Source organism: Dermacentor andersoni, chromosome 7, assembly GCF_023375885.2.
Source record: "Dermacentor andersoni chromosome 7, qqDerAnde1_hic_scaffold, whole genome shotgun sequence".
Taxonomy (NCBI): Eukaryota; Metazoa; Arthropoda; class Arachnida; order Ixodida; family Ixodidae; genus Dermacentor; species Dermacentor andersoni.
In genome coordinates this window covers 108,960,124-109,030,827 of record NC_092820.1, presented here as the reverse complement: position 1 = coordinate 109,030,827, position 70,704 = coordinate 108,960,124, and the positions used below count along the sequence as shown (strand labels likewise).

The 70,704-nt window shown below is 46.3% G+C and overlaps 4 protein-coding genes and 1 pseudogene across 5 annotated transcripts; 3 read left to right on the top strand and 2 right to left on the bottom strand.

Annotated features, from left to right (window-relative positions):
* The first annotated feature begins 35,316 nt into the window (after positions 1-35,316).
* On the top strand, positions 35,317-52,907 carry LOC129385809 (uncharacterized; annotated as a pseudogene).
* Positions 43,460-45,757, bottom strand: LOC129385661 (uncharacterized). The gene is made up of 2 exons (XM_055072542.1): positions 45,148-45,757; positions 43,460-45,092 (listed from the first exon to the last, which is right to left on the bottom strand). Exons 1-2 carry the CDS (start codon positions 45,460-45,462, stop codon positions 43,857-43,859), a joined length of 1,551 nt encoding a protein of 516 aa, XP_054928517.1. The 5' UTR covers positions 45,463-45,757; the 3' UTR covers positions 43,460-43,856.
* Positions 52,908-53,988: 1,081 nt separating the features above from the next.
* Positions 53,989-56,409, top strand: LOC126534625 (piggyBac transposable element-derived protein 3-like). Of its 2 annotated transcripts, XM_072289092.1 has the most exons (3): positions 53,989-54,198; positions 54,477-54,616; positions 54,679-56,409. In XM_072289092.1, exons 1-3 carry the CDS (start codon positions 54,168-54,170, stop codon positions 56,311-56,313), a joined length of 1,806 nt encoding a protein of 601 aa, XP_072145193.1. In that variant the 5' UTR covers positions 53,989-54,167; the 3' UTR covers positions 56,314-56,409. The 2 variants fall into 2 exon arrangements, with proteins under 2 accessions (XP_072145193.1, XP_072145191.1); XM_072289090.1 differs by having other exon boundaries at positions 53,989-54,616.
* Positions 56,410-65,168: 8,759 nt separating this feature from the next.
* LOC126535735 (uncharacterized) lies at positions 65,169-67,621 on the top strand. The gene is made up of 3 exons (XM_050182520.3): positions 65,169-65,922; positions 66,007-66,201; positions 66,959-67,621. Exons 1-3 carry the CDS (start codon positions 65,655-65,657, stop codon positions 67,471-67,473), a joined length of 978 nt encoding a protein of 325 aa, XP_050038477.2. The 5' UTR covers positions 65,169-65,654; the 3' UTR covers positions 67,474-67,621.
* Positions 66,885-69,659, bottom strand: LOC126534631 (putative nuclease HARBI1). The gene is made up of 4 exons (XM_050181903.2): positions 68,712-69,659; positions 68,028-68,236; positions 67,628-67,954; positions 66,885-67,219 (listed from the first exon to the last, which is right to left on the bottom strand). The coding sequence occupies exons 1-3, from the start codon at positions 69,297-69,299 to the stop codon at positions 67,630-67,632; spliced, it is 1,122 nt and encodes a 373-aa protein (XP_050037860.1). The 5' UTR covers positions 69,300-69,659; the 3' UTR covers positions 66,885-67,219; positions 67,628-67,629.
* Positions 69,660-70,704: the final 1,045 nt, after the last annotated feature.

The window sequence follows — 70,704 nt, the reverse complement described above, 5'->3', positions numbered from 1 at the left end:
GCATATTTGGAATATCTGGTTCCTCGAGCTGTGTGAAGTCGTCGGTTGCTCATCCTGTTGATAAAGAAAGACGTCTTTTTTTTATGTCAGATTTTCCCCACTTGATAAAATGCGTAAGGAACGGTTTCCTGAAGTGCTTCTACAAAACTCCGGATGGTGCTGCCTACATTGAGCACATCAGGGTGGCACACGAGGAAGATAAATGTGCAGTCACCCTCAAGGTCATGCCAAAAATTAGTGCATGCCACGTGAAGCCCAATAATTTTGAGAAAATGAGGGTGAACTTAGCATTCCAACTTTTCAGCTCAGAAGTCGTTCGTGGCCTTTTCTTTTACAAGAATGAAATTCAAAGGAATTGGGGTGACCCAGCAGCAACTGAGGCATTTGTCAGCACAATGGCCAAGCTAATAGAGGCGATGACAGCACGTATTCCATCCGAAGCTCTAAGACTTGGGTCCATTCAAGAGAAAAACATCAAAGATTTCATCGAGTACCTTAACAAATGGGAAAGATCCTTGGCACCTTCCAGAGTAGGTTTTTTGTCAGCAAGCACAGCTGAAGGACTGAGGGTTACCCTCCATGCAACATTAGATCTGTTAAAGTATGTCCATGACAAGCTTGGGTACAAGTACTTGCTGACAAGCCGCCTTTGTCAGGATAGCCTGGAAAAACTGTTTGGCGTCATACGTCAGTTTTCCGGCTGTAATGACCACCCCAACGCAACCCAGTTCCTCATCACTGTTAATTGCCTAAGTTTTTATAACTTAGTGAAAGCGCCGAGCAGCGGAAACTGTGAAGGAGGCACCCTGCAGTTTTTGCTGGGTGAGAAGGAAGCAGGCGGTGAAGTGGATGAACTTCTTGACAGAGGACAGATAGAAGATGCTTCACAAAGGCTCCAGAAATCTGAGCTTCTCTCTGACCATGTGTACAATGAAAAAACGAGCGACAGCCGCCTGGTGTTTTACATTGCAGGGTATGTTGCACGAAAGACCATCCTGAAAACTCACTGCAAAGACTGTTTTGATCAGCTTCTCGTGAATCCGGAGAATGCTAACAAAGAACTCTCGACATTTACCAAATTTTGTGACAAAGGTGGTCTGCTCTACCCATCCCACGAACTTTTCTCGTTTGTAGAGGCGTTAGAACTCACCTTTTCTATGTGGTTTAGCAACAACCAACTGCACTATGACAGCCTTGATCAGCTGACATGCTGTCTCAGGAAGAACAATGTCTTGATTGGCTGTGAACTTCATGGGCTGAGTATTACCAACCACATCACCAAGTTTTTCCTGCTAACACGCCTTCATTTCTACATGAAATCCCTTAACAAAGAGAGGGAATCATCGCGGGAAAAAAAGAAGCACTTGAAACTGAGGCGGGTTACCTAAGGACTGTTTGGAAGAGGTTTCACTCCCAAGTACCAGGAAATCATTTTATTTTGCCGCTACCAGAGCAGCTTAGCAAAATAAAGCTTTATTCAGAAATTTTGCGCATTTGAACATGTGGTGCTTTGTCCGAGTACAGCAGAAATCAACCCGTCGCGAAATAATCTACGCTGTTGGGCGATCCAACATGGAAACGGTAAGTCTGCTTTCTCTTGACATTCTGCTCAATTTGGAATTAACTCAGTAATATTTCCGGCTCTCTTGTACAACCAAGTGTCCAGCAGAACCGATTTCTGTAATATAGTGAGAGCCATGGAAACATGACGAAAGAAAAACTGCGTCCGCCGCGTATAAAACACGCGTTTACCAACGCTGCAGCCGAAGAATCTGACGTGTATGCGCGCTGCAGCGCCATCTGCCCCTTTCCTTCCAAAGCGCTTCGCCTGCCCGGGCGCGCTCCTCACACTTCCCCCTTGTAGCCACTGTAGGGGAACCAGCGCTGGAGTTTTCACGACACCTACAGCGCCGCCCTGGCGGTCAGAACGTTCACAACTCAGCCGCTCCCGCGGACGAAAACTGCTACTGGTAGTGGCGTTGCGTGCGCTGAAAGTCGAAGGAAAACAAAAGGACGCCGATGGTACTGTTGCGTATACAAGTGGTACAACTACGTCGGGATGAGGGAGGATGTATCCTTCTGCGTCTTTCCATCTAAACCCTACGAACAAGAACGGAGGCGGCGTTGGATACAAGCAGTCAGGCGAGCGGAGTAAGTTCCTGTCTTGTCGCCCTGTCAAGCGGTATCGGGCTGGTTTCTAAATCGAATTACGCGTGTGTGCTTGGTTTATTTGATAGTGAAGACGGTCAGCCAGTACCAAACAGCAGAATGTGCAGTCGGCATTTCGTCGGAAACAAAATGTGCAATAGCATGCACCATCTGGCATATGTACCAACCATTTTTCCTTCGCAATACCACCGCCAAGCCCCTTCCAATGCCACCGCACGAAGCGAACGATACGAAAAGTAAATATTATCCATTTATTGCCAAGAATTATGTGGGAGGGAAGCTGGCTTGTAGTACGAGTTGTGTGCGCATACTGCCGGCGCACGCGCGACTAAGCCGCCTATGTGTTTTTTTAAAATGCGCATGCGGATTAGGACTCGGCGCTGAGATGCATCCAGTAAATTTATGTAATTAGTGCTAAATGAGCCAGCGTTGTTACGGATCCAGCAGCGGAGCACTCAAACCCTTGCTTACGCGAGTCAGCTGATGCGATAAAGCTTTCTTCTTCATTGACTGCTGTGGCGAAGTAACATCAGAATTTTTTATGTCTAGCCAGAGAAATATGGAAAGTCTTCAGGCCAACTAATACTTCTGAAACCATAGCGCAGCACGACCGGAGCCATAGCTGCTAGATTTGCGAGGCAGGCTGCCCCGCACGCATGGCAACGGCACACGCGCAACCGTTAAAGAAACACACGTGCTCGCCGCGACACACTATGAAAAATATACAAAGCTTAAAAAGCTTCTTTCATCATTTCTTCACTTGATGGCGTTAGCTTCTTTACTAAAACTGTCCTCTTGAAGCGGCGCGAAAACGGAAACATACGAACTATAATACGGCCGCGCACGTGTGTGTCGTCCGGTCGAGCGGCTGGGATATGCCACGTTTCGTCGCCAGGGCGGCGTGCAACGCACTCTTTCCGACGCGCCGCCTATCCAGCGCTGGTTCCCCATACTCCGACGTTCTCGGCGCGCGGGTATAGTCAACTAGAATACTTTCTAGTGGCGCGAACGGAAGGGAAATGGGCGCTCTTGACACGCCGGACGCCACTGACGGCCGCTGGTGGCGCTGCAAGTCTCTTTTCTAGGACCGCGCGCGCGTCGGTCGAAGTCTTTGCGGCTTTGCGTTCGGTACGTTGCGCACGTTTTTCTGCTTGTGGCCTTGAAATTTCACGTGTGTTTCGCGTAGCACCAACGAAGACGTCTTATATCTCTTCGAAAGCACCATGTGAAGTACGCAATGGCAAAGAGAAAGACGGACTCTCACTGTTTTGCTCCGGGATGCCGAAGCGGCTATCCGGGTGCTCCCAAAGCATCTTTGTTTGCTGCTCCGAGGGACGAGGAGCATCGAAAAAAGTGGGAGCGGAGTTTGCGAAGACAGGACAAGCCTCTCACAGAAACCGCTGCGGTATGTGAGCACCACTTTGAGCCGCATTTCATTTTGCGCGACTACGTTCATGTGATCAACGGCAGCGAAGTGCGGATTCCACGCGGTAAGCCATCGCTGGCACCTGACGCGGTGCCTGCGCTCTTGCCTGGTTGCCCGGCCTATCTTTCCGTGAAGCCCGTGAGAGCAAAGACTCAGCGGAAAAGACCAGCTCCAGCAAGCGTGTCAGCAAATAAGAAGAAGCGCCAGGATCCTGTCAGTAGCGCAGCGAACGACAATGAAATTGTGGACTCATCGGGAACTGAAGCGTTCACGACTGGTGCACTTCGTAGTTTAGAAGTTTCCCCTGAGTACTGGTGCCGATTTATGTACGATGGTGCCTCAAGTCATGGCTTTGCGACAACAAGCATAGAAACAAGCCCTAGGCTTGAGGTTGTACATGACAAGGTTGTTTTGTTTGCTGCCACCGGAGATGAAGTGCGCGCACAAGTATTCGTTAGAGGTGCGTTATGTAGTGACACTGTCGTGTGTTCGCTGGCAGAAGCGGACAATGTGCTGCGAGAGACAGAGGGAATTTGTGTCTGCAAGGGAGCCATGCTGGACACAGACTTCAGTCAAATAACGGAGCGTTTGACGGAAAACTACGGGCGGCAAGCATTGTGAGTGGGCGTGGCATTTTCAGCACAAAATGTCAAGGAAAAGTGAATCAAGAAGGTAAGCTCGGCTTCTTAGCCTTTTTTTTTTTTTTAAGTACTACTGCGCTATGTGATTCTTATGGTCAAATATTTGAATTTGCAGGAACTCCTTGCGCTGAATGCAAGGGCCTTCGAAAGTTGCTCCTTACAAGAAAGTCGCAGACGGCACGCACCAGAGCCAATCTGTCAGTGAAGAGAGCGTGTGCATTGCGGCTCAAGCTGGAAAAGGAAAGAACAGCTCGTCTGAGAAAACGCACCACCTCCATGGAAGAGCGGCTTGTCGCGATGGCGGCAAAAAACAAAAAGATTGCCAAGGAAGATTTTGATGCCAGAGTCGCTAAGCTTCCTCCGAAACAGCGCGAAGCGGTACACCACGTATTCGAAGCGTCATCACGCAAGAGTCCGAAAGGCATGAAGTACTCGCCACAGTGGGTTTTGGAGTGCATAGTGATGAAAATGAGGAGTGCGAAGCTCTATGAGCACATGCGAAAAGAGAACATACTTGCATTACCCTCTAAAACAACTCTTCGCAAGTATCTCAGTTGCTACAAGGCAGGCTTTGGATTCAATACAAAAGTTTTTGATGTGCTGAAACAAGCTACTAGCACCATGGATGAATTCCATCTACATTCCATCTACAAGTCCATCTACAAGTCGTAGGTTTTAAATACCTGTTAACGAGCCGGACAAGCCAGGACCCCATTGAGCACCTTTTTGGTATAGTGCGGCAGTCATCTGGATGCAATGCCCATCCGACGCCACAGCAGTTTGTTGTTGCTGTAAACTGCCTATCGTTCAGTAATCTTGTTCACTCGGTTGCGAAAGGAAATTGTGAGCCTGCAATACTCAGTTCCCTCTTAGGCCCTGATGCCAGTCAGCACAGCGGTCCTTCTGGCAAGCAGCAGCTTGTTGATATGTGTCTTGATGTGGGCAATATTGATGCTGCAGATACTTTAATGCTCAGTGCAGAGTCCGACCATACATCGTGTGCTGTGGCATCAAGCGACAGCAGACTTATATTTTATATGGCTGGCTATGTAGCCAGAAAATGTATCCTCAGGACTAAATGTGAGGAATGCCTCAATCTCCTATTGATTAGCAAAGAAAAGTCGGAGGTATTAAATTTAGCTCAATTCACTCTCCTTAAGGACAACGGGGGCCTTTTGCACCCTGCAAGTGTGCTGTATCAGTTTGTGGCTGACCTTGAGAATGCCTTTACAGCATGTTTCAGCTTAAACGAGCTGCATTCAGACAGCATTTTGGATGTGCTGAGTACATTAACAGCTAAGCGAAATTACAGCCTTGGGTGCGCGGACCACTGTCAAAATGTTGCAGCAGAAATGACTGCTTTCTACGTAACCACTCGCATGCACTTTTTCACAAAGAGTATTAATCAAAGCAATGACAAGAGGCGTCAGGCTTCAAAGCACCTGAAGTTGAGTAGATGCTCTTAGATCATGCGATCTTTAGTTTCACTCTAGAAAAAGAAATTGAAGCATTGTTAACTGATAACGTTGGGTCTTGCCTTTTGTGCGATGCTAATAAAATTTGCCGGTGTGAAACCTTGCCGTGTGCTTAAACACAACTTTATTGCCCTCCTCGTATTTTTTGCATGTTGTGCATGATCATCACAAATGAAAATAATGTTGGTGCGTAGCTTGTAGAAATGGTCTGTAACAGATGTTCCTTGAAAAGAGAGCACTGATATGACACCACTAAAAATCCCCCGGTGGCTAGGTCCGAAAACGTACGTTTTGTTTGTGATCACTCATCATCATCATCATCATCAGCCTAGTTACGCCCACTGCAGGGCAAAGGCCTCTCCCATACTTCTCCAACTGCCCCGGTCATGTACTAATTGTGGCCATGTTGTCCCTGCAAACGTCTTAATGTCATCTGCCCACCTAACTTTCTGCCGCCCCCTGCTACGCTTCCCTTCTCTTGGAATCCAGTCCGTAGCTCTTAGTGACCATCGGTTATCTTCCCTCCTCATTACATGTCCGGCCCATGCCCATTTCTTTTTCTTGATTTCAACTAAGATGTCGTTTACCCGCGTTTGTTGCCTCACCCAATCTGCTCTTTTCTTATCCCTTAACGTTACACCCATCATTCTTCTTTCCATAGCTCGTTGCGTCGTTCTCAATTTCAGCAGAACCCTTTTCGTAAGCCTCCAGGTTTCTGCCCCATATGTGAGTACTGGTAACACACAGCTGTTGTACACTTTCCTTTTGAGGGATAGTGGCAACCTACTGTTCATGATTTGAGAATGCCTGCCAAACGCACCCCAACCCATTCTTATTCTTCTGGTTATTTCAGTCTCATGATCCGGATCCGTGGTCACTACCTGCCCTAAGTAGATGTATTCCCTTACCACTTCCAGTGTTTCGCTACCTATCGTAAACTGCTGTTCTCTTCCGAGACTGTTAAACAGTACTTTAGTTTTCTGCAGATTAATTTTCAGACCCACCCTTCTGCTTTGTCTCTCCAGGTCAGTGAGCATGCATTGCAATTGGTCTCCTGAGTTACTAAGCAAGGCAATATCATCAGCGAATCGCAAGTTGCTAAGGTATTCTCCATCAACTTTTATCCCCAATTCTTCCCACTCCAGGCCTCTGAATACCTCCTGTAAACATGCTGTGAATAGCATTGGAGATATCGTATCTCCCTGTCTGACGCCTTTCTTTATAGGGATTTTGTTGCTTTCTTTGTGGAGGACTACGGTGGCTGTGGAGCCGCTATAGATATCTTCCAGTATTTTTACATATGGCTCATCTACACCCTGATTCCGTAATGCCTCCATGACTGCTGAGGTTTCGACTGAATCAAACGCTTTCTCGTAATCAATGAAAGCTATATATAAGGGTTGGTTATATTCTGCACATTTCTCTATCACTTGATTGATAGTGTGAATATGGTCTATTGTTGAGTAGCCTTTACGGAATCCTGCCTGGTCCTTTGGTTGACAGAAGTCTAAGGTGTTCCTGATTCTATTTGCGATTACCTTAGTAAATACTTTGTAGGCAACGGACAGTAAGCTGATCGGTCTATAATTTTTCAAGTCTTTGGCGTCCCCTTTCTTATGGATTAGGATTATGTTAGCGTTCTTCCAAGATTCCGGTACGCTCGAGGTTATGAGGCATTGCGTATACAGGGTGGCCAGTTTCTCTAGAACAATCTGACCACCATCCTTCAACAAATCTGCTGTTACCTGATCCTCCCCAGCTGCCTTCCCCCTTTGCATAGCTCCTAAGGCTTTCTTTACTTCTTCTGGCGTTACCTGTGGGATTTCGAATTCCTCTAGGCTATTCTCTCTTCCACTATCGTCGTGGGTGCCACTGGTACTGTATAAATCTCTATAGAACTCCTCAGCCACTTGTACTATCTCGTCCATATTAGTAACGATATTGCCGGCTTTGTCTCTTAACGCACACATCTGATTCTTGCCTATTCCTAGTTTCTTCTTCACTGTTTTTAGGCTTCCTCCTTTCCTGAGAGCCTGTTCAATTCTATCCATATTATAGTTCCTGATGTCCGCTGTCTTACGCTTGTTGATTAACTTAGAAAGTTCTGCCAGTTCTATTCTAGCTGTAGGATTAGAGGCTTTCATACATTGGCGTTTCTTGATCAGATCTTTCGTCTCCTGCGATAGCTTACTGGTTTCCTGTCTAACGGCGTTACCACCGACTTCTATTGCGCACTCCTTGATGATGCCCATGAGATTGTCGTTCATTGCTTCAACACTAAGGTCCTCTTCCTGAGTTAAAGCCGAATACCTGTTCTGTAGTTTGATCCGGAATTCCTCTAGTTTCCCTCTTACCGCTAACTCATTGATTGGCTTCTTGTGTACCAGTTTCTTTCGTTCCCTTCTCAAGTCTAGGCTAATTCGAGTTCTTACCATCCTGTGGTCACTGCAGCGTACCTTGCCGAGCACGTCTACATCTTGAATGATGCCAGGGTTCGCGCAGAGTATGAAGTCGATTTCATTTCTAGTCTCACCATTCGGGCTCCTCCACGTCCACTTTCGGCTAACCCGCTTGCGGAAAAAGGTATTCATTATACGCATATTATTCTGTTCTGCAAACTCTACTAATAATTCTCCTCTGCTATTCCTAGAGCCTATGCCATATTCCCCCACTGACTTGTCTCCAGCCTGCTTCTTGCCTACCCTGGCATTGAAGTCGCCCATCAGTATAGTGTATTTTGTTTTGACTTTACCCATCGCCGATTCTACGTCTTCATAAAAGCTTTCGACTTCCTGGTCATCATGACTAGATGTAGGAGCGTAGACCTGTACAACCTTCATTTTGCACCTCTTATTAAGTTTCACAACAAGACATGCCACCCTCTCGTTAATGCTATAGAATTCCTGTATGTTACCAGCTATTTCCTTATTAATCAGGAATCCGACTCCTAGTTCTCGTCTCTCCGCTAAGCCCCGGTAACACAGTACATGCCCGCTTTTTAGCACTGTATATGCTTCTTTTGTCCTCCTAACCTCACTGAGTCCTATTATATCCCATTTACTACCCTCTAATTCCTCCAATAACACTGCTAGACTCGCCTCACTAGATAGCGTTCTAACGTTAAACGTTGCCAGGTTCAGATTCCAATGGCGGCCTGTCCGGAGCCAGGTATTCTTAGCACCCTCTGCAGCGTCACAGATCTGACCGCCGCCGTGGTCAGTTGCTTCGCGGCTGCTGGGGACTGAGGGCCGGGGTTCGATTGTTGTATTCATATAGGAGGTTGTGGCCGAGTACTGCACCAGGGTGGCCAATCCTGCTCTGGTGAGAGAGTGCGTTACCGGTTCTGGTCACCGGGATCAGGCCGCACTCCAGGCCTGTTTGTGCAATTTTCTCAACACACGGTTTTTTTTTTTGTATTTTCCGGTGGAGAATAGCGCGGCACCGGGATTTGAATCACGGTCCTCTTGCACTGGAGACGGATACTCTACCGTCCCCGTAGGAGTTAAATTAAAAATTAATTTATGGGGTTTTACGTGACAAAACCACTTTCTGATTATGCACGCCGTAGTGGAGGACTCCGAAAATTTCGACCACCTGGGGTTCTTTAACGTGCACTTAATTCTAAGTACACGGGTGTTTTCGCATTTCGCCCCCATCGAAATGCGGCCGCCGTGGTCGGGGTCCGATCCCGCGACCTCGTGCTCAGCAGTCTAACACCATAACCACTGAGCAACCACGGCGGGTCCCGCAGGAGTTGTACGCCTCATTTAACCTACAGTGGTGCCCTACTTGGTCAGTCAAGGTGGACCAATCTGAGCTCGGTTATACCGCATGGATGGCACTCGGCTAGAGAACCTCGTATTTATGACCTGCACATGTGAGGCCTTACATATTTGAAGATATATATCTATTTTTTTTTTTTTAGGAGGGTTCCCGTACAGTGATAAAATAAAGGAAAAGACATTAAAAGAAAGAAAAAAAAGAAAGAAAAAGGGGCGGGAAAAAAAAAAAAAAAAAAAAAAAAAAAAACGGAACATAACAGGTGATTTGAACTCGTGACCCTTCGATGTTGCCCGGAAAGATAGCTCAGTCGGTTGGTTCGTCAGGCCCCAGGCTACTTTCAAGCGCCACAGCTCCTCCTCCGAGCCTCACACTTACGTGGAAAGAGACTCCGAGTGGTTGGAAGGCATACTTTCTAGGAAAAATGGCCGCTCGAGGAGAAGAGCGAACTCGAGCGGCTTTAGAGGCTAGGAAAACTGCCTCAAAATATTTAGACTTGAGGGAAAGCTTCGTGAACAAACTATAACACGGCAATCAGCACTCGAATACGACGAGAGAAATTACTGAGACGTGGAAAATTCCCTTGAAGAAAAATCTGGTTTGCGAGACAAATGCTTGTATGTACTGAACCTCTTAAAAGATGAGGGGGGAAATATGCGCTCACCGAGAGGGCATCGTCAGCACGAGACCACCACAAGGCATCTTACAGAGATGTGGAGAGCTTCGCGGCCGGAACGAAGCCTCCCCTCTCCGCCGGCCAAGAGGGGAAAACGCGCTTTCCGATCGCTCAAGGTTGCGTGGACAAAGCATAACTCTAGCGTCTAGGAAAAGCTTAACCAGGTGCGATGGCGGCACGCATAGCGTGGGAAGCTAGCCGCCAGAATAACTATACCAAGGACTGCTGCTGATGAGGGCGAAGTACCTTCGTGTAATTATAATAACCCTAATAGGACTACTTTCGAAAAAAAAAGGAAACGGCCCAGAGGGCTATACTACGAGAGCTATGACTGATAGTTTTCTATATATATATATATATATATATATATATATATATTCATCTCATCTATGGGATCGCATTCGCGCGCTGTTTCTTTGTCTCTGCGTGTAGTACAGTTAAGAGAGCCAGTTTAAGGGCGGAGAAGAAGAAAGAAGAGAAAAGCAAAAACTGCAGCGCCGTGGTTTTAAAGCGCACCCGTGGTAGAGAAACGGAATGCGATATAAGCGTGCGTAGCCAGGATACGCACACGACAAACTGCCTTAAAATATTTAGACTTGAGGGACAGCTTCGTTAGCAAACGATAGCACGGCAATCAGCACTCGAATATAATTATAACCCTAATACTAATTGTAAATATTCATCTCATCTATGGGATCTAATGCGCGCGCTGTTTCTTTGTCTCTGCGTGTAGTAGTTGAGAGAGCCAGTTTAAGGGCGGAGAAGAAGAAAGAAGAGAAAAGCAAAAACTGCAGCGCCGTGGTTTTAAAGCGCACCCGTGGTAGAGAAACGGAATGCGATATAAGCGTGCGTAGCCAGGATACGCACACGACAAACTGCCTTAAAATATTTAGACTTGAGGGACAGCTTCGTTAGCAAACGATAGCACGGCAATCAGCACTCGAATATAATTATAACCCTAATACTAATTGTAAATATTCATCTCATCTATGGGATCTAATGCGCGCGCTGTTTCTTTGTCTCTGCGTGTAGTAGTTGAGAGAGCCAGTTTAAGGGCAGAGTAGTTGGAAGGCATACTTTCTAGGAAAAATGGCCGCTCAAGGAGAAGAGCGAACTCGAGCGGCTTTAGAGGCTAGGAAAACTGCCTTAAAATATTTAGACTTGAGGGAAAGCTTCGTTAACAAACTATAACACGGCAATCAGCACTCGAATACGACGAGAGAAATTACTGAGACGTGGAAAATTCCCTTGAAAAAAAATCTGGTTTGCTAGACAAATGCTCGTATGTATTGAACCTCTTAAAAGATGAGGGGTGAAATATGCGCTCACCGAGAGGGCATCTTCAGCGCGAGACATCCACAAGGCACCTTACAGAGATGTGGAGAGCTTCGCGGCCGGAACGAAGCATCCCTTCTCCGCCGGCCAAGAGGGGGAAACGTGCTTTCCGATCGCTCAAGGTTGCGCGGACAACGCATAGCTCTAGCGTCTAGGAAAAGCTTAACCAGGTGCGATGGCGGCACGCATAGCGTGGGAAGCTAGCCGCCAGAATAACTATACCAAGGACTGCTGCTGATGAGGGCGAAGTACCTTCGTGTAATTATAATAACCCTAATAGGACTACTTTCGAAAAAAAAAGGAAACGGCCCAGAGGGCTATACTACGAGAGCTATGACTGATAGTTTTCTATATATATATATATATATATATATATATATATATATATTCATCTCATCTATGGGATCGCATTCGCGCGCTGTTTCTTTGTCTCTGCGTGTAGTACAGTTAAGAGAGCCAGTTTAAGGGCGGAGAAGAAGAAAGAAGAGAAAAGCAAAAACTGCAGCGCCGTGGTTTTAAAGCGCACCCGTGGTAGAGAAACGGAATGCGATATAAGCGTGCGTAGCCAGGATACGCACACGACAAACTGCCTTAAAATATTTAGACTTGAGGGACAGCTTCGTTAGCAAACGATAGCACGGCAATCAGCACTCGAATATAATTATAACCCTAATACTAATTGTAAATATTCATCTCATCTATGGGATCTAATGCGCGCGCTGTTTCTTTGTCTCTGCGTGTAGTAGTTGAGAGAGCCAGTTTAAGGGCGGAGAAGAAGAAAGAAGAGAAAAGCAAAAACTGCAGCGCCGTGGTTTTAAAGCGCACCCGTGGTAGAGAAACGGAATGCGATATAAGCGTGCGTAGCCAGGATACGCACACGACAAACTGCCTTAAAATATTTAGACTTGAGGGACAGCTTCGTTAGCAAACGATAGCACGGCAATCAGCACTCGAATATAATTATAACCCTAATACTAATTGTAAATATTCATCTCATCTATGGGATCTAATGCGCGCGCTGTTTCTTTGTCTCTGCGTGTAGTAGTTGAGAGAGCCAGTTTAAGGGCAGAGTAGTTGGAAGGCATACTTTCTAGGAAAAATGGCCGCTCAAGGAGAAGAGCGAACTCGAGCGGCTTTAGAGGCTAGGAAAACTGCCTTAAAATATTTAGACTTGAGGGAAAGCTTCGTTAACAAACTATAACACGGCAATCAGCACTCGAATACGACGAGAGAAATTACTGAGACGTGGAAAATTCCCTTGAAAAAAAATCTGGTTTGCTAGACAAATGCTCGTATGTATTGAACCTCTTAAAAGATGAGGGGTGAAATATGCGCTCACCGAGAGGGCATCTTCAGCGCGAGACATCCACAAGGCACCTTACAGAGATGTGGAGAGCTTCGCGGCCGGAACGAAGCATCCCTTCTCCGCCGGCCAAGAGGGGGAAACGTGCTTTCCGATCGCTCAAGGTTGCGCGGACAACGCATAGCTCTAGCGTCTAGGAAAAGCTTAACCAGGTGCGATGGCGGCACGCATAGCGTGGGAAGCTAGCCGCCAGAATAACTATACCAAGGACTGCTGCTGATGAGGGCGAAGTACCTTCGTGTAATTATAATAACCCTAATAGGACTACTTTCGAAAAAAAAAGGAAACGGCCCAGAGGGCTATACTACGAGAGCTATGACTGATAGTTTTCTATATATATATATATATATATATATATATATATATTCATCTCATCTATGGGATCGCATTCGCGCGCTGTTTCTTTGTCTCTGCGTGTAGTACAGTTAAGAGAGCCAGTTTAAGGGCGGAGAAGAAGAAAGAAGAGAAAAGCAAAAACTGCAGCGCCGTGGTTTTAAAGCGCACCCGTGGTAGAGAAACGGAATGCGATATAAGCGTGCGTAGCCAGGATACGCACACGACAAACTGCCTTAAAATATTTAGACTTGAGGGACAGCTTCGTTAGCAAACGATAGCACGGCAATCAGCACTCGAATATAATTATAACCCTAATACTAATTGTAAATATTCATCTCATCTATGGGATCTAATGCGCGCGCTGTTTCTTTGTCTCTGCGTGTAGTAGTTGAGAGAGCCAGTTTAAGGGCGGAGAAGAAGAAAGAAGAGAAAAGCAAAAACTGCAGCGCCGTGGTTTTAAAGCGCACCCGTGGTAGAGAAACGGAATGCGATATAAGCGTGCGTAGCCAGGATACGCACACGACAAACTGCCTTAAAATATTTAGACTTGAGGGACAGCTTCGTTAGCAAACGATAGCACGGCAATCAGCACTCGAATATAATTATAACCCTAATACTAATTGTAAATATTCATCTCATCTATGGGATCTAATGCGCGCGCTGTTTCTTTGTCTCTGCGTGTAGTAGTTGAGAGAGCCAGTTTAAGGGCAGAGTAGTTGGAAGGCATACTTTCTAGGAAAAATGGCCGCTCAAGGAGAAGAGCGAACTCGAGCGGCTTTAGAGGCTAGGAAAACTGCCTTAAAATATTTAGACTTGAGGGAAAGCTTCGTTAACAAACTATAACACGGCAATCAGCACTCGAATACGACGAGAGAAATTACTGAGACGTGGAAAATTCCCTTGAAAAAAAATCTGGTTTGCTAGACAAATGCTCGTATGTATTGAACCTCTTAAAAGATGAGGGGTGAAATATGCGCTCACCGAGAGGGCATCTTCAGCGCGAGACATCCACAAGGCACCTTACAGAGATGTGGAGAGCTTCGCGGCCGGAACGAAGCATCCCTTCTCCGCCGGCCAAGAGGGGGAAACGTGCTTTCCGATCGCTCAAGGTTGCGCGGACAACGCATAGCTCTAGCGTCTAGGAAAAGCTTAACCAGGTGCGATGGCGGCACGCATAGCGTGGGAAGCTAGCCGCCAGAATAACTATACCAAGGACTGCTGCTGATGAGGGCGAAGTACCTTCGTGTAATTATAATAACCCTAATAGGACTACTTTCGAAAAAAAAAAGGAAACGGCCCAGAGGGCTATACTACGAGAGCTATGACTGATAGTTTTCTATATATATATATATATATATATATATATATATATATATATATATATATATTCATCTCATCTATGGGATCGCATTCGCGCGCTGTTTCTTTGTCTCTGCGTGTAGTACAGTTAAGAGAGCCAGTTTAAGGGCGGAGAAGAAGAAAGAAGAGAAAAGCAAAAACTGCAGCGCCGTGGTTTTAAAGCGCACCCGTGGTAGAGAAACGGAATGCGATATAAGCGTGCGTAGCCAGGATACGCACACGACAAACTGCCTTAAAATATTTAGACTTGAGGGACAGCTTCGTTAGCAAACGATAGCACGGCAATCAGCACTCGAATATAATTATAACCCTAATACTAATTGTAAATATTCATCTCATCTATGGGATCTAATGCGCGCGCTGTTTCTTTGTCTCTGCGTGTAGTAGTTGAGAGAGCCAGTTTAAGGGCGGAGAAGAAGAAAGAAGAGAAAAGCAAAAACTGCAGCGCCGTGGTTTTAAAGCGCACCCGTGGTAGAGAAACGGAATGCGATATAAGCGTGCGTAGCCAGGATACGCACACGACAAACTGCCTTAAAATATTTAGACTTGAGGGACAGCTTCGTTAGCAAACGATAGCACGGCAATCAGCACTCGAATATAATTATAACCCTAATACTAATTGTAAATATTCATCTCATCTATGGGATCTAATGCGCGCGCTGTTTCTTTGTCTCTGCGTGTAGTAGTTGAGAGAGCCAGTTTAAGGGCAGAGTAGTTGGAAGGCATACTTTCTAGGAAAAATGGCCGCTCAAGGAGAAGAGCGAACTCGAGCGGCTTTAGAGGCTAGGAAAACTGCCTTAAAATATTTAGACTTGAGGGAAAGCTTCGTTAACAAACTATAACACGGCAATCAGCACTCGAATACGACGAGAGAAATTACTGAGACGTGGAAAATTCCCTTGAAAAAAAATCTGGTTTGCTAGACAAATGCTCGTATGTATTGAACCTCTTAAAAGATGAGGGGTGAAATATGCGCTCACCGAGAGGGCATCTTCAGCGCGAGACATCCACAAGGCACCTTACAGAGATGTGGAGAGCTTCGCGGCCGGAACGAAGCATCCCTTCTCCGCCGGCCAAGAGGGGGAAACGTGCTTTCCGATCGCTCAAGGTTGCGCGGACAACGCATAGCTCTAGCGTCTAGGAAAAGCTTAACCAGGTGCGATGGCGGCACGCATAGCGTGGGAAGCTAGCCGCCAGAATAACTATACCAAGGACTGCTGCTGATGAGGGCGAAGTACCTTCGTGTAATTATAATAACCCTAATAGGACTACTTTCGAAAAAAAAAGGAAACGGCCCAGAGGGCTATACTACGAGAGCTATGACTGATAGTTTTCTATATATATATATATATATATATATATATATATATATATATATATATTCATCTCATCTATGGGATCGCATTCGCGCGCTGTTTCTTTGTCTCTGCGTGTAGTACAGTTAAGAGAGCCAGTTTAAGGGCGGAGAAGAAGAAAGAAGAGAAAAGCAAAAACTGCAGCGCCGTGGTTTTAAAGCGCACCCGTGGTAGAGAAACGGAATGCGATATAAGCGTGCGTAGCCAGGATACGCACACGACAAACTGCCTTAAAATATTTAGACTTGAGGGACAGCTTCGTTAGCAAACGATAGCACGGCAATCAGCACTCGAATATAATTATAACCCTAATACTAATTGTAAATATTCATCTCATCTATGGGATCTAATGCGCGCGCTGTTTCTTTGTCTCTGCGTGTAGTAGTTGAGAGAGCCAGTTTAAGGGCGGAGAAGAAGAAAGAAGAGAAAAGCAAAAACTGCAGCGCCGTGGTTTTAAAGCGCACCCGTGGTAGAGAAACGGAATGCGATATAAGCGTGCGTAGCCAGGATACGCACACGACAAACTGCCTTAAAATATTTAGACTTGAGGGACAGCTTCGTTAGCAAACGATAGCACGGCAATCAGCACTCGAATATAATTATAACCCTAATACTAATTGTAAATATTCATCTCATCTATGGGATCTAATGCGCGCGCTGTTTCTTTGTCTCTGCGTGTAGTAGTTGAGAGAGCCAGTTTAAGGGCAGAGTAGTTGGAAGGCATACTTTCTAGGAAAAATGGCCGCTCAAGGAGAAGAGCGAACTCGAGCGGCTTTAGAGGCTAGGAAAACTGCCTTAAAATATTTAGACTTGAGGGAAAGCTTCGTTAACAAACTATAACACGGCAATCAGCACTCGAATACGACGAGAGAAATTACTGAGACGTGGAAAATTCCCTTGAAAAAAAATCTGGTTTGCTAGACAAATGCTCGTATGTATTGAACCTCTTAAAAGATGAGGGGTGAAATATGCGCTCACCGAGAGGGCATCTTCAGCGCGAGACATCCACAAGGCACCTTACAGAGATGTGGAGAGCTTCGCGGCCGGAACGAAGCATCCCTTCTCCGCCGGCCAAGAGGGGGAAACGTGCTTTCCGATCGCTCAAGGTTGCGCGGACAACGCATAGCTCTAGCGTCTAGGAAAAGCTTAACCAGGTGCGATGGCGGCACGCATAGCGTGGGAAGCTAGCCGCCAGAATAACTATACCAAGGACTGCTGCTGATGAGGGCGAAGTACCTTCGTGTAATTATAATAACCCTAATAGGACTACTTTCGAAAAAAAAAGGAAACGGCCCAGAGGGCTATACTACGAGAGCTATGACTGATAGTTTTCTATATATATATATATATATATATATATATATTCATCTCATCTATGGGATCGCATTCGCGCGCTGTTTCTTTGTCTCTGCGTGTAGTACAGTTAAGAGAGCCAGTTTAAGGGCGGAGAAGAAGAAAGAAGAGAAAAGCAAAAACTGCAGCGCCGTGGTTTTAAAGCGCACCCGTGGTAGAGAAACGGAATGCGATATAAGCGTGCGTAGCCAGGATACGCACACGACAAACTGCCTTAAAATATTTAGACTTGAGGGACAGCTTCGTTAGCAAACGATAGCACGGCAATCAGCACTCGAATATAATTATAACCCTAATACTAATTGTAAATATTCATCTCATCTATGGGATCTAATGCGCGCGCTGTTTCTTTGTCTCTGCGTGTAGTAGTTGAGAGAGCCAGTTTAAGGGCGGAGAAGAAGAAAGAAGAGAAAAGCAAAAACTGCAGCGCCGTGGTTTTAAAGCGCACCCGTGGTAGAGAAACGGAATGCGATATAAGCGTGCGTAGCCAGGATACGCACACGACAAACTGCCTTAAAATATTTAGACTTGAGGGACAGCTTCGTTAGCAAACGATAGCACGGCAATCAGCACTCGAATATAATTATAACCCTAATACTAATTGTAAATATTCATCTCATCTATGGGATCTAATGCGCGCGCTGTTTCTTTGTCTCTGCGTGTAGTAGTTGAGAGAGCCAGTTTAAGGGCAGAGTAGTTGGAAGGCATACTTTCTAGGAAAAATGGCCGCTCAAGGAGAAGAGCGAACTCGAGCGGCTTTAGAGGCTAGGAAAACTGCCTTAAAATATTTAGACTTGAGGGAAAGCTTCGTTAACAAACTATAACACGGCAATCAGCACTCGAATACGACGAGAGAAATTACTGAGACGTGGAAAATTCCCTTGAAAAAAAATCTGGTTTGCTAGACAAATGCTCGTATGTATTGAACCTCTTAAAAGATGAGGGGTGAAATATGCGCTCACCGAGAGGGCATCTTCAGCGCGAGACATCCACAAGGCACCTTACAGAGATGTGGAGAGCTTCGCGGCCGGAACGAAGCATCCCTTCTCCGCCGGCCAAGAGGGGGAAACGTGCTTTCCGATCGCTCAAGGTTGCGCGGACAACGCATAGCTCTAGCGTCTAGGAAAAGCTTAACCAGGTGCGATGGCGGCACGCATAGCGTGGGAAGCTAGCCGCCAGAATAACTATACCAAGGACTGCTGCTGATGAGGGCGAAGTACCTTCGTGTAATTATAATAACCCTAATAGGACTACTTTCGAAAAAAAAAGGAAACGGCCCAGAGGGCTATACTACGAGAGCTATGACTGATAGTTTTCTATATATATATATATATATATATATATATATTCATCTCATCTATGGGATCGCATTCGCGCGCTGTTTCTTTGTCTCTGCGTGTAGTACAGTTAAGAGAGCCAGTTTAAGGGCGGAGAAGAAGAAAGAAGAGAAAAGCAAAAACTGCAGCGCCGTGGTTTTAAAGCGCACCCGTGGTAGAGAAACGGAATGCGATATAAGCGTGCGTAGCCAGGATACGCACACGACAAACTGCCTTAAAATATTTAGACTTGAGGGACAGCTTCGTTAGCAAACGATAGCACGGCAATCAGCACTCGAATATAATTATAACCCTAATACTAATTGTAAATATTCATCTCATCTATGGGATCTAATGCGCGCGCTGTTTCCTTGTCTCTGCGTGTAGTAGTTGAGAGAGCCAGTTTAAGGGCGGAGAAGAAGAAAGAAGAGAAAAGCAAAAACTGCAGCGCCGTGGTTTTAAAGCGCACCCGTGGTAGAGAAACGGAATGCGATATAAGCGTGCGTAGCCAGGATACGCACACGACAAACTGCCTTAAAATATTTAGACTTGAGGGACAGCTTCGTTAGCAAACGATAGCACGGCAATCAGCACTCGAATATAATTATAACCCTAATACTAATTGTAAATATTCATCTCATCTATGGGATCTAATGCGCGCGCTGTTTCTTTGTCTCTGCGTGTAGTAGTTGAGAGAGCCAGTTTAAGGGCAGAGTAGTTGGAAGGCATACTTTCTAGGAAAAATGGCCGCTCAAGGAGAAGAGCGAACTCGAGCGGCTTTAGAGGCTAGGAAAACTGCCTTAAAATATTTAGACTTGAGGGAAAGCTTCGTTAACAAACTATAACACGGCAATCAGCACTCGAATACGACGAGAGAAATTACTGAGACGTGGAAAATTCCCTTGAAAAAAAATCTGGTTTGCTAGACAAATGCTCGTATGTATTGAACCTCTTAAAAGATGAGGGGTGAAATATGCGCTCACCGAGAGGGCATCTTCAGCGCGAGACATCCACAAGGCACCTTACAGAGATGTGGAGAGCTTCGCGGCCGGAACGAAGCATCCCTTCTCCGCCGGCCAAGAGGGGGAAACGTGCTTTCCGATCGCTCAAGGTTGCGCGGACAACGCATAGCTCTAGCGTCTAGGAAAAGCTTAACCAGGTGCGATGGCGGCACGCATAGCGTGGGAAGCTAGCCGCCAGAATAACTATACCAAGGACTGCTGCTGATGAGGGCGAAGTACCTTCGTGTAATTATAATAACCCTAATAGGACTACTTTCGAAAAAAAAAGGAAACGGCCCAGAGGGCTATACTACGAGAGCTATGACTGATAGTTTTCTATATATATATATATATATATATATATATATATATATATATATATATATATATATATATATATATATATTCATCTCATCTATGGGATCGCATTCGCGCGCTGTTTCTTTGTCTCTGCGTGTAGTACAGTTAAGAGAGCCAGTTTAAGGGCGGAGAAGAAGAAAGAAGAGAAAAGCAAAAACTGCAGCGCCGTGGTTTTAAAGCGCACCCGTGGTAGAGAAACGGAATGCGATATAAGCGTGCGTAGCCAGGATACGCACACGACAAACTGCCTTAAAATATTTAGACTTGAGGGACAGCTTCGTTAGCAAACGATAGCACGGCAATCAGCACTCGAATATAATTATAACCCTAATACTAATTGTAAATATTCATCTCATCTATGGGATCTAATGCGCGCGCTGTTTCTTTGTCTCTGCGTGTAGTAGTTGAGAGAGCCAGTTTAAGGGCGGAGAAGAAGAAAGAAGAGAAAAGCAAAAACTGCAGCGCCGTGGTTTTAAAGCGCACCCGTGGTAGAGAAACGGAATGCGATATAAGCGTGCGTAGCCAGGATACGCACACGACAAACTGCCTTAAAATATTTAGACTTGAGGGACAGCTTCGTTAGCAAACGATAGCACGGCAATCAGCACTCGAATATAATTATAACCCTAATACTAATTGTAAATATTCATCTCATCTATGGGATCTAATGCGCGCGCTGTTTCTTTGTCTCTGCGTGTAGTAGTTGAGAGAGCCAGTTTAAGGGCAGAGTAGTTGGAAGGCATACTTTCTATGAAAAATGGCCGCTCAAGGAGAAGAGCGAACTCGAGCGGCTTTAGAGGCTAGGAAAACTGCCTTAAAATATTTAGACTTGAGGGAAAGCTTCGTTAACAAACTATAACACGGCAATCAGCACTCGAATACGACGAGAGAAATTACTGAGACGTGGAAAATTCCCTTGAAAAAAAATCTGGTTTGCTAGACAAATGCTCGTATGTATTGAACCTCTTAAAAGATGAGGGGTGAAATATGCGCTCACCGAGAGGGCATCTTCAGCGCGAGACATCCACAAGGCACCTTACAGAGATGTGGAGAGCTTCGCGGCCGGAACGAAGCATCCCTTCTCCGCCGGCCAAGAGGGGGAAACGTGCTTTCCGATCGCTCAAGGTTGCGCGGACAACGCATAGCTCTAGCGTCTAGGAAAAGCTTAACCAGGTGCGATGGCGGCACGCATAGCGTGGGAAGCTAGCCGCCAGAATAACTATACCAAGGACTGCTGCTGATGAGGGCGAAGTACCTTCGTGTAATTATAATAACCCTAATAGGACTACTTTCGAAAAAAAAAAGGAAACGGCCCAGAGGGCTATACTACGAGAGCTATGACTGATAGTTTTCTATATATATATATATATATATATATATATATATATTCATCTCATCTATGGGATCGCATTCGCGCGCTGTTTCTTTGTCTCTGCGTGTAGTACAGTTAAGAGAGCCAGTTTAAGGGCGGAGAAGAAGAAAGAAGAGAAAAGCAAAAAACTGCAGCGCCGTGGTTTTAAAGCGCACCCGTGGTAGAGAAACGGAATGCGATATAAGCGTGCGTAGCCAGGATACGCACACGACAAACTGCCTTAAAATATTTAGACTTGAGGGACAGCTTCGTTAGCAAACGATAGCACGGCAATCAGCACTCGAATATAATTATAACCCTAATACTAATTGTAAATATTCATCTCATCTATGGGATCTAATGCGCGCGCTGTTTCTTTGTCTCTGCGTGTAGTAGTTGAGAGAGCCAGTTTAAGGGCGGAGAAGAAGAAAGAAGAGAAAAGCAAAAACTGCAGCGCCGTGGTTTTAAAGCGCACCCGTGGTAGAGAAACGGAATGCGATATAAGCGTGCGTAGCCAGGATACGCACACGACAAACTGCCTTAAAATATTTAGACTTGAGGGACAGCTTCGTTAGCAAACGATAGCACGGCAATCAGCACTCGAATATAATTATAACCCTAATACTAATTGTAAATATTCATCTCATCTATGGGATCTAATGCGCGCGCTGTTTCTTTGTCTCTGCGTGTAGTAGTTGAGAGAGCCAGTTTAAGGGCAGAGTAGTTGGAAGGCATACTTTCTAGGAAAAATGGCCGCTCAAGGAGAAGAGCGAACTCGAGCGGCTTTAGAGGCTAGGAAAACTGCCTTAAAATATTTAGACTTGAGGGAAAGCTTCGTTAACAAACTATAACACGGCAATCAGCACTCGAATACGACGAGAGAAATTACTGAGACGTGGAAAATTCCCTTGAAAAAAAATCTGGTTTGCTAGACAAATGCTCGTATGTATTGAACCTCTTAAAAGATGAGGGGTGAAATATGCGCTCACCGAGAGGGCATCTTCAGCGCGAGACATCCACAAGGCACCTTACAGAGATGTGGAGAGCTTCGCGGCCGGAACGAAGCATCCCTTCTCCGCCGGCCAAGAGGGGGAAACGTGCTTTCCGATCGCTCAAGGTTGCGCGGACAACGCATAGCTCTAGCGTCTAGGAAAAGCTTAACCAGGTGCGATGGCGGCACGCATAGCGTGGGAAGCTAGCCGCCAGAATAACTATACCAAGGACTGCTGCTGATGAGGGCGAAGTACCTTCGTGTAATTATAATAACCCTAATAGGACTACTTTCGAAAAAAAAAGGAAACGGCCCAGAGGGCTATACTACGAGAGCTATGACTGATAGTTTTCTATATATATATATATATATATATATATATATTCATCTCATCTATGGGATCGCATTCGCGCGCTGTTTCTTTGTCTCTGCGTGTAGTACAGTTAAGAGAGCCAGTTTAAGGGCGGAGAAGAAGAAAGAAGAGAAAAGCAAAAACTGCAGCGCCGTGGTTTTAAAGCGCACCCGTGGTAGAGAAACGGAATGCGATATAAGCGTGCGTAGCCAGGATACGCACACGACAAACTGCCTTAAAATATTTAGACTTGAGGGACAGCTTCGTTAGCAAACGATAGCACGGCAATCAGCACTCGAATATAATTATAACCCTAATACTAATTGTAAATATTCATCTCATCTATGGGATCTAATGCGCGCGCTGTTTCTTTGTCTCTGCGTGTAGTAGTTGAGAGAGCCAGTTTAAGGGCGGAGAAGAAGAAAGAAGAGAAAAGCAAAAACTGCAGCGCCGTGGTTTTAAAGCGCACCCGTGGTAGAGAAACGGAATGCGATATAAGCGTGCGTAGCCAGGATACGCACACGACAAACTGCCTTAAAATATTTAGACTTGAGGGACAGCTTCGTTAGCAAACGATAGCACGGCAATCAGCACTCGAATATAATTATAACCCTAATACTAATTGTAAATATTCATCTCATCTATGGGATCTAATGCGCGCGCTGTTTCTTTGTCTCTGCGTGTAGTAGTTGAGAGAGCCAGTTTAAGGGCAGAGTAGTTGGAAGGCATACTTTCTAGGAAAAATGGCCGCTCAAGGAGAAGAGCGAACTCGAGCGGCTTTAGAGGCTAGGAAAACTGCCTTAAAATATTTAGACTTGAGGGAAAGCTTCGTTAACAAACTATAACACGGCAATCAGCACTCGAATACGACGAGAGAAATTACTGAGACGTGGAAAATTCCCTTGAAAAAAAATCTGGTTTGCTAGACAAATGCTCGTATGTATTGAACCTCTTAAAAGATGAGGGGTGAAATATGCGCTCACCGAGAGGGCATCTTCAGCGCGAGACATCCACAAGGCACCTTACAGAGATGTGGAGAGCTTCGCGGCCGGAACGAAGCATCCCTTCTCCGCCGGCCAAGAGGGGGAAACGTGCTTTCCGATCGCTCAAGGTTGCGCGGACAACGCATAGCTCTAGCGTCTAGGAAAAGCTTAACCAGGTGCGATGGCGGCACGCATAGCGTGGGAAGCTAGCCGCCAGAATAACTATACCAAGGACTGCTGCTGATGAGGGCGAAGTACCTTCGTGTAATTATAATAACCCTAATAGGACTACTTTCGAAAAAAAAAAGGAAACGGCCCAGAGGGCTATACTACGAGAGCTATGACTGATAGTTTTCTATATATATATATATATATATATATATATATTCATCTCATCTATGGGATCGCATTCGCGCGCTGTTTCTTTGTCTCTGCGTGTAGTACAGTTAAGAGAGCCAGTTTAAGGGCGGAGAAGAAGAAAGAAGAGAAAAGCAAAAACTGCAGCGCCGTGGTTTTAAAGCGCACCCGTGGTAGAGAAACGGAATGCGATATAAGCGTGCGTAGCCAGGATACGCACACGACAAACTGCCTTAAAATATTTAGACTTGAGGGACAGCTTCGTTAGCAAACGATAGCACGGCAATCAGCACTCGAATATAATTATAACCCTAATACTAATTGTAAATATTCATCTCATCTATGGGATCTAATGCGCGCGCTGTTTCTTTGTCTCTGCGTGTAGTAGTTGAGAGAGCCAGTTTAAGGGCGGAGAAGAAGAAAGAAGAGAAAAGCAAAAACTGCAGCGCCGTGGTTTTAAAGCGCACCCGTGGTAGAGAAACGGAATGCGATATAAGCGTGCGTAGCCAGGATACGCACACGACAAACTGCCTTAAAATATTTAGACTTGAGGGACAGCTTCGTTAGCAAACGATAGCACGGCAATCAGCACTCGAATATAATTATAACCCTAATACTAATTGTAAATATTCATCTCATCTATGGGATCTAATGCGCGCGCTGTTTCTTTGTCTCTGCGTGTAGTAGTTGAGAGAGCCAGTTTAAGGGCAGAGTAGTTGGAAGGCATACTTTCTAGGAAAAATGGCCGCTCAAGGAGAAGAGCGAACTCGAGCGGCTTTAGAGGCTAGGAAAACTGCCTTAAAATATTTAGACTTGAGGGAAAGCTTCGTTAACAAACTATAACACGGCAATCAGCACTCGAATACGACGAGAGAAATTACTGAGACGTGGAAAATTCCCTTGAAAAAAAAATCTGGTTTGCTAGACAAATGCTCGTATGTATTGAACCTCTTAAAAGATGAGGGGTGAAATATGCGCTCACCGAGAGGGCATCTTCAGCGCGAGACATCCACAAGGCACCTTACAGAGATGTGGAGAGCTTCGCGGCCGGAACGAAGCATCCCTTCTCCGCCGGCCAAGAGGGGGAAACGTGCTTTCCGATCGCTCAAGGTTGCGCGGACAACGCATAGCTCTAGCGTCTAGGAAAAGCTTAACCAGGTGCGATGGCGGCACGCATAGCGTGGGAAGCTAGCCGCCAGAATAACTATACCAAGGACTGCTGCTGATGAGGGCGAAGTACCTTCGTGTAATTATAATAACCCTAATAGGACTACTTTCGAAAAAAAAAGGAAACGGCCCAGAGGGCTATACTACGAGAGCTATGACTGATAGTTTTCTATATATATATATATATATATATATATATATATATATATTCATCTCATCTATGGGATCGCATTCGCGCGCTGTTTCTTTGTCTCTGCGTGTAGTACAGTTAAGAGAGCCAGTTTAAGGGCGGAGAAGAAGAAAGAAGAGAAAAGCAAAAACTGCAGCGCCGTGGTTTTAAAGCGCACCCGTGGTAGAGAAACGGAATGCGATATAAGCGTGCGTAGCCAGGATACGCACACGACAAACTGCCTTAAAATATTTAGACTTGAGGGACAGCTTCGTTAGCAAACGATAGCACGGCAATCAGCACTCGAATATAATTATAACCCTAATACTAATTGTAAATATTCATCTCATCTATGGGATCTAATGCGCGCGCTGTTTCTTTGTCTCTGCGTGTAGTAGTTGAGAGAGCCAGTTTAAGGGCGGAGAAGAAGAAAGAAGAGAAAAGCAAAAAACTGCAGCGCCGTGGTTTTAAAGCGCACCCGTGGTAGAGAAACGGAATGCGATATAAGCGTGCGTAGCCAGGATACGCACACGACAAACTGCCTTAAAATATTTAGACTTGAGGGACAGCTTCGTTAGCAAACGATAGCACGGCAATCAGCACTCGAATATAATTATAACCCTAATACTAATTGTAAATATTCATCTCATCTATGGGATCTAATGCGCGCGCTGTTTCTTTGTCTCTGCGTGTAGTAGTTGAGAGAGCCAGTTTAAGGGCAGAGTAGTTGGAAGGCATACTTTCTATGAAAAATGGCCGCTCAAGGAGAAGAGCGAACTCGAGCGGCTTTAGAGGCTAGGAAAACTGCCTTAAAATATTTAGACTTGAGGGAAAGCTTCGTTAACAAACTATAACACGGCAATCAGCACTCGAATACGACGAGAGAAATTACTGAGACGTGGAAAATTCCCTTGAAAAAAAATCTGGTTTGCTAGACAAATGCTCGTATGTATTGAACCTCTTAAAAGATGAGGGGTGAAATATGCGCTCACCGAGAGGGCATCTTCAGCGCGAGACATCCACAAGGCACCTTACAGAGATGTGGAGAGCTTCGCGGCCGGAACGAAGCATCCCTTCTCCGCCGGCCAAGAGGGGGAAACGTGCTTTCCGATCGCTCAAGGTTGCGCGGACAACGCATAGCTCTAGCGTCTAGGAAAAGCTTAACCAGGTGCGATGGCGGCACGCATAGCGTGGGAAGCTAGCCGCCAGAATAACTATACCAAGGACTGCTGCTGATGAGGGCGAAGTACCTTCGTGTAATTATAATAACCCTAATAGGACTACTTTCGAAAAAAAAAAAGGAAACGGCCCAGAGGGCTATACTACGAGAGCTATGACTGATAGTTTTCTATATATATATATATATATATATATATATATTTGATGTGTGCGCGCGAAACCAAGCACGCGTGTTATCGCGTGCTGTCTGCGCATGCTCTCTGCCCGGCTATCTCTTATCGGGTAGCCCGTGCTGGTTTTAAAAGACCGCTCGCACGGGCCCACCGCGCGCAGTATGTAACCTGTTGGCTGCCTGTCAAGTAACAGGAATAAACGTTCTTTCGACGCTACGTCTACGCCGCCCAGTTCTTGGATGCCAGACATGACATATTGGCGACGAGGATGGGATGACCGCCGTACGGAATTCGCAGTGTGAAGAACCTGGCCTCTGTGTAAAAGCTTCCCGCCACGAAGATTTCCCTGCGGTGAAATTCCTGAAACTGGCATCACGGCAGCCGAAACTTCCAAGTGAGTCATGAGTCACATCGGCCACATTGAACCTTTCGACGAGACCACGAGTGACTGGCGCTCGTACGAGGAAAGGTTGAAAGCCTATCTTTTGGTCAACGATGTTCCAGCAGCAAAGAAGGTTCCTGCGTTCCTGAGTCTCATCGGCGCGAAGACCTACGCGCTGCTCAAGTCGCTGACGGCACCGGACGCACCGTCGTCACGAGAGTTTGACAATCTCCTGAAACTCCTGAGCGATCACCTGGCACCGCAGTCGTCTGTCATCGCAGAGCGTGCTAAATTTTACAAGCGGTCACAGCGAAGCGGTGAGTCCATTACCGAATTTGTCGCGGAACTTCGAAGGCTGGTGCAGAGTTGCGAATTTGGAAGTTTCTTGGATGAAGCGCTCCGGGACTGTTTCGTTTGCGGCCTGCTCCGCGAGGACATTCAGCGTGTGTTGTTCACGGAAGACAAAAAGCTAACCTTCCAAAAGGCCGTAGATAGAGCTCTTGCCATGGAAACTGCAACGATTAGCGCGGCGTTCACGCATAACAGCGCATCCCCGGCGTACGAAGTGAATAAGGTTCGAGGCGAAAAGCAGTCTGTGATGTCGGCAAGCTGCTTCCGTTGCGGGTCACCCAATCACTCTAGCGAAGCATGCCCTCATATCGGCGATACATGTTACAATTGTAACCGAAAAGGGCATATTCAACGCGCCTGCAGGAAAGGAAAGAAAGCTAGGGAGGCAAAGCTCCGGAAACGTGTGAAGATGCTCACGTCCGTCCGAAACGAGTCGTCTGTCTCACTTAAATCATTCAACGCAGACCCATTTACTGTACCCGTGAACGTTGACGGTGTCCTACTGACGATGGAGCTTGACACCGGCGCAGCCGTATCCGTCATATCATGGCGCGAATTCCAGAGGTTGTTTCCACGTAAGCGACTTCAGCCAGCATCGTTAAAGCTGCGCACGTATACTGGGGCCATAGTAAAACCGAAGGGTCTGGCGAAAGTCGTCGTGCGCCACAACGACCAGTGCGTGGAGCTTCCCCTGTACGTCGTGGACTCTACAGGACCGGCACTCCTCGGCAGAGAATGGTTGCAAGATATTCGTTTGGATTGGAAGAACCTAGTTTTTTTTTAATCACCTTGGTCTCTCTCGAGAAATATCAAAGCACTGGCAAGAAAAGCTGGAAGCCATGCTAGAAAGCCATTCCGAACTTTTCAAGGATGAGCTAGGTACCATCACGGAAGAGCAGGCCGAGCTTGTCCTTCGCGAAGGGTCACAGCCGAAGTTTGTAAAGGCAAGAAGCGTTCCCTTTGCTCTGCAACGTGCAGTAGAAGCGGAACTTGTGAAAATGGAGAAGCTTGGCATCATAACGCCTGTTGCTACAAGCGAATACGCAACGCCCTTGGTACCGGTAATGAAGAGGGATGGAAGCCTCCGACTGTGTGGCGATTATAAAACCACCGTCAATCCCTGTCTAGAAGTAGACCGCTACCCGCTACCTCGGATAGATGACCTTCTCGCAGCGCTTGCAGGAGGGGAGGAATTTTCGAAGATTGACCTGAGTAGGGCCTACCAGCAGGTAGTTATGGCGGAAGGCTCCCGGAAACTACTGACGATAAACACGCATAAGGGCTTGTATACTATGAACCGTCTGGCTTTCGGCATTTCGTCCGCCCCAAGCATATTTCAAAGAATTATGGACAACATGCTGAAAGGGTTGGAAGGAGTCAGTTGCTACCTTGACGACATCCTGGTCACAGGCAAGACCAAGCTAGAGCACTTCCGTAACTTGGAAGCCGTCTTGTCAAGATTGCAGGAACGCGGTGTGCGCATCCGGCGCGATAAGTGCTCGTTCTTTCAACGAGAGCTCCGTTATCTGGGCCACGTCATCAACGCCGAGGGTGTTTGCGCATCGCCCGAAAAGGTACTGGCACTACTAAATGCGCCTGCTCCAAAAGACAAGCAGCAACTGCAGTCATTCCTTGGGATGGTCAATTATTACGGCAAGTTTGTTCAGCGTCTCTCGACTTTGGCACAGCCGTTGTACAGGCTGCTAAAGCAAACAACGGAGTGGACGTGGGATGCGTCATGCCAGCTTGCTTTCACGGAGATAAAAGCAGCTATGGCTTCCCCTCCAGTTCTTGCCCATTATGATCCGAAGCGACCGCTTCAACTTGCCTGCGACGCATCTCAGTACGGTATAGGCGCAGTTCTTTCGCAGAAAATGATAAATGGATCAGTTCGACCGGTTGCCTACGCATCCCGCACCTTGTCAAGTGCCGAAAAGAACTACAGTCAGATCGAGAAAGAAGCCCTTGCCCTCGTATTCGGCGTAAAGAAGTTTCACTTCTACGTCTACGGTAGGTTCTTCACGCTTGTGACTGACCATAAACCACTGCAAACAATTCTCGGCCCGAAAACAGGCATTCCCGCGATGGCAGCTGCCCGCATGCAGCGTTGGGCGCTGACGCTGTCAGCCTACAACTATGCTCTTGAATTCAAGAAATCTTCCGATAATGCGGAAGCAGACTGTTTATCGCGCTTGCCGCTCGACAGCAGCGAAAAGCAATCAGAAGAAGAAAGCGAAATTTTTTATTCGCTTCGTTTGGAAACGCTGCCTGTCACAGGCCAAGACATCGCTCGTGAAACGAGGCGTGATCCATCACTACCTGTCTAAAAAAAACGTAACATCTCAAAGCTGCTCTCAAAGCAGCTTTGCAATTGCCAAGCTGCCTAACAATATGCAGGTATCCTGCTTAATGAAGAATTCGCGGATGCTGGTCTGAAAATGCCGAATTTCATACTACAATAATAGGCTTTATTTCCAAAAAAGGAGAAAAAAATGGTACTTGAACCGACGCGCGCGGCTAACGAGAAAAGCGAAAACCCGCGCGCCTGTCAGCCGGCCACTCTAAGGAACCGCGCGCCGCCAGTTTCTCGCTGATACTTGAGTTTGCCCTCTAAGAAAGCGGGTCCTGCACGGCTGGACAGAATGCACTGCCTGTAGCACCTGCCGTGGCCAGGATGCTTTGTAGTGTGCGATCACTCGTCCGATATCAGCCGCAGCTAACGCCAGTAAATTACAAGGGGTGAGCACTTCCGCAGCTAGTGCAGCCGTGAAGGCAAGCTCAATTTCGAATTTAACGCGTTCTAACGTAGGTGCAGCTCCAAATAAATCTCCATAAGGAAGGAATCGCCGTTTCGTACTAAATAAGCGCACAGAAACATCGGTATATGCCAAATAATAGCCGGAATGCATTGAAACCTTTGCTAGAAAAGGTTGCAGTGGCGCCACCTCGCACCGTCAGTGCGAAACGGCGTGCCTGGGCGTCGCCGTTCGCGCCACTAGAACACATTCTAGTTCACTATAGCGCGGGCGAGCGGCGGTTGCGGTCGGATACGTCACGTCGGCGACGCCGCGCCAGGCGGAAGTCCGGCGCTCTACAGAGCAACCACTTCCGACGCAGCGCAGCGGCCCCCGCTGCAGAAGCGCATGCGCAGTTATTGCGCAGGACGTCGCGCCACCTGTCGTGAACCAGCGAAACAATTCCATTCGCCAGTCGGACCTGTGCCTGTGAGTGTCTCCCTCGTTTCGTACGGGTATAGTGAACTAGAATACTTTCTAGTGGCGCGACCGGTGGCTGCTGGGGCCAGCTCGGCTGAAGAGAGTTGACACTGACGGCCGCCAGGGGCGCTGCTGCGCCTTTTCCTAGCCTCCGGCGCGCGCGTTGGCAGCACATGGCAATGCGGTGTGTGATTTAGCTCGCTTCGCGCGCGCGCTGTCACGCAGTTAATTTTACTTTAGCGTTCGTATCTTGCTGTTAAGTAGGGATAGCAGTGAGCAGGAACTATGTAGCATCAGTGTCAGGGAATTTAACGAAGTTATGGCGAAAAGAAGAACTGATTCCCACTGTTTTGCGCCAGGCTGCCGCACCGGCTACCCGGGCGCGCCTAAAGCATCGTTGTTTGCCGCACCAAGAGACGACGAGTTGCGAGGGAAGTGGGAGCGGAACATGCGAAGGGCGAAGGGACGACAAGAGCCTCACGGAACTATCAGCAGTGTGTGAGCACCATTTTGAAGCCCACCTCATATTGCGCGACTACGTTCACGTAATCGACGGCGTTGAAGTGCGTATACCCAGAGGCAAGCCGTCGTTAGCTCCCGGTGCCATTCCGACGCTGCTGCCTGGGTGTCCAGCCTACCTCTCTGTTAAAACCCCTAAACAGAGGACTGAAAGGAAAAGATCTGCTTGTCAAACAATTCCACCACGAAGCAAGAAGCCGTGTCAGGACGTGAACAGCGCTGACAACGAACATCAAGAGCCGGGAGAGCTGGCTGCTACAGAATCCTCGCCTTTCTCATTTCAGGCGCTCCGTGGACTCGCTCCTTCGACGAGCTGGTGCCGCTTCGAGGACGAACGTTTCGGGTTAATTTTTGCGACGTCTTCTTTGAAAATGCAAGCAAGGCTTGTGATTACGCATGAGCGAGCTGTGGTTTTCAAGCCTGTCGGAGGCAAAGTTTGTGCTGACATTTATTACCAAGGAGTGATGTGCACAGAAAAAACAGTTGCCTCTGTTGGCGACGCTGCAGCTGTACTGCAGGATGCCGAAGCAACTTGTGTTTGCAAGGGAGCAATGACGGATGATGAATATAGGCAGGTGTTACCGAACTTGACGGTGAAACTTCAGGCAGCAACATGCAGCAACGGACTCTGCGTCTTCAGCATAAAGTGCTCAGGAAGCGTCCCGTCCGTTGGTAAGTAATTTTAAGAGACTTTCATGTACTAGTCTCGTATGTATGTATTCTTTATTCCAGCATTTAAACAGTTGCGTTTTTTTTTTCATCGACAGGACTTATCTGCCCAGAGCGCAAGTCTCATCGAAAGTTATTGCTGACCCGAAAGTCGAGCTTAAAAGCCCGTGTGTCCAAGAAAGGAGCTCTTGCTCAGCGTCTAAAACTTCAAAGGCAGAAGACAAAACGTTTGAAGACCAGCGCCACTGCATTAAAGGGCCAACTGAAAGCAATGGCACCTAAAAACAAAGACATCGATGAGAAAGAATTTGCCTCTAGAATAGAAAGTCTCCCTCCAAAACAGCGTGAAGCAACACTTCACATGTTTAAATCTGTTTCAAGAAAAAGCACAAAAGGCATGCAGTATTCTAACGAATGGGTCCTGGAGTGCCTCATAATGAAAATGAAGAGTGCCAGGCTTTATGAGCACCTGAGGAAGGAAAAGATACTGTCACTCCCGAGTAAAACAGCTCTACGCAAATATTTGAAATCCTACAGAACGGTTTGGTTTCTGCCCAAAGATCTTCAAAGTCATCAGTGAAAAGACGGCCACAATGGATGAATATGCACGCCACGGTGGAATTATTGTCGATGAGATGAAGCTCTCTCAGCATCTTTCTGTGACAATTACGGCTGGCCACATAGATGGTTTCGTGGATCTCGGCAAGTTTACATCGACTGAGGACAAACACACCATGCGATCACGGAATGGTTCTGGTTTTCGTACCGTTTGTTGGAAAATGGACCTAAATTCTTGCAGCATTTGCAACAAGAGGGAACAGTTGCGGCAGTACCTTAACGAAGATCATGATTGAAGCCATAATTTTGGCAGAAAAAGCAGGGCTGAAGCTTGACTTCGTAACATCAGACGGAGCAAGTTGGAACCGACGGATGTGGACATTAATGGGCATCAAGGCGTCTTTGGACCACATTAAATGCAGTGCACCACATCCTGTAGACGAGCACCGTCAACTTTTCTTCATGTCAGACTTCCCTCACCTCATAAAGTGCCTTCGAAACCGGCTGTTGTGCTTGGATTTCCAAACACCAAAGGGCCAAGTAAGTATTTGCCAAAGCGGCATGCTTAACTACTTTTCTGTAATTTTTGTTCCAGTCTTTCTAACTGGCAGTAAATAATTACTGATTTGCCTTACTTGCAGGTGACAATGCGAACTATTCGAAAAGCTGTGGAGCTGGAGGGAAGCAATGTTACCCTGCAGGCCATGCATGGCATCACATCCAGCCATACGAACCCTAACAATTTCCAGAAAATGAGTCTCCTTGGCGTTCCAGCTCTTCAGTGAAAAAGTAATTCATGGGCTTCAGCTGCAAAAAGCCAAGTTAGAGCCTCTGTGCGGCAGCATAACAGCGACAGTGCACTTTTTTGAGTAAGTATTGCATATCATAGAATGATAACTCCACTACTCCAGGTACAAAGAAAATGCCTTATTTTGTCAACCTAACCTTCAACCACAGCCTAGATCAAACTGGGACTAGCCTGCCTGACAACAAGTCTCACTTAATACAGTGTGCTATAGTGAACTGGTGCACGACCACATGACTAACTGAACGCTTTATTATTTATGTGTCGTAAATAAGTTAAATAGCTAAGTGTGATTGAAATTGAACACTAACATTGCTCTTGCAGGATCATTCATGGTGTTATACAAGTCATGACGTCACGCTTTCCAGCTGAAGCACTGCGTCCCAACTCTGCATCGGCCGACAAGTTGAATTCTTTTCTGTCGTTTCTGTCAGAGTGGGAACGCCACACAAATGGGCAGCGGGGCTTTCTAAGCCAGTCCACAGTAACTGGACTGCGTGTAACTCTATGCAGTACCTTGTCGCTGTTGAAGTACTTGACTCAACACATTGGTTTCAAGTATGTAATGACGAGCAGGGTGAGCCAAGACCCCGTGGAACATCTTTTTGGCATCGTCAGACAGTCATCGGGATGCAATACTCATCCTACACCTCAGCAGTTCATTGCTACTGTGAACTGTCTCAGCTTCAGCAATCTTGCACACTCTGTGTCAAGAGGAAACTGCGAGCCTGCTGTTTTAAGTTCACTCTTGAATGCAGATGCTGGTGAGCAGGACACTTGCACTGGGAGAGAGAAACTCATTGACAGATTTCTCGATGCCGGAAACTTGGATGCAGCCGACGCCCTGCTCACAAAAGCTGTGCCTGACCATTCTTCCATTGTTGTGGCATCAAGCGACTGCAAGCTAACCTTTTACATTGCTGGTTACGTCGCGCGAAAATGCGTTCTAAAAACGGGTTATGAAGGGTGTCTTAACCTTCTTTTGCTCACCAAGGAGGCAACGGACAATTTAAACATGGCCGAGCTTGTCCGTTTAAAGGACAATGGTGGGTTACTTTACCCTTCAAGCAAGTTGTTTAAATTTGTGGCTGACCTCAAAAAGTCATTCACAACCTGATTTAGCCTTTCAGAGCTGCACTCTGAAAGTGTGCTTGATGTTTTGGACCTTGCTAAGCAAAAGCAGCAAACTGAGCTTGGATGCCCTGAGCACGCTTATACCATAGCTGCAGAAATAACTGCATTTTACCTAACTACTCGTCTGCATTTTTTCACGAAGAGCATTAATCGAGCCAGCGACAGCAAGCGGCAGGCGTCAAAGCAACTTAAATTGAGTAGGTGCTGGACAAGGCAATGGCAGGGAAGTTGTGGATTTTTGCAAACAAGATTTTTTTCTGATCATTTCTGCACTGAAGTCAGTTGTAAATAAAAGCTTCATATGGTGTTCATGTGTACATAGCTGTGACATCAATTTTATAATTATTACTACATCAAAAACAACACCAAAACTCACATCATAGCGGTAAATCGATCATATTTACAAGACCATTGACTTCTCTGAGCCATATATGAGCTCAAAATGCCGCATAAAATTTAGCTTAAACGGTTTACTTCTGAAAGTGTGTGGACAATAAATGGCTGTGAGTACACACACTAAATGGCATTGCTTTCGGGTCTTGATCTTCAAACCACAGCAATGGTCGCGCAAATAATTTGCTCTGTATGTCATGCTGACCGCTTGTCATTCTGCGATGGTGTTTTGCGCCAAAACACTGCAAGTCGGAGTTTAGCAGACGACGCGACAGTAGGAATGTTGTATCCTTGCTTAGGTACGTGGTTTTCGGACGCGTTTCAATAATTAACAAGCCTAGTCACTGTAACTGACAGGCGGAGAACAGCAAGAAGTAATAAATGAGCGATTCTTATTAGTAAATGAGATGAAAAACGCAAGATGACAGACGACCTTTTCAAAACTACGCGAATTCCTGTGCCTATGAAAAGTGGCGGTGGCGCCATCTCATGGCGTCTGTTAGAAAACGGCTCGCCTGCGCCTCGCCGCTCGCGCCACTAGAGAGTATTCTAGTGCACTATAGTACGGGTTTCGCACGCGTTTTTCTTCCTCTCTGCGATCTGCTTCGGATTTGTTCTCGGCGATGGCGTGGACATACCCCGTACGAAGAAACAGTATTCTCTGTTTGTTGGTACATCGTCTGCGTCACAAGAGGAATAGGTCTCTCTACATAACGGAGATCTTCGACAAGCGTCCGGAGTACGGCGAGTACCACCACCTCGTACAGGAGCTGCGGCAGAGCGATCCTGAATATCACTTCGAGTATTTCAGGTAAATGAAAGCGAGTTACATAACACCTGTACTGCTTTCGAGATTGTGTAGCTTGAGCACGCTGAAATATCCTGTGCCTAATTTTCGTGCATTTCTTGAACGCGGGATGACAAAGGCATCTTTCGACAAGTTGACGAGCCTTTTCTATGACAGGCTTATACAGCCTCCAACGCACAGGAGGCCTATCTCTCCGCCAGAAAGGCTTGCGGTGACACTGAAGTAAAATATATGCTTTTCATAATTTCCTAGAAATGAGACAATGCGGTGGTGGTGGTGTACTAGACCGTTGGGTAGTGAGCTGACTCTCCGGTGGCGGCGTGCGCTCCCGCGTCGCCGGAAATGTGAACATTTTTATGTTTTCCCGGGGACCCGCGCGGAGGCGCTGTCGTCGTCGTCAATGTAAACCTCCGCTGCCTCCGCCGCTGCCTTCCTGGCTTTGCGCGCCGCTGCCTCCGCTGTGCTTTCTTTCATGTGTTCCGAAGTTTACATTACCAATTCTAATGTTTATAAGAAATCATCGTAGGGAAGTATATCGTGCGTCGCTATTGCGTGTGAAATGGCACCACGCCGTTTGAACCACTGTTTTGCGCCCGGCTGTAAAACGGGCTATGTACATGTAAAAGGTGCCCCAAAGCCGTCGTTATTCAGCGTGCCCAAGGATGAAGCACTTCGAAGACTGTGGGAAAAAAACCTCCATCGAGCGGACAAGCCTCTCGAAGACACAAGTGCCGTGTGCGAACTACATTTTGAGCCGCGCTACGTAATTCGCGACTATGTACACATCATTGGTGGCAAGGAAGTGCGGATCCCACGTGGTAAGCCACTGCTTAGCAGTGATGCTGTGCCAACCATTCTTCCAAACCTACCCGCGTATTTGACGAAAAAAGCTGTGAAAGAGAGGCCTGCTCGTAAAAGGAAGTCAGAGAGTTGCGCGTCTCCGGCGAAGCGTAGACCGTGCTCGAACAGTGACACGACGGTGTCCTACACAAGCGCTGCAACGATTGCTGAGCAAGGCGCGGCCTCCTCGACGGAAGCAGGCGTGGAGCCGGACGCCGATGCAGAATTTTCATGCCCACTGGGTCAGCAGGAACCCATGCTGTTGTTTGACAGTCTTCAGGTACCGTCGGAGCAGTGGACCAAGCACAGGTTTCCTGGACACGACGGTGTCGTGTACTGCACGTCTGTGTTGACATCAAGAAATGAGGTGTGCTCAGAAAAAGTGGTAATGTTCTTTCAGTCACAGACGCACAGTTACTACAAAGTGTTTGTGAGAGGAATTCTGCTAAAAGAAAGCACATTGCAAACAAGCGGGGAAGCAGATGATGTGCTGAGAGCAACTGATTCCATGAGTGTTTGCACTGGAGTAATGCGACTTGAAGATTATGAAGAAAGGTATTTTACGAAGAACCTTAAATCCCACGTAGTGACTCTCGAGCAAATGTACTTCAGCAGCAATTGCCTGGGTCAGGTCGCTGAAAGAGGTAATTATGCTGTCCATTTTGCCTAATTTGCAACTCATTTTATGTTGCGTTCATTGATTTTTTGGCTCCGTGGGAACTCAATTCAATGCACTTTTCTTGCAGGTACGCAGTGTGTGTCTTGCCGCTACTTGAAACGAGCACTGCAGATCAGACGAGCGAGGGTCAAAAGAACTGATAAAAAGAGCGGCCGATCTGTTGTGCTTAAACTGCGAGCTGCAGCGAGAAGAAACAAGAGGCTAGTTGTTCGCCTAGGAGATGTGAAAAATGAACTTGCTAAAATGAGAGGGAAAAATGCTGCCATTCAAGCAGAAGCATTAGAAGCACAGATCTCAAAACTGCCCCCCAGACAGCAGGAAGCTGTTCGACAGTGCTTCGCAGCTTCAAAAGTGAAACCTAATGGTCTACGCTACACGAAAATGTGGGTCCTGGACTGCATAATAATGAAGATGAAAAGTCCTCGTCTGTATGAGCATCTTCGCCGTAATAGCATTCTTTCCCTACCGTGCAAATCAACCCTCAAGCGCTATGTATCTGCATATCGCAGTGTTTGGCTTCAGCGACAAAGTTCTGAGGCAGCTAAAAGTGAAGTCAGCTGAGCTTGATGCCTGGAAAAAACATGGTGGATTAGTTATAGACGAGCTAAAGCTGTCGGAACACTTTGCAGTTAAAACGTCTGGGGTTATTGAGGGTTTTGTAGACCTAGGCCCTTTCACAGCAGCCAAAGACAAAGGTGTCCCATGTGACCATGGCATGGTTATACTATTTGTTCCCTTTCAGGGAAAATGGAGCCAGGTAATTGGCTATTTTGCCACACATGGCAACATGAAGGGGGACATTCTTGCCAAACTTGTTATTGAGGCAACCGTATTGGCCGAAAAGAGTGGCCTTTTTGTTGATTTCATTACATGCGACGGCGCAAGCTGGAATAGAAGGATGTGGAGGATACTTGGGATACAAGCATCAGCTGAGTCTACCACCTGCAAAATTCAGCACCCCAGCGATGCATCACGAAACCTCTTTTTTATATCCGACTTCCCTCATCTTATCAAATGTCTACGCAACTCATTGTTGAAATCTGGATTCAACACTCCAGCTGGCCATGTAAGGCTCTTCTTCATCTTATTGAGGATTTTGTTGTGCTATTACTCACTCTTGAAGCTTAACAGGGTCCTCTCCAATTTCTTTTTAGGTGGATATGCAACACGTAAAGGAAGCCTACAAAATGGATTCTTGCAATGTTACCCTCAAGGTTATGCCAGGGATAACACGATGTCATATTGAGCCAAACGCATTTGAAAAGATGAGAGTCAGTTATGCGTTCCAGCTTTTCGGCACTAAAGTGCTCCAAGCTTTTCACCTGTATAAGGACACGTTAGAAGCCACTCTTGGAAGAATGGATGCAACTCAGGAATTCTTCAGGTGAAATGCCTATTTTCTCTTCTGCTACTTAATTTTAAAAGTAATGAAACCTTTGCATTATGGTTTTGTTAGCTGGAAATGATGTTTAAGTCTAACTTGGTGCAAGCAACATCTGAAGAGCTTTTTTGTGTATTTCAGCAAAATCCACCAGCTGATATCTGTGATGACCTCACGGTTCCCTGCGGAAGCCCTCCGGCCAGATTCTCGAGCAACAGCTGTGCTGCAGGATTTTTTATCCTATCTTAAAGCATGGGAGGAGCATGTAAAAGGGACAGGTGGCTTTGTGAGTGAGTCCACGGCAACAGGTCTGCGTGTAACCATTTCAAGCACATTAGGCTTGCTAGATTACCTTACAAGAAAAGTAGGTTTTAAGTACCTAATGACCTCCAAAGCACGAAGCGTTGTCATTTTAACAATAAAAAGTGTGCAACTGAGCACGCCTCCCTGGGGTACACCAGTTTCTTGTGTAAAAGGACGTGACAGCACATTGCCGACTTTCACCCGGAAGGTACGATTGGACAAGTAGCTTATTATTATGGTTATCATATTACCATGAATGCCCATTTCTGACAAATCTCTCAAGATTCCGTAGCGCCAGGTCGTATCGTACGCCTTCTCCATATCGAGGAATATCGATACGAAGAACTGTTTGTGTACAAGCGCGTCCCGAATATGTCCTTCAATGCGTACAAGATGATCGGTTGTGGACCGCCCTTCTCTAAAGCCACACTGACAGGGATCTAGCGCTTTCTTCAGTTCAAGGAAGTGAATTAGTCGTCGATTAATCATCTTTTCAAATACCTTACAAAGGCAGCTTGTGAGGGCTATCGGGCGGTAACTTGCCACTAAGGAAGGATCTTTGCCTTGTTTCAAAGCAGGGACAACAATGGCTTGTTTCCATGCGGTTGGAAGGTACCCCACAGCCCAAATAGTGTTAAATAGTGCAAGTATTGTAACTTGCGTGTCACTGTGTACGTTTTTAATCATTTCATACATTATTCTGTCCGATCCTGGCGCAGAGCTCTTGCATGAGTTCAAGGCAGCTCTCAACTCTGCAATACTAAAAGGACGGTTGTATGGTTCGTTCTGACGACATTTTCTGATTAGAGCCTTACATTCTTCTATTTGTTTGTGTTTGAGAAAGGATTGTGAATAATTTGTTGAGCTTGACACGTTCTCAAAATGCTCCCCAAGTGAGTCTGCCTGGTCTTGTAGTGTATCGCCCTGTGTGTTTACCAGGGGGAGTGAATGTGTTTGCCGCCCTCTAATCCTATTAACTCTGTTCCAGGCTTTGGCCTCATCCCTAAACGAGTTAATGCTCGATAAAAACTTGTGCCAGCTTTCTCTTCTGGCCTGTCGGCGGGTTCGCCTGCCTTGGGACTTTATTTTTTTAAAGTTCATAAGATTCTCTGCAGTGGGAGAAGCACGTAGCAACCCCCACGCCTTGTTCTGATTCTTACGGGCGATCCTACATTCGCTGTTCCACCACGGTACACGTCGTTTGCATGCCAGACCACTCGCTTCGGATATGCATTTTGATGCGGCATCTATTATGAATGATGTAAGATACTCTACAGCAGCATCAATTTCTAGAGAAGACATGTCGGCCCATGAGATGTTAGTGAGAGTTCGAAATTTCTCCCAGTCGGCTGTGTCTATCTTCCACCTAGGAGCTTGCGGAGGATATTCGTTTTCTTTAGATGTTCTTATCAGTATGGGAAAGTGATCGCTCCCGTAAGGATTCTTCGTAACTTCCCATTCAAGTTCGAGCAGTATAGACGGGGAAACTATACTAAGATCTATTGAAGAAAATGTTCTGTTTGCTAGAGAGTAATATGTGGGTTCCTTTTTATTCAGCAAGCACGCACCGGAAGAAAAGAAGAGCTGTTCAAGACGACCTCGCGCGTCTATACGAGAGTCGCCCCACAGGGAGCTGTGCGCATTGAAATCGCCAGGAACAACATAAGGTTCTGGCAATTCGTCTATAAATGACTGAAATTCATGCTTGTTTAATTTGAAGTGTGGGGGTACATAAAGCGAGCAAATGGTGACGAGTTTATTTAAAAGAACAGCTCGAACCGCCACTGCTGCAAGGGGCGTTTGTAGCTGTAAACGCTGACAGGAAATATTTTTATGAACCAAAATGGCAACACCGCCTGATGATACGACAGCATCATCGCGATCTTTGCGAAACGTGACATACGGTCGGAGAAAGTTTGTGTGTTGTGGTTTTAAGTGTGTTTCCTGTAGACACAGCACTTTTGGATTGTGTTTTTGGATAAGCTCTTGCACGTCATCAAGGTTCCTGAGAAGTCCTCTGACGTTCCATTGAATTATTGGTGTATCCATATTGGTAGTAAATAAGTGCTGTGTATACGGAAACAGAAGTATTAATTACAGAGATTTCAGAGCTTAGGTTCCAGAACTCTTTCGAGGCCCTGTAACCGGGGTTTTACTCTTTTTGAAGCGTTCGAGGGAACCTCGACGCTCCTTAGGCGCTTGGTGCGCCTTGAGGATGGGTGTAGTGTCCATTGCCTCTTGTGAGGCGCCGGACACGTGCTCTTGCGAGCGAGATGTTTCCCGAGAGAGTCCCGCCTTGGAGGGCAAGACCCCTGCGCCCACCAGCCCGGAGGTCGATGGGGCTCCCTGAGGGATCTGGCTGCGCCGGCTGTTGCCAGCGCTGGAAGGGGCCGGGGAGGTTGGGACAGCCTCGGCGGCGGCCACCTTCGGGGTCGGTGGTCCCTCATTCTGCGTCGACGGAGCAGCGCTAGCTGCAACCGCCGCGGGGGCAGATGGCGTAACTGCCGACTCACTGCCTGTGGGTCGGACAGCCGCCGGAGGCCGTTGTGACGCTGCCCCCTGACGCGCCACATCGGCAAAGGTTTTCTTGGGCAGGTACGATACCCGCCTGCGTGCCTCCTTGAAACTTATATTTTCCTTTACTTTAACTGTTACAATTTCCTTTTCTTTTTTCCAGGATGGGCACGCCCGCGAGTACGCGGCGTGCTCCCCATCACAGTTTACACAGTGGAGAGTATTCTCACAAGCTTCAGATGTGTGTTCGTGGGCACTGCATTTTGCACATGTTTGGCGGCCTCGGCAGCTCTGCGAGCTGTGGCCAAAGCGCTGGCATTTGAAACATCGGAGTGGGTTTGGCACGTACGGCCTGACACGGAGCTTGATGTACCCGGCCTCGATTGATTCGGGCAAGATACTTGATCCAAAAGTAATTATTAGGTGCTTCGTCTGAATCTCTTTTCCATCCCGCCTCATCTTAATTCTTCTGACATTGATCACATTTTGTTCGCTGAAGCCCTCCAGTAGTTCCGCTTCAGTCAGCTCAAGCAAATCATCATCTGACACAACACCACGGGTGGTGTTCATTGTACGGTGCGGGGTTACTGTTATGGGGGTCTCTCCAAATGACACTAGTTGCGGTAGTTTCTCATACTGTTTTGCATCGCGGAGCTCCAAGAGGAGGTCGCCGCTTGCCATCCTCGACACTTTGTAACCTTGACCAAAAATATCAGTTAGGGACTTTGAAACAAGGAATGGTGAGATGTTTCGCACTGCTTTGTTTGGCTTTTCGGAATGAATAACATGGAAGCGGGGAAAGTTCTGGGTTTGGCGTCCAAAAAACTTGAAGACATCTTCGGTGCGCCCTCGTTTCTGAGGGCGATCAGTAAGGGAGGGGAAAGAAGTTTCCATGAAAGATGTATGCATTCGGCAATAGCGCCGACCGCCCACCACGGAGCCCAACGAGGGGACGCGGCAGAGCTTGCGTACAAGTCTGCACGACGCCAGTCGTACGCCGTCACTATAACCGAATATGGTGTACCCAAGGTTGGATAGCCACACAGGGTTAACCCTTGCCGCCAGGAGAAAGGAAGTAAAAAGAAGAGAGAAGGAGACAGGAAAGGTCAAAAAGTGAGAGATCAAGACGAAGATTCGAGGAGGGAGAGACAGGAAAAGGCGACTGCCGATGTCCTCCAGGTGGGTCAGTCTGGAGGTGCCGTCTATGTGAAGCCGAGGCCGAAGAGGTGTGTTGCCTCCGCCGGGGGGCCTTAAAGGTCCAACACCCAGCATCGGCTCAACCCCCAGGATCCCCTTTTCCCCAGACACGGCTAAGCCGCGCACGGCTACACGCGGGAGGGTCCAACCCTCGTGTGCTCGGGTCCGTGGTGTCGCAACACACCAAACGTCTGCTGACGCAGACGCCCCTGCGGGGTTTCTAATGCGAATGCGGCTAGGCTGCCCATTCCAGGACCTTGCCTATCGCTTTGACATTGCAGAGTCGACAGCTTCAAGAATATTTGACAGGTGGTTGGATGTATGTTTTGACAGACTTGGACTACTGGTGCGTTGGCCGGAAAAGGAGGAAATCATGAAAACACTGCCAATGGCCTTTGTGGAGAACTTTGGCCTGAAAGTACGCGTGATATTGGACTGCTTTGAAGTGTTCATTGATCGACCAAGCTCGCACCTGCCTCGAGCAGAGACATGGTCGGCATACAAACACAATAATGCTGGGAATATGTCCACAGGGTTCAGTTACGTTTTTGTCACAGGCATTTGGTGGTCGAGCCAGTGACAAAGCCATAACACAGGAATGTGGGGTACTGAACCTGCTTGAATACGGGGATGTTGTGCTAGCCGACAGGGGTTTCCTGATAGCGGAAAGTGTGGGTTTGTGCCATGCATCCCTGGTTACACCTGCTTTCACTAAAGGAAAAAGACAATTGAGTAGCAGTGACATTGAGCGGACAAGAGAGATAGCAAACGTAAGAATCCACGTGGAGAGAGTAATAGGAATGGTGAGAAACAAGTTCACCGTACTGAAAGGGAGCCTCCCTATTGAAGCCCTGAAAGCAAATGAGCACGGGGAATGCCAAATAGACAAAATTGCTCGCGTGTGTTGTGCCCTTACAAATCTTTGCAACTCTGTAGTGCCATTTGATTAAAGGGTGGCTACGCTCCTGCCGTTTACATTGCTGTAACCTGAACCTCAGAAGTCAAAGATGACCCTGGCAAAGAATGTGTGACTTGTATCTGACACAGTTGCCAAAAGTAGGCTTTTAATATCCAAAAGTCGTTTGTAGTCACTTTACATTACTGAATCATGTAGTAACTCGCATATGCACATTGCACTTCCCAAAAATGAAACAAACCTCACTGCTTGCAAAACTGACAAAACCATTGGTCAGCCTTTGGGGCTCTTGTCATACCTATGCACTTAAAATGAAACCATGTAATAGGGCAGTTTGAGCCATCGCAGGCAATCATTTTGCCTTTCTCTGGTCCCTTGCATATGCAGTACTCCGCACTATCACTGCCGTCAGTCCTCTTCGACAAATTTTGCTTTTGTGGGCCTGAGACATGTTAGCAGTTGAGGCTGCAGTGGACTGACCCAGTGTCGGAGGTCGATTTTCTTCTTGCCTTGTGTACCAACGGCCTACCAGCTCAAGCAGAAGCACCTTGCAGAAAATTTCTCTCCTGTTTTCAATAAAGGTACAACAAAAGAAAAATCCGCCTTCACTCTTTGCACATTCATTCCATTCTTGTTCCACAACACAAAGTCACAGTAAGTTCTCTGCCACACAAACATTTGGAGCTGAACTGGGTAATAGTACCGGTGATTACTTTTCAGCTCAAGTGCACCATCAGATTGGACGACACAGCTGTTAGCGTCACACAGGAGGTCACTTATGTTCCCATCCCTGACTTTCCAGGGGCACTTAACTTCAACTAGGCCCTCACCACAGCATGCACATTGTACCAGCATGTGGGGAGTGGCACCAAGGTAAATGTGGGCTTGTGAAACTAGCAGCCCTGCCTCCTTAAACTGTACCTGCTGGTGTGACTTTGTGGCAGTCAGTTTGTATTCGCCGAGTGCATTTGATTCGTTTTGCCTGCCGTACCTAAGAGCAGGCGATGACGCCTTATTTTCATGCGGGTAGCAAATGCGCTTCAGTAAGCTTATTGAAGGCACCTCCAGTCTTGTATGACAGACGTCGTACAATGTGGACGCTGTGATACGGCCAGCCCTGTATGCAAACCATCGAGTACTCATCGACTGTTGCCTAGTCCTTGCCTCGATGCTGCTGACTGCATCGTCACTAATCTGCAGCTTACTGTAAACAACACTGCAGTGTCGTGCCAGCTGGTCATAAGACAAGCTCTGTGCACTGCGGTCGTACAGTCGACGCAAGTCTGCACCATTGCAGGCTCTTGCCGCAGGCACATACATGTCGCTGTACGTGGGGTCCGTGCTCACCACGACTGGCCGATGTCCGGAGTTTAAAAGATGGCCAAAGAAGCTGTTCCACTCTTCTTTCGTTGGAGCAGGGGCCTTAGTACGCGCGGTCACACTGGCTGCACAAACTGAAGTTCCTTCACAATCGAGCCAACATTTCTTCAGCGCACTCGACGCGAAATCCATGGCAGCAACGGGCCGCACTTCCACTTTTCGTACGTGGGCTGGAAGCCAGGCATTCGCGATGTCAGTGCAAGACCGTTCTTGCCGTCCACGCACACCGTACGCGAGGAAAAAAAGAACGGCGGCAACATGAGCGCAGGCCTCGCCGTTCCCTGCCATGCAAGTGCAGTGCGCAGCGTTAATGTCGCGGTCGCTCTTGGCCAACACCCACACCGTTAGCGGAGCCTGGTTGAGGCTCTGCGAGTGGTTTACCTGCGAATAAAACGCGGCATCAGCACATGTTATGGTGCAAAAGAGGACGCCTTACCTTTGTTATGATGATTATGGTATCGGCAGACACCACCTTCACAGACGGCTCGTGCACCCAGCCGCTAGTCACAAAATTGTGGGCCTCCAGCGCCTTCCGTGCCTTCAACTGCTTACGCGTCGTGAAGCTGGTCCTCAGAACCAAGAATTCGTGGATGTCTGAGCTATCTACGCACGGCCACAAGCCAATGTCTTTGATGCAGTCGCTTGCACGCATCGTAAAAGGGTCCATGCCAATCGCTTTTGTCTTGATCTCGTAACGTTGTCTGTCACGTTCAGATAACATTGCTGCATAGTCTCCAACAACTGAAGTCATTGTCTTTGTGAACAGGCAACTTGTAGCGCGTCACTGGAGCAGTGATTCCATTTATCGTCGCAGCATGCTGCACTAGCGGGTGCGGAGGCTACAGCGGGCGTCTGCTAAGGAGTACTACAATATGGCCGCTCACCCACAATGCACCGCGCCGCCTGATTTCGTGCATACACCCTATTTACAGAGACAGTGCGGTGACGAGCCGACGTACATGCATAGTGTAGTTACAAAAATTACATTTCTTCACATCTGCTTCAGAGGGCACATCGTACAATTTTAAACATATTGCACATTTTTATTTTTATTCGCTGATCTTCAACATACCTGTAACAAGCTGAACCACAAGGCTTGTGAGCTATGTGGAGAAGCTGAGCTTTGAACAATCTTGGCGCCGTAGCGGGAAAGCGCGGTGGCCATAGAGCAAGGAAATGCTGCAAGAAGTGCATGCGGTAGAGTCGAAAAATATGTGGGTGGGCAGATGACTTTAAAAATCCGGTAAATCGGTGGTGTGAGTGGCCGCTACTGGGTGGAAAAAGTGGCTTTGCCACGCTCGATCGTGTTGCTCGCAAAGGGCGTCATGTAAAATAACACCCTCTCGCATATTTTTCCATGGCGTCTCCGTATTTATAGGTCCATCATATCAGCTCAGGTTTGGTTTTGTGATAGAAAAAGCACCGGAAGTCCTTGCGCTGCTGACAATGACTATTGCTTCGTTTAAAAAAACTGATATGACATTGTCTTGCTCATGGCTTCAACCTCCCCGTTAACACTGCCCCTCAGACTGTGCTGGTTTAACATTCTAAAAGTGCATTTCAATTACTAATTTGTTCCATTTTTGGCACAACTAATGTCCGTCGCAGCTAACAGTTCTTTCCCGAAAATATTTTTTCTATTTGAAGTTCCAAATTTTCCAGAATTTCGGAAAGTTCTGAAACATCCATATATTTGCTTTCCTGAACTTCCCCATGCGTTACATTTAGGCAAATACAGCTTTACGTTCTTTTTTTTTTGCTCAGTTGATTGCCTATTTTTCACAAATTCTGGCTGCTTATAGTACTTGTTAGATAGGCCGACAAACCATTTCTGTTACTATGTGTGGCCCTTGTAGTGTTCGTAAAATGTGATGTATTTATTTTCAAACGAACCTTATAATGACGTTGGTATCAATTAATTTCATTGATGATGATTAATGTTTAATGGCGCAAGGGCATCTAAGGCCAAAGAGCGCCAGGACATGTGTTATGGATTAGTAAAATTGTGAGATTAGGACAATGATTTAAAATAAAGGCTGTATAGAGGCCTACACGTAAGATATATCTTTAAATACTAGTGAATGAATTCTAAAATAACCACGAAGATAAATATAAAGCCTTAAATGCATTGGTTATGGCCACACATGGTAAATTATTGCGGATTGTCCGAGTCCCTTGCTGTACAATTCTTGCCTACGCAAGAAGTGCAAGAGCTCAGACATACTTTTGTGCATCAGACTGTGCCTCACCTGTGAGGCGCAATCTGAAGGTTAGGATGGTATGAGACGATGTCGAGAAAGTTAACTTGCGCAAGATAATTAAGCACTCTTTTATAGTTAAATATTGCATCCTCTGATAAGAACATCGAGGGATGGGGGGGTATATGGTGTGAGTATAGTTCTCTAAAATGAGCCAATCGGTGTCGGTGAAGTTCAGGACATTGAATGAGGATATGTAGGACGGTTAGGTTCTCACCACAGCGTGTGCACGTCGGTGGGTCAGTTGCAGTCAAGAGGTATTTGTGTGTGCCATAAGTGTGACCTATTCTGAGTCGTGCCAGGGTAACTTCGGTGTGTCTATCAAGCTTCAATGGGAAAGGTTTCGTTAATTGCGGTTTAAGCAGGTGCAGCTTATTTTCAACTTCCTTGTCCCACTCAGCTTGCCAATGATTATGGAGCGCCTTTCGTACCGCAGGTTTCATATCTACACCAGGTACCCAGCTTACATCAATTGTGTCCCGATGAGCCGCTTCCCCAGCATTTTTGTCCGCTATTTCATTGCCTGCGATACCAGAGTGGCCTGGCACCCAGCATAAAACAAGAGCAAGGTTTTGTTTATGCGCTACGTGGATCTGTTTAAGGAGCTGGTTAATTACAGGGTTTCGGCTTGCCTTGCCACAGGAGAGGGCTGTGACAACGCTTAAGGAATCTGTGTATATTATAGACTTTTCTATTTTGTGTTGTACTATATAGTCAATAGTGATCAGAATACCGTACGCTTCCGCTGTAAAAATGCTGCTATGTTTATGCAAGGTTTTAGTGTTGGAGAAGTTTGGGCCATGGGCTGCACATGATACTGAATTTGCAGACTTTGAAGCATCAGTGAAGAATGCAGTAGATCTGTACTTGTCTTCAAGAGCCATGAAATGTTGCTTGATGAGGGCACTTGGACAACTCTTTTTCTTAAGCTCTCTAAAGGACAAGTCACAAGTGACAGGATATTGCTCCCAAGGTGGGATGGGTTCAGAAGAGTCACTTTCCTGCAGATCTGTGAAAGCTATTGCAAGTTTTTCCGCAACAGATTTTACTGCCAACGGGAACGGCGGGGCGTGTGAAGGCCTGTTTAAGTACAACTGATTTGTGGACTGATCACTTATGAGTGCTTTGCATGGATGTTGTTTTAGTGACGTGATTCTTATTGCATAGGTGATTCCCAGATATGTTCGTTGATAATCCAGTGGCCACTGATCCGATTCTGCATATAGACTTTGGATGGGGCTCGTCCGAAAGGCACCAAGCGCTAGACGGATACCTAAGTGATATACAGGATCGAGTACTCTAAGTGTTGTCTTTGAAGCCGACTGGTATACAATACATCCATAGTCTATGCGGGACAACACAAGGCTTTTAAGAAGAGACAGAAGGCAATACCTATCTGTTCCCCACGACTGATGAGATAAAATCTTTAAAAGGTTCATGGTTTGAAGACATTTCAGTTTCAACTGTTTTATATGCTGTATGAAGGTTAGCTTACTATCGAAGATTACGCCTAGAAACTTTTGTTCTTTTCTATTTATCAGCTTTTTCCCATGCATCGTAATACAAGGGTCAGGATATACCCCTCTACGTCTGGAAAACAGCACACAGGAAGTCTTTTCTGCAATGAATCTAAACCCGTTTTCGTCGGCCCATTTCGTGAGCCGATTAACAGTCAACTGGATCTGGCGTTCACATATGGACAGGTTGCAGGATTTAAAGCTGATTTGGATGTCGTCCACATAGACAGAATAAGACACCATTGGTGGTATAACAGAGCGGAGAGAGTTCATTTTGATTATAAAAAGTGTGCAACTTAGCACACCTCCCTGTGGAACACCGTTTTCTTGAATAAAAGTGCGCGATAATACATTGCCAATTCTTACGCGGAACTTCCTTTGAGATAAGTAATCTTGCAAAATGTTCAGCATACTACCACAAATTCCATAGGACGACAGGTCTTGCAGAATACCATATCGCCAGGCAGTATCATATGCCTTTTCAAGATCAAAGAATACAGATAGACAGTATTGGCTGTGTACAAATGCGTCACGTATATATGACTCAAGCAGAACAAGATTATCGGTTGTCGATCTCGCTCTTCGGAAGCCAGATTGGTGAGGGTCAAATATACCGTTATATTCGAAAAAGAACACAAGGCGACGGTTAATAATTTTTTCAAATACCTTAAGTAGACAGCTGGTCAGTGCAATTGGTCTATAGCTATTAACTAAGGAAGGGTCTTTGCCGTGTTTGAGTATTGGTAGGACTATTGCTTCTTTCCAAGATGAAGGTATATGACCAGTTGCAAAAATCTTATTGTAAAGACCTAAGACGCAGTTTAGGGTCTCATAAGGCAGATTCTTGATTATTTCATATGTTATTGTGTCAGAACCTGGAGCCGAGCTACCACAAGAGCCTAGGGCAAGCTTGAGTTCATGGAACGTTAATGGTCTATTGTACCCTTCTGATGACTTTTTTGGATGTAATGGAATATTTTCAGCTACTCTTTTATGCTTTAAGAAAATTTCGGAATAATTTTCCGAACTTGATACTCTCTCAACGTGCTCGCCAAGAGTGTTTGCTTGGTCATCTATTGACTCACCAGAGCCATTGACGAGAGGAAAAGGATTTGGACATTGTCCTTTTAGTTTACGTACCCTGTTATATACCTTGCTAACATCCGTGTATGAGTTTATGGAGGATACGTAGCGTGTCCAGCTTTCTCTTTTCGATACTCGGCGAATACGGCGGCCATTTGCCTTGCACCGCTTAAATTCTATTAGATTTTCTGTGGTTGGGTAGTGTGAAAATCTACTCCATGCTTTGTTCTGGCGTTTCTTTGCAGTTTCGCAGTCTTTGTTCCACCACGGCTTTGGATTGATTTTATATGTACAGGACTGAGGGAAGCAGTTTTCAGCAGAACAGAGAATATGTTCAGTGATGTAGCTGGCCAGTTCCTCTACACCTAGGTGGTCCACATCTTCCAGGCACAGTTTGCATATGTTTCTGAATTTAGACCAGTCTGCACTTTGAAGTTTCCACTTTTTGGGTTACGCTGGTCCATCGTGCCACTTTGTTGTTTCTAGGAGTGTAGGGAAATGATCGCTCCCGTATGGATTACGGATAACTCTCCATTCCAGGTATGGAAGAAGTGACGCTGACCCTATTGCTAAATCTATGCATGAATATGTGTTGTGTGTGGAACTGTAAAAGGTTGGATCTGCCTTGTTAAATATACAGGCTCCAGAAGAAAGAAGGAAGTTTTCTATTGCCCGTCCTCTCGCATCACATCTTGAGTCACCCCAGAACGTGCTGTGAGCATTGAAGTCTCCGATTACTACATAGGGTTCGGGAAGTTGGTCAATCAGTTTTTCAAGTTCTGTTGTGTCAAACCGTTCATTAGGCGATATATATATGGAGCAAATCGTTATAAGATGATTGAACAATATAGCCCGAACAGCCACTGCTTCAAATGAACTCTGGAGTGATACATGCTGGCATGCTACTGATTTTTGGACTATGATTGCCACACCACCTGAAGAAGAATTACCATTTCTATCTTTACGGAAAACTGTGTACTGTTTTAAGAAGTTCTGGTGTGTAGAGTATAAATGTGTTTCTTGAACACAGAACAGTCGTGGCTGATATTCCGCAAGTAGATCTTTGATATCATCTAGATTGCGAAATAGGCCCCTGGCATTCCACTGAATTATTTGTGTAGCCATATTGACGAAGGTTTTTGTTGTCTGTGTTCAAGAGAAAATGTTAAAGATAGGTAATATGTATACAAGGACGGTAACCGTTTAGGTTACCGGTCCCTTCCTTTGAGGAGTTATAGGTATTTTATCTCTTCTAGCGCGCTCTTGAGAGCGCTGATCTTTCGGCGTCGATGACGCCGGTGATTTCTGATCGACCTCCATAGCCTTCTCGGAGGCGCTGGAGGATCGTGAACTAGGCGCTGAAACTCGCGTCCCAGGCCGTGGAGTTCGGATTAGTTTTGGGACCTGCGGGACCGGAGTCGGCAGCTCCACCTTCGATGTTGATGGAGCAGCACTTGCTGCAGCCACCAGGGGGGCAGGCGGAGTGATTACCGGGCCACTGTCAGTGACCGCGGTAGACTCCCGAGGGATTTGTGACGCTTCCCCCCGTCGCGCCACCTCGGAAAAGCTTGTGTGATCTAAGTACGAAAGACGTTTCCTTGCTTCGTGAAATGTAATATTTTCTTTGACCTTTAGTGCAATGATTTCTTTTTCTTTCTTCCATTTAGGGCATGTCCTGGAGTAGGCTGGATGGCTTCCTTCACAGTTCACACAATGTGGAGATGAGTCGCAAGTATCTGATTGATGTTCATTTGAGCTGCATTTCGCGCAAGTTTGCCTTCCTCGGCATGTCTGGGATCCATGTCCATACCTCTGGCACTTAAAGCACCGTCGAGGATTTGGGATGTACGGCCTAACACGTACTTTGATATAGCCTGCATCCAATGTACTAGGCAGTAGACTGGTACCAAAGGTTAATACTATGTGCTTTGTTGGAAGTTGTTCATTGTTCCTGCGGATTAGGATTTTTTCTACTTTGATTACATTTTGGTCCTGGAAACCTTCAAGCAGCTCTTCGTTACTAAGGTCTAAGAAGTCGTCTTCAGAGATTACTCCACGGCTGGTGTTCATGGTTCGATGTGCCGACACAGTGACTGCTACATCGCCAATGCATTTCAAGTCATTAATTTTATCGTGTTGCGTTTTATCCTTCAATTCAAGGAGCAGGTCTCCATTCGACATCTTTGTAGCTTTGTAGCCAGATCCTATAGTGTTTGCGAGGCATTTCGCCACCAAGAAGGGGGAGAATTTACGCACGCTCTTGCCTTCACTGTGGATTACTTGGTACTTAGGGAAGTGTTCTTGATTGTTCTTCAAAAAGAATTGAAACGTTGCATCGGTGCGCCCTCTTTTTAGAGGGCGATCAAGGGAAAGTGGTTTGCTAGAAGCCATATAGAAGTCGAGTTCGGCAGCAGCGCCAACCGCCCACCACCGAGCCCAACATGGGGACGGAGCAAGTCTTACGAGTAAGACAAGCCCTCGCCAGTTGTACGGTGCTACTATAACCCAATCTGGAGTACCCAAGGTTGGCCACCCACACAAGGTTAACCCTCGCTGCCAGGAAAAATTGGAAGTAAAGAGAAGCGAGGAGAAGACAGGAAAGATGGAAAGTGAGAGAAAGACGAAGGTTGGAGGGAGAGAGAGACAGGAAAAGGCAACTACCGATTTCCTCCGGGTGGGTCAGTCCGGGGGTGCCGTCTACGTGAAGCAGAGGCCAAAGAGGTGTGTTGCCTCCGCCGGGGGGCCTTAAAGGTCCGAACACCCGGCATCGGCTCAACCTTTCCCCCTTTCCCCGGATCCCCCTTTCCCCGGACACGGCTAAGCCGCGCACGGCTACACGCGGGAGGGTCCAACCCTCGTGTGCTCGGGTACGTGGTGTCGCAACACACCAAACGCCTGCTTACGCAGACGCCCCTGCGGGGAATTAATTTCATTGTAAACATAGATATGAAGATATTTCAACAATAACTAAAAAAACTCTTCCATTAACACTTTTTCAGATTCCTGGCTACAGGAGGCTCCGTGCAAGATATTGCCATGAGTTACCGAATGCATGGATCGACGGTGTCAAACATCCTGAAAGAGACACTGCCAGCCATCTGGGACTGCTTGAAGCCCCTTGTGCTTGCACGTCCAAGTGAACAGAAGTGGCGGAAGATAGCAGCAGAGTACAATGATAAATGGAATTTTCCGAATACTGTAGGCAGCATTGATGGAAAGCACTTTGTTATCAAATGCCCCAACAACAGTGGGTCCGACTGCTACAACTACAAGGGGTTCTACTCATTATGTTGGCTGTAGCAGATGCTAGTTATAGATTTATTATGGTGGATATCTGAGCACAAAGCCGATTTTCCAGTGGTTCTTTTTTCAAGAAGAGTCCCATTGAGACTTTCTTTGAAGAGGGAGCGTTGGGGCTCCCTTCCGGAGTTTCCAAGTGGCCAGTGTGTTTGGTTGGAGATGCAGCATTTCCATTGCGCACCTACCTGATGCGGCCCTACCCTGGTAGGAAACTAAATGAGGCAAAAGAGTGTTCAACCACTGCCTCTCCAGGGCACGCATATGTATTGAAAATGCTTTTGGCATTTTAGTGCCACGATGGCGGGTTTTTCTTGGAAGTGTGGAATGTGAGCAAGAGCTTCTCAGCAGGATGATTGGGGCTGCTGTCTGTCTGCATAACTTTCTGATGACAGGCACTGCATATCGCTCTGATGGTTACGGTGATAAGTCATGTGGGGAAACAATGCATGATGGAGAGTGGCGCCACACTATCACAAATTGGAACCCAGGCACTACCATCAAACAACCGCCCCACTTCAGCTGCCACGGCAATGAGAGATGAAATAGCAGATTATTTCATGTCTGCAGAAGGTTCATTGCCGTGGCAGTTTAACGTTGTCAGGCGGTGCTGAAATCCCAGCTCTCTCCCTTCATCTTTTGTACTCCTACAACTTCTAATGGTTAAACTGCACCACTTTGTATATATGTATATATACATGTATTGTATAACATTTTTCCTCTTCCAGCATCATAACAAGTACTTTGGCTTCTGTAATTATGTACGATTTTGCCCTTACTACTATTTCCTTTCTTGAGCTTTTGTTTTCTCTATTTATGGTGAAGAACTACAGGTTTTATAGCAGTCATATGCCAGTGATTTGTCTCACTAAAATTGGCATATTACCTGTATTTTACATGTAGACATACGTGTTCTTTTTCTGCATTAATGACAGAAGAGGAACCGAGGGGCTCGATTTTGTTAATCATGTGTATGTGGTCTTTTTTTCTGCATTGTAACTAAAGCTAACCCTATGAGCTTTTTAACAGGTCTGTCTGACAGGTTAACTTCGGGCCCTCCTTCTGTGTATGTCATTTTCACATGAAGTGTACATCACTGAGTTCCGTGAGCAGGTTGCTTAACCCTTTGCGACACGGCGTGTACAATTGTACACGCGATTTTCACGAGCTTTTTTGCGAGCTTCTATCGTCGTCATCAACACTTGGGCCATTGGAGCCGCATTCGAATTTACCGCTCTACCGGACGGTGCTGCCATCTCGTGATTGCCGCGCCAAATGCATTACCAAAACAAGAAAACAAGATGGACGCCTCGACGTTCTACGGCGCGTCAAGTAGGTGCTCTTGGCTTTATCTTTTCTGCCTATTTAAAACGTTGATTAAGCTGGAACTAAAGCTGTGGACCTGATAACTAAGTGCTATAGATAAGAATAATACGGAATTATTTTTTATTGTACTACTGGTTAGGAAACGGTGGTCATGTTTACGATGGCGTGTCTATTTGTACACAACGTGTCACAAATGCACCGTTTAGGCGGCCGCCGGTTCATCCTGCTGTAACTGCGGCGAATGTCGCTTTTCTGCTTTACTGAGCCTTTTTTTCCTTTTATAGGCATCCAGACTCATGCGAGAACAAGACGCAAGACTCCGAACTCGTCAGTAGACCAGCTTTTTGACGCCATCATGAATGGAGATGTGTCAGACGCCGATCTTTCTGACGATGAAGTCGCCGATGTACAGGCAGCTCAAGCGGTAAGTGGCAAATAGCGAAATTTCTTGTTAGCAGTTGCATCATTTTGCCTTTACGTTTGCAGGTAACTGCATCGAATGAGGAGCATGACCCTAAAATGCATCCTGCAGACGACGAGGGTGATCTCAGTGACAGTGATGAGATGCCTGCGAAAAAAGTGAAGCATGTCAAGTGGCTCTCCAAACCTTTCGATCCAGTGGACACGCGCTGCACCTACCACCCGCTTGGCGGATCAACGCCAGAAGAACCGCTAAAGTATTTCATGAAGTATTTCACCGATGAAGTGTTCGAGGACTTCACGAAGTACACAAATATTTATGCCTTGCAGAACACAGGAAACGAACTTTCGTGCTCCGTGCAAGAGATGAAAGTGTTTTTTGGAATTCTCATTTACATGGGTGTCCTGAAATTCCCACGTGTCCGCATGTATTGGCAAAGCGGTACCCGAATTTCTGCAATTGCAGATGCAATGGCGGTAAACAGATTTTTTAAATTGCGAAGCGCATTGCACATAACTGACCAGAATGAGCCAAGGGATGCATCCAGTGTGGACAAGTTCTGGAAGGTGAGGCCGCTCCTCGATGTCATTAGGTCCCGGTGCCTTCAGCTTGAAGAGCTTGAACATAACTGCATTGATGAGCAGATGGTGGCATTTACAGGAAGGGTCCCAGCAAAACAGGTGGTGAAAAGTAAGCCAAACCCTGTTGGTGTGAAGATCTTTGTGCGATGCAGCACCGATGGTCTGGCGCATGATTTTGAACTCTATCAGGGCAAAGGCACAGGAGTAGACCGGGAGTTCTCCTACCTTGGTCTAGGGGGCTGTGTGGTAATGAGACTTGTGGAGTCATTCCCACAGCACCGCAACCTGAAATTGTTCTTTGACAATTACTTCACGTCCGTGCTGCTTCTGAGGGAGCTAAAAGGTATTGGAATCCTTGCCACGGGTACGATCAGGTGCAACAGGCTGCTGGGTTGTAAGCTGAAGGGCGAAAAAGAAATGCGAAAGGAGGAGCGTGGGAGCACCGATGTCAAGGTGACAGAGGAAGGAGACGTTGCCCTTGTGCGATGGAAGGACAACAATCTGGTCACGGTGGCCTCAACACAGGTTTCCACTGGTGAAGCTAGGGCTGTGAGCAGGTGGAGCTCCTCGAAAAAGGAGCGCATCGAGGTAGAATGCCCACAGGCTATACTAGAGTATAATCGCCACATGGGTGGGGTTGATAAGTTGGATTTTATCATGTCGCTCTATCACATCAGAGCAAAGACAAAAAAATGGCCTGTAAGGGTAATTTCACACCTCACCTCATTTGCGCTTGCAAACTCATGGTTGCAGTATTTAAGAGATGCTTCTGCTGAAGGCCTTGTCCGAAAGAACACGATGGACATGCTACAGTTTCAAACCGATACTGCCATGAGCCTGCTTGTTTCCGAGAAACCTTTGGAGAAGAAGCGAGGGCGACCAAGTGCGGAAAGCTTACAGAGGGTATCAAAAGCACCTCATAATAGTGGACCCCTCCTTACAAACACTGTTCGTTTGGATGGTAAAGCGCACTGGCCTCAGCACGTGGATGCACGATTCCCACAGCGTTGCCGGAAGCCTGGATGCAATTCCAAATCACGAGTTCGGTGCAGGAAGTGCGAAGTGTTCTTGTGCCTGTCCGCCACTAATGACTGTTTTTATGAATATCACACCAAGTAAGCAAGAAGGCTGATCAGCTGATGACCAAAGAGGAATTTTTTATCGCTCTACCTGCAATATTTTCATGCAATAAAGCCTTCGGTTGACTTTTGCTGACTTAGTTGTATTGAGTCACAGTGTGTACATATGAGGACGCGACCTAATTTATTAAGTACCTAAGGTACCGGCTTGTTTATGGTTTTTTACTGAAATATTGTTCATCAAGAGTGCACACAGGCAGTTTCAAAATTTTCTGATGACTATATCCTAATGCGTGTCGCAAAGGGTTAAATAGAAAACATCACATAGAATAAAAAAAATGAAATTTAATGAAACGTTTAGAATGAGACACAAGTAAGCAACATCAGTTACATTTAATGAACTATCCATAACAAGACTTATTTCTGTACAACAGATACAAAATGCTAGAAGTGCAAGAAAAAAATGCAACACAGAAAATTTATTTCGGATGTAGTATATGTGTGTTCTTTACAACTGCCAGTTGGCATTGCCCTTGTCCTTTCTCTGGCAGTTGTGGATATTGTGTTGGAATAATCTGAATAAATATTATTTAACGGCAGTGAAAGCCCTGAAATATGCGGGACTTGGGAATGAGACATTCATCCTCACAGTGGAATTGAACGTTGCAGTCTTATGCTGTGCGCTACTGTCTGAACAAATGCAGCTGTGCAATAGAGAAATGCTGTACTTTTGGTACCATATGATGCTCAAAATACCTTGAATGCGACAGAAATAGAGCGCTTCATTTAGTGCACAATAACATGAGAAATAAGTATGAAATATGTATCACATATTACGAAAAATGCCCATATTCCAAAAACAAAATAGTAATGCAAAACAAGCTCATGAAACAAATATTGCACTTCTTGAATTGGCATGCTGAAAATGCCATACAAAAGACATACAACTCTTGATTTAATGCAATAATGAAATCTCGTATAGTAATGGAATACACATGACTATCAAGAAACAAGTACCCGTAGTTACATACTATGTAGTGCTCAACGTAAAGTGCTACCTCAGATCACACAGTACAGTGATTAAATAATCGATCTGATTAAGGCATTTACTGAGTTAGATGTTGCTCTGGTTTACCCTTTTATAGCTCGGTACATGTATCACATGCATACACAAATAGTAAAACTGCACTCAGGATGACTAGAAATGGAATGGCAACTTTCAGGCCATTTCAATTGCTGCTGTTGTAGAATAAAAGGAGTACGCACTTGTACCAATCACTTTGTAAAAAGACATCAAATGTGGTACGTATCCATACCCAAGTATTTTTGGTGTATAAGGAAGCTTGCATTGAACTTGAAGATTGCTTTAAGAAGTATTGAGCCAGCTAACAAAGAAGGCTGAAAAGCTCAACAGGTTTTCAAATAAAAATTTTTCTGCCAATATGAGCCTTCTGCCATTTTACAGGGCAGGTTATCCAAATTTAGGCCTATAGACAAACCAAACGCCTCATTCTCAGACATTTTTTTCTGAAGTTGGCCCAAAAGTTCGTCTTCAATGCTGTCTGTCTTTCTTGTCTTTTTTTTTTTTTGCTTGGGTGGAGCCTCACTATATCGCTCGGCTGCCAATGATGCCAGCGTTGCTGGTGGTGGTAGCTCAGGTGGGGCATCTAGAAAACTTTCAACTGCTGATGGTGACGGTAGTGTGGTGCACATTACTGTCATCAAAATGCTTTCAGCGGTCTCACCAACATCATCACTGCCCGAGTAGGAAGGGGCTTCCATGCTGCATGTAGTTCTGTAGTGAAAAGGCTGACATTATTCGAGGAAAACAGGTGCGCAATTGTAAGGCCAAACAAAATTGGTTTTGCAGCCATTTCATTTGGCTGTGTCGCTCTCTGAGAATGCTGAAAACTGCTTTGGAGGAATAATATTGTTTATAGAAAGAGAATAATATCGCCGTACACTTCAGAAAAAGAAGTTAAATGTCGCGTGCACAATCGTAGTTAACCCCAATGAGACACGCAGTTCTGTCGACGTATTCAGTGTTCAATTTATAGTTTCGTGTAAAGACTAAAGCAATATGAGAAAACTAGCGCCCTGAACATTTCGTACTAAAAAGAAAGAAAAGGGCAGATGCGGCCAGCTCCAGCAAACTCGTGTGTCTTAAATGAACAGAAAGAAAATATTAATGATGTGCATTTGAAAAATGCAAAGCGGATCACAATCGCGTAAAGAGCAAGGTAGGTTTGCTTCACTGAATAACAGCAGTGTCATGCGGGGAATTTTTAGGAAAAGAACAAACGTACGATTACGGTATACAGCCATCAAAGTAGGCAAAACACTAAGCAGCAATGAATGTTATCGCAGAACTGAAAATGCATAATAACTCACTTTCTCGGATGGCTGCAATCTCTGTGAAAGGCCATCGACTCGGCAAACTCTCCCACGCTCGCCGAGAAACATAGCCGCTGCCGCTCTTCTTTGTCTGTTCAATCGCCTTCAATTCCTGTGTGTAGCGGTCTCTCAGTCGCTTCCAGAGTTTGAGACACTCTTCAACTAAAACAGGAAAAGCAAGGCATAACAACGGTGATTGCATACCAGGTTCGGAGAAGTATCCACTTTCGAGTATGTCGACAAAGTATGAGTACATAAACATCGACAGACCTGTCGAGAGGCGTTGTTTTTGCAATCCACATTGCGATAATCTACCCATTTCGTGTCATAGATGCAGGAATGCTGCTGTACGGCGTCCAAAAATCTCTCGATCACGGAACCAGAGAGGTCCACCACGTTTTCGTGAGAAGCGGCCATTTTGTACTGGCAGTGAGTAGCTATGGCGACGAGAGAGGACGCTCGGTGCTGACGTGTTCGGCGCGAAATGCAGACGGCTCTATTTGGAGCCGGACGACGCCCAAGCGCGTCAGGAGCCGTCGGACTGTAGAGGGTGGTGCTGCAGCTGACATAACGTCGCCGTGCCGCATGCGCGCGCGCACGCTACATCGGAGTATATCTGCCCCTTAAGGAGCGTAGCAGCAAAGCAGCTTGCATCACAGCGTGTCATTGTTCTAAGCGAGGTTAGTTGACGTTACGGCCGAAGTAAATGTGCATTTTTCTGACGTCGCTGCAATTGTGCTCGTTTGGTTCCTGTAGAGAATGCTTGGTTTGTTTTCCTTTGTGCGCTACGGTTTTGTTGCTTACAACAGCCGTATGCGGCAACGATAAAAATGATCCAGTGGTCAGAAAAAAATGCATAAATTGTGAGGATATGACCAGCCAAATGTCGGTAACATTACATAAAAACTAGAGCTGAACGCTCATTTCTAGAGGCTAGTTCTGAGCTTGCCTGAAACTAGTAATGCACAAGTAAAATCAAAATCATTTAGCTCCTGTAAAATTTTAAGTATGTTTGCTGATAAAGCAGCATGGAACCACAAGCCAGCTCTGTTGTATTCAGCACATTCAAGCTGTCATTTGAAAAACAGTACTTACTAAGATTTCAATCAACCTTACAGGTCAACCACTCCCAGTGCCTACGAGTCATCGCTGAAAGTGTGGATTTTGGCCAGAACAAATGGCACTGTTACTACCACTCATTGCACTTGCATGGCAGGTGTAGGTGAAGCGTGTTCACACATTGCCGCGACACTTTTCACCATTGAAACTGCTGTGGGGCTGAGGCACTCTATGACTTGCACAGAAAAGAAAAATCAATGGCTACCACCCCATATCCGAAATGATGAGTTCAAGAGGCTAAGGGAGATTGACTTCTCATCAGCGAAAATGAAGAGGAAAATGGACAGCATTCTCATCAGCGAAACTGAGGAAGAGGAAAATGGACAGCATTACAAACAAGTTATGCTGAAGAAGCCCCATCGCCACAACCAATCCCAGCTCCAATGAAGGCAGAGACTGAGCAGTGTTTTGGAGCAATAGCAAAAGCAGGGGCCATGGCAGCGCTATTCATGCTGCATGAAGAATATAACGCACTTTATCAGCCACCAAAAAAGAAAAAACCTGTGATCCTCCGTAATGTTATGTGTGAAGAGGCTACCTCCGAGGATTTGTCTGCCCTGGTGCGCCGGGCTGAAGTGTTTTTAAAAGAAATGGTCATAACAGAAGAGATGGTGTAGCATGTGGAAGCCACAAGAGAGCAGCCCAAATGTGCCAAGTGGTTTGCATGTAGAGCAGGCCAGGTAACTGCTTCTGGTATGGAGTGTGTGTGCAGCACGAGTCTGAGCCAGCCGGCAATTAGTTTGTTAAAAAGAATATGTTACCTAGAGATAAACAAGTTTTCTTCTGCAATGACAGAATGGGGACATAAGCATGAAGGCACCGCCATCTCCGCCTACCAGAAACAAACAGCGCAACACCACACCAATATGACACTGAGAAGAGTTGGCGTTTGTTTAAGTACAAAGTATCCCCACCTTGCTGCATCCCCAGATGCTCTTGTCAGCTGTTTGTGTTGTGGTGAAGGCATTGTTGAGGTCCAATGCCCCAACTCTGTGGCAGAGTCTGGGATAGAAGCTGCGTTAGGAAGCAAATATTTCTGCCTGGAGACTTGGAGACTAGTACAGACGGACTTCGCTTGAAGAGAACTCATGGCTACTTTTATCAGGTGCAGACAACTGGCAATGTGTAGTGCAAAGTACATTAAGACTTTGTTGTTTGGACACCTTGTTCAGTGCATATTGAAAGGATAATGGAAGACAATGCATTCTTTCGTGGAATTGTGGGATCTGCAACGCAGTATTTCACGCATGTTGTCCTACCGGAAATGTTTGCAGGGTATTTCACCCGAAAAGATGCACCGGAGGCTGGCACTAGCTCCCAAAAATCTGTCTACTGTTACTGTCAAGGCCCAGAGACAGAGAAAATGGTGGCATGTGATGGGGAACTCTGCCGATACAAATGGTTCCACTACACCTGCATTGGACTAAAGCGAGCATCGAAGCAGGAACTCTGGTTTTGAGAAACATGAATGTTCATCATCTTGCCTAAATTTCCGTGTTGCATTGTACAAATCCAGACTGGGCTCAAGTGAGAAAGTGCTGCATATTACTTTGTGCATCAAACAAGCTTGTAGCATGTGTAAAGTAGGAGAGAGTAAAGAAAAATGATCTCTGTTATGACAGAAAAATTGATGATGATAGCAAAGTAACAAAGCATACAAAAAGCAAGACAACATTTATTACACAATGAAAGCATCAAATATACAGGATAAAACTCTGCAATGATGAGGAGTGCTAGCTCATTTGTCAGACATGTGCAAGAAATATAGGCTTTCACTGCGCACTTGATTTAATTTATACATGAAGTATTTACTGGCAGCAAATTGCAATCGAAGTGTTTGAAGAAAAATTAAAAAATCACACTAGTCTCTGAACTGTCATTATTAAGTTTGTGGCTTCAACTACATTTGTTTTTATCACGCACATCATGTGACAATAAAAGGATGTCATTTGGAAGTGTTCCAATTTCTTCTGCACATTTTTATGTAATTAAACAGAGTGTGCAAGTAAATATGAAGAAACATTTTCTGCATGTAGTCAAAATGGCCGGAATTACGGACACACTTCGATGAATTCATGCAAGTACTGCCATCTGCAAACTAACACGAATGCGTCGCAAACTTAGTCACATGGTTTTGGATTAGCAGGAACGACAGACTGGCAGAAATTAGTCAGTGCACAGCACACAACAGCAATCTTGTGATGTGGAGTGAACTGGTGTCCCGCTTTGCGAGTCGCATACTCTCTAGTGGCAGGTCTGACTTCATCATAACATACTTGTTCCTGACCAGGTTACCGTTTCAATATGCATTCTAACATTGGCAATTTTCCTTGTTGTCTCTGCATCTACTGCCGAGAGTTGTCTTTTGCCCTTTGTTAATGCCGGAAGGTCCAGCCTTGCACAGTACAGACCTACAGTGTCTGCAATGTTCAAGCCTCGATCAGCCAACACCACGTCCCCTTGTGACAAATGGTCAAGAATGCCACTGAATTCGGTAATGTGCTTGTCAGGGGTCCTTCCACCCCAGCCCTCAGAAATAAAAGTGATCACCCTCTGGGGACATTTTCCTATGAGGTACTTGCCTGTATTACTGCACTTACACTGAGACCAAGTCTCACTCCTTGGCTTTAGAGATGACGGCCGCTCAAGTTTGATCTCAAAGCAATCGAGTATTACAGCTACCTTTTCTCCGAAAGAATCGAAAAAGGCCTGTAGCATTGTCCTTTTTATAGCATGCCTTGAGGGCCATGCTATTATGGGCTGAAGTCTAGTAAATGCTACATGCACCCATTTGTCGAATATTCAACTTACAGTTGATTCAGACACACTGAAACGGTAAGCAAGGTCTTGGAATGGCAGATTCAACCTCAGCTTCATCAGGAACACCAAAAATTCCTTGAACTTTCCCAATTAGTTCTGTGGTGTGTGCTTGACAAACACCTGCACAAGGTTTAACACTGACAGAAGGACTGAAAAATTCAGAAGTCCTGTGTAAAAGGCCACCTTCTCAGGCTGTTCACGAAGGGACACCTCTGACATTAATGCAGACTGCTTCTGGCTTTTCAATGTGGCCAACTCGCTGGTTACTTTCTGGTAGTCCTCTTGTAGCGCCTCAAGATCTTGGCACGTGAGGTCGGTTTGCACTTCAACTTCAGCAAAACGTAATGAAATGAGTCAGAAGTGCCTATCAGCGTGAACCCCAGGCAGACAAAAGGAAAGCGTTAAACAGTACAAAGTACAACAAGTACGGTGATTGTGATTTGTGGTAAGGGAATGAAACAGAGGAAAGAAAGGGATGTTAACCAGTCAGGAGTCCAGTTGGCTACGCTATGCTGGGGGGGAGATAGAGAGGGAGGATATATAGACGTACACGGACGATATGTCTATTGTGAGCAAAATATCCAGAAGGTTGCACCAGTAGAAGGGTAGGCAGCATAGAGCATTTTATTTTAAAATTTATTTACATATCATCATTTGCCCGAGCATTACAGGCAGTGGTGTAATGAAAAATTGCTAGCATACCCGAACATAAGGCCAAGAAAACACATCTTGGGCAACTTGATGCCTTTCACTGTGTATTTGGCATTTCTGCATTTTGTTTCATGAGAAATTGCTTTGTACTCTGAACCAAAGCATTGAATGGTTACCGTACAGTCGCACTGGTTGGTTATGATAAGGGGAGGTAAGATAGGTTGCCTGCTGCAAATAATTATGTGGTTAGAAAATAATGATGTCCTCCCAGAAATTCATGAGCTCTCACCTTTCTCTTTTTTTGATGTGCTTTCAAGACCATGGCCGGGATGAAATTACTACATTGTGATCTTTGGTAAGGAAGAGATGCTACTTTCTGCAGCCCTTGTAAGGAGCACTACTCAGCGTCTTTGGGTGAAGGTGAAAGGGAATGAAAGAATGAAAAGAAAGTCATAGTCGAGGGCTCAGGAAACATTTGACGATCTGTGTATTTTAATGTGCAATCAATCTAAGAACACGGGCCTTTAGCATTTCGCCTCCATCGAAATGCGGCTGGGATTCCATCTCGCGATCGTCGGAGCTGCAGCCAATCAAGTGCCATAACCACTTACCTGATGTGGACTTCAGAATGGGGCCTACTGGAGAGGGCTCGTTGCGCTCTGGTTCTGTGTCCATGGCAGGCAGCACGAGCGATGTTCCAGGCTCCGCGGACGGTCTGCTTACTGCGACAGCATCCAGCTTGCTTTTCCATCGCTGTTCACAGCGGTGAAAACGCACGATTGCTGCGGCAGTAGTCTAGTCATAACAGCCGTGGCCCAGTCATAGACTCGGCACACAGTCGGGGGTTTGTGTCATCCATTAAATTTGCAGGTCTCCCTTTTGAAAGAGTACACGTACACGTATGTTGCACAGTTAAGCCACAGTTAACAATTCAAGGCACATTTATTCAAGGGCAAAAGCTAGTCTGAACGTCGCTATGAATCTTGGCAGCAATGGGAGAAGCGACGCAAGTGCATCAGTAAATGTGTTAAACCTGGGCATAACTTGAAAATACCCTTACCTGTGATGAAGTGAAGACTGCAGACACGGACGTATTTCTCGTTGACACGGACGTGTTTCTCGTTTTTCAAGTCTCCTCTGTTAATGCACGCCAGCCAAGCGTTCTGGCGCTGTTTGGACAACAGCCTTGTTTGTGTGCACTGATTTGTGATAATTGCGGGCAAACTAAAGATTCTAAGGCTTGGCTGTACCTTGTCTTTAGAACAAGCTTCACTTCTTGTTCTGCAGCCGAAAATAGCGCAAATCGTCATGATGAAGCCAGAGACGCATCCGCAGAACAGATCTCGTCGTTGCGAACCTCCCCACTACGATTTCAAACAGTTGCAAGTGTTCTCAAACATGGCAGTTTCCGGTCCGCTAGTTCTCTGATAGCCTCTGTGGCTATCACAACTTTTCGCTTGAAGGCGGCACTGCAGCGGCATCTCCTGCTTGGTGCCATCGCGATAACACCACGCCACACACTGATACGGCCAACACGACATAGGTCAAAATGGCAACCTCGCTTGTGTACGGTTGGCAACTGGCATGGCTAGTAGTGGCTGTGATACTGACTTTTCTAGATGGCGCTAGCTATGCACCATATTTAGCAGTTTCAATGAAAAACTGGCGCGTTCTTTAAGATCCTCGAATCTAAGCCGACCCTAGAGTTTGGAATACGATTGTTTGAAAAAACTATCGGCCTAGATGCGAATAAATACGGTATACTATTAAAGCTATCAGCTTCTCAGAGATGCATAGCTAAAAAAAATTTGCAGGCACATACAATGACGGACCCAGAAAGTTTATTTACATAAGTGTGTGCAGGTTCCAAAAATCCCAATATTACCTAAGTAGTGGCATGTCATCTCTGCCTTTTTTTCCTCTTCGAACAGGACTAAGGGCCGGATTCTGAAATCCTCCTAACCTTAGACCGTTTCCTTACCTTCCGCAAGGAGCCCTCCATGCTACCTAAACGTTAGGCGCCCTCGGAAGGCCACCGCGAATTCTAAAAGCTTCCTTTCGCCTTCCCTGCGGAAGGAGCGCCTCGCCAAAGGAAGTGTAACGTTAGAGGCTTCTGGTTTCGAGATTACCCACAAAAAATGCGAAATATTTGTAATGAGTTGCCGAGACAAAGTGCCGGGACTGTTAAAATTGCATTTCTACTTTTATACTGGGGCATAAATTACATTTCTTTGGTTAATAACGTAAAAATGGTTCGAAAAGGATGCGCGTGGCAAGAAAGCAATCTCAGTCTAGCAACTATGGCAGCATCTGAGTTCGTTTGGTCAGGCGTCGCTTTTTTCCTTTCTTTGCGTGCGCTTTCTTTCGTGTGTGTGTGTGTGTGTATGTGTATTTGCCATGCCGGGCAAAGCATATTTTACGGAAGAAGAAAAGGACTTGTTCACGGAACTTCTGCAAAGGTACAGCAATGTGATTGAAAGCAAGAAAACAGATGCTGTGTCGCTGAACGCGAAGGCGAAAGCGTGGGAGCGGCTGTGCACAGAATATAACAGCATGCCGCACGTGCGTCGACGCGAAGTAAAACAACTAAAAAAACTGTGGGATAACCTGAAACAAAAACTGAAAAAAGCAATGGCGCAGCAGATCAGAGACGTCATGGCCACAGGTACGTTTTCGTCTTTGTTTCCCCTAAACGTTGCAAATATTTTCCACCTGAAAACTTGCAAAAAGAGAGCGTAACGTATTTCAGGTGGCGGACCACCGCCTGAGCCGCTAGACGACAGGCTCACCCGAGTCGAGGCGCTCGTGCCGCACGTGGCGGTGCGAGTGCCGAACCCATTTGACAGCGACAGGCAGTCGCAGACGCCAGCCAGTGAAGCCGTTACAGACATTATTGACAGCATGATGCATGAGACCGATTCACGGTACCACGACAGCGACGATGGTAAGTATAGTTTCTACGACTACAACTGTTTTTTTTTTGTAGTTTTGCGGCCACCTTGGCACGCCTCACCGCTCAATATGTGCAGTAATTGCTCGAGTGCTGCTCACGGGCCATTTCATTACGATAAAAGCCCAAACACTTGCTGGCCTCGCTGCCCGACGTTTCCATCATATAGCGCGGCAAAATTTGCGGTTGGACCGCATGTCGTATGTACTGTAAGGAATTAATGAATGTCAGTGTAATTACCTGTTGGTGCAAAATTGTGACGCACATTTTCCGCTCAAGGAGCAGGCTTTGCGTAATGAGCGCCTGACCTGATAATATGAAAAATAGCCTATTCCTTTGCACATTACTCCGATATTTTGCTACTTTCCCAAATTATCCCAATGTTGCATTGCTGCGCTTCCGGGAGCACAGACAACCGATTCCACTTTTTATGCGGAACTAGTTCCTCTGCATGGTTAGGTGAAACCCGTATGCCTGTTGTGAATGCACGCATTCAAGCTACCACTGCAACGCAGCAGCACGATCTTGTGTTCGAGCAACTCGCTGTAGAGCATGTACAGAGTGTACATCATGCATTATGTACAGTGTGACGTAGTAAATAAAGGCGGTAGAGTGTAGTGCGCTGCAATAATTGCTGCCATTCTTTCTTCTGGACAGAGTAAAGTGGCATGAACAAGTTTGTTTTGTGGTGAACCGTTTATTTGTTCTTTTTAAAGCACTGTGAAACTTTTATGAACACTGTTACTTGCAGAGTTCGGGATGAATAGTAACCTTAGCCAGGCAGGTGGGTTTGCCGAGGCTACATCACAGCAGTGCTCGCCAGCACCTCCTCTCAGCAGTGGTGGGCTGCCTGCAGAAACAGCAACCTCAAGGCCATCGGGCAGCCAAAACAGAGAAGATGCTTTCATGGACCAAGGCTCAGGAGCTGAGCCAGTTGTTCGCCGTCGCCAAAGTGGTCGTCTTGCTGCTGTCGACACAGCATTATCGACGGAGCTGGAGGCTCGCCTTCGTGCTGTAGACGACGAGAGAAATCAAAGACGTATTGAACACGAGGCCAGGATGAAAATGATATCAGGCGAACATGCTTTGAAGATGCAGCAATATACCGATGAACGGCGCAAACGGAGTGCGCTGCACAGAATGAAGGTGCGTGTTCTAAAAGCTAAAGAGAAGGTACAAAACTTCAAACAAGCAATTCTAAAAAAGCAGCTCGAACTCCTCAGGCCAGGAGGCATTGCTGAATGTGACCTCGTTCCACAAGACTAAAGGCATTTTTTTTTCAGAGGCGGCAGCAATAATAAACCTAGCCACAAGCCATATAAATGAATAAAGTCAATTTCATTTATCCTGAAGAATCGCCACTGTCTGATATGCGAACACTTCTCCACTTTTAATTACGCAGCACAGATCGCAGTTTTACCTCTACACCGTGTCCATATCGCTGTCATCTTCACTTTGGGCACTTGTGAAGCAACGCTGGATAAGGTGCCTTCGATGTTGGGTACCCAGAGGTGAGTCAGGTTCACACAATGCCACACCTTCACCTTCAGGCTCCGGCTCGTCAACATTAGGGTTGGGTTCCCGCAAAGTGCAAGCAATGTTATGCAGTGCTGCACATGCGGTGATAATTGCAACCGTCCGCTCTGTCAGCGTTTCCAGCTTTGTCCTGAGGCATGCAAAACGTCTCTTCCAGAGTCCAAAAGCTCGCTCAATGGAATTCCTCGTTCTAATGTGACTCCTGTTGTACCTGCCAGGAGAACAGCAAAATAATGACTTCGTGCTTATTTCACATTGCTTGAACAAAATTCTTTCTTCCTAACCTTTTCTCTGCAGTTGTTTGAGGGTTCCTCAGTGGGGTCATCAAATAGGGCGAACATGCGTAACCTTGATCACCAAGGAGGATGCCAGTTACTGCCTTCTGCTCATACATGACACTTACTCTGCTGTTAGTAAAAATTCGACTATCGTGGACAGAGCCAGGCCAGCTTGCCACGACGTCGAAAAACTGAAGCTCGGGCCCTGAGACCACCTGTAAAAGCAAAACAATGATTTCACACAGTGGCACATGCGTTGACGTATTGCATGCACACAGATGCCATGTACAGTTGTCCACACACTCGCCTACACCGCTCAAAATGACTGGGCTTCCTTTGCATTTATGGCATTTGCCGCTGCCTGCTAGGGTGAAGAAATCTTTTTCACGCAGGGTTACACAGCTATGGTCACGAATGTGCACGCCCTCTAGATAAATATGTGGTCGACATATATAAATTTCTAATGCCACATGTCAACTGCGCTCAACAGATATACATACGTAATGCGACACGTTAACTGTCATTTCACCTTATAACCTTTCGTTTTACCTCTTTTTTTCTCTCTGTGTGCGTGCGTACTTTTGTGTACAATGGACACAGCACCTGCATGATTCATGTACGGAAGTGAAGAGAAACGCGAATTGCGCTGCAGTCATTTCTAGCAGGTTTCGGGGAAAACTGGCCACTCACCTGCACATTTATGGAGAATACTCCTTTCCTGTTTCGGAAGACTTCTGCGTCGTCTCCACCGGGACTTTTAATGGGTATATGAGTACAATCGATGCACCCAGTAACCCCAGGGAATCCTCCGATTGAATAGAACCTTGTCATGACTAACCTCGCTTCACTGGCGTTTGGCAGCCGAACGTACTTGGGATACAGACGTCGGCATATCAGCTGTGTCACCTCCCAAATACACCGGCACACAGAGGGTTGGGATACACACACAAGGTCTCCTACAACAGTTTGCATGGAACCCGTTCCGTAAAAACGCAGTGCAATGAGGACCTTCAAGAGAGCAGGTAGCGGCGCTCCTCTGTTGTCAGTGTTACAATGCAGTTGCAGCTCTGCCAGTATGGCTGTAACAGCTCGCTTGGAAAAACGATACCGGGCTAGAAAGTCCCCTTCGTCGTAGTATTCCAGTGGATTCTGCCTGTCAGTCAGGCGCCGGGCTAGAGTCAAAGGTGGAGGCTTGTACACAGTCCCGTAACGGAGTTCATTTGCTCGTCGAAGAAACCGTGCATAGCTTTCGAAGCTATCGTCTTGCAAGGCCGTCATTCTCGCCGCTCGCTTTCCACAAGATCACAGTGCAAAAAAGATATGGCACAAAACGCGGTCCGCGTAACCAAACTGGGCGTCAGTACACGGCGGCTGGCTACCGCGGCCTTGGCTGCGCACGGCACCTACCCTAGCCGAGCGTACCGCGTGCAAAGTCATGCGGAGAAGCATACGTTCAGGTAGAGGAGCGCGGTTAGGACGCATGAAGGTAGCATGCCGGCTCCCTAAGCGCGGGGAAGCACCAAGGAGGCCCTAACTTAGTGCCCCTTAGTAAGGTACGTTCCAGAATTGACGCCAGGTCGCCTCACAGCGTGTGAGGCATCCTTAGTTAGGAAAGGAGCGTTTCAGAATCCGGGCCTAAGCAGTGAAGCTCCAGCTTCGAGTGTTGTCCCCTACTTTCGTGGCATGTGAAAAAATTCGTGTTGCCTATGTTAAAGAGGGGGGGGGGGGGAGAGGAATGGAACTAGGAATGCAAATTTTCAGCACATCGTCTCGTCGCAGACTTTCCTGCATCCATTCTGATGTTGTAAATCCATTGTCACTACCAATACAATGACAGTAAACATATTAGACAGAGGTGTTAATCATTCGATCAGAAAAATGTAGCCGGTGCCTTCAGCAGAAAACATAAGTCAATGAACACATAAAATGTTTCCTCGTAACTAAAATAAAGCGACTGTGCACAGCTAGTTTGCCACTAAGGTTGCATGAATGCACCGGCTGTCGTGAGATTGCATAAGCTTGGTAGCACTGGGCTCGATCAGTACTTGGTGAGAGACTCCTTAGGAATGGCACTGTCCTGAATTACTTGTTTCTTCGGCCCATGTGCGTTTATATGGAGCTAGTTTGCAGCCCCCCTCAAGAAGCCATAGGTGGCCGTAGCCCTGAGGCTTCCACCCCCCTGGATGTATACCTTTTCCCAATGTTTACTCATGTGACAGCAGACGACATGCTTTTCAATAATGCAGTGTAGGGTTGTCACCAGTGTGTACCCAAATATATTGTGTGCTGTATTATCCTGCTTGCAGGTGAAAGGTTCCCTTGTCACTGTTTCTGTGATATGCCAGGAAAAGCATGTCAACATCTGGCAGTCAGCTGAAGAAAGGGAAGTGTGCCTTGGGTGACATTACACTGGCTGCTGCAATTCTTTTCACCGGCTGCAGCATGGTGCAGTCCTTGCATTTTCTGAAGAATGCGGGCGTAGCCTGCTTCAGCGAGAGATCATACCATCGCTTGCAAAGCAAGTTGTTGCTTCCAGCAGTGAACGAGGTAATGGAATTTCTGTATTACACAAATTGAGATGACCACAATCTGTTGGTGCTTGGGTGTGTTGCATGCTGAAAAAAAATAATTGGTCAAACTCATATTCACTGTACACTGTAACTGCACTGGAAGCTGTGTGAGC

Coding starts and splice junctions, on each gene's coding strand:
- LOC129385661 (XM_055072542.1), bottom strand. CDS start 45,462: ATGACTTCAGTTGTTGGAGACTATGCAGCAATGTTATCTGAACGTGAC. Junction 45,093..45,147: donor CCATAATCATCATAACAAAG/GTAAGGCGTCCT, acceptor TTTTATTCGCAG/GTAAACCACTCGCAGAGCCT.
- LOC126534625 (XM_072289090.1), top strand. CDS start 54,434: ATGTCGCTTTTCTGCTTTACTGAGCCTTTTTTTCCTTTTATAGGCATC. Junction 54,617..54,678: donor ATGTACAGGCAGCTCAAGCG/GTAAGTGGCAAA, acceptor TTACGTTTGCAG/GTAACTGCATCGAATGAGGA.
- LOC126535735 (XM_050182520.3), top strand. CDS start 65,655: ATGCCGGGCAAAGCATATTTTACGGAAGAAGAAAAGGACTTGTTCACG. Junction 65,923..66,006: donor CAGAGACGTCATGGCCACAG/GTACGTTTTCGT, acceptor AACGTATTTCAG/GTGGCGGACCACCGCCTGAG. Junction 66,202..66,958: donor GTACCACGACAGCGACGATG/GTAAGTATAGTT, acceptor TGTTACTTGCAG/AGTTCGGGATGAATAGTAAC.
- LOC126534631 (XM_050181903.2), bottom strand. CDS start 69,299: ATGACGGCCTTGCAAGACGATAGCTTCGAAAGCTATGCACGGTTTCTT. Junction 68,237..68,711: donor TATTCTCCATAAATGTGCAG/GTGAGTGGCCAG, acceptor TTGCTTTTACAG/GTGGTCTCAGGGCCCGAGCT. Junction 67,955..68,027: donor CAAACAACTGCAGAGAAAAG/GTTAGGAAGAAA, acceptor TTCTCCTGGCAG/GTACAACAGGAGTCACATTA.